At 54.3% G+C, this 68,204-nt stretch overlaps 3 protein-coding genes across 10 annotated transcripts in view; all 3 read right to left on the minus strand.

The window, feature by feature from the left end:
• Slc38a3 (solute carrier family 38 member 3) overlaps nt 1-16,612 on the minus strand; it is a 16,764-nt gene extending 152 nt beyond the window's left edge. Inside the window, exons 1-16 of one of the 3 annotated variants that reach the window (XM_050139357.1) lie at nt 16,476-16,612; nt 7,214-7,365; nt 7,027-7,105; nt 6,762-6,877; nt 6,155-6,228; nt 5,972-6,064; nt 5,803-5,884; nt 4,742-4,824; nt 4,603-4,661; nt 4,240-4,404; nt 4,076-4,155; nt 3,534-3,634; nt 3,197-3,321; nt 2,967-3,111; nt 819-922; nt 1-730 (exon numbers count right to left, since the gene is read on the minus strand). The exon at nt 1-730 is cut by the window's left edge and continues 152 nt beyond it. In XM_050139357.1, coding sequence (XP_049995314.1) covers nt 626-730; nt 819-922; nt 2,967-3,111; nt 3,197-3,321; nt 3,534-3,634; nt 4,076-4,155; nt 4,240-4,404; nt 4,603-4,661; nt 4,742-4,824; nt 5,803-5,884; nt 5,972-6,064; nt 6,155-6,228; nt 6,762-6,877; nt 7,027-7,105; nt 7,214-7,314 — 1,512 coding nt within the window. In that variant the 5' untranslated portion in view covers nt 7,315-7,365; nt 16,476-16,612 and the 3' untranslated portion in view covers nt 1-625. Of the gene's footprint in view, nt 731-818; nt 923-2,966; nt 3,112-3,196; nt 3,322-3,533; nt 3,635-4,075; nt 4,156-4,239; nt 4,405-4,602; nt 4,662-4,741; nt 4,825-5,802; nt 5,885-5,971; nt 6,065-6,154; nt 6,229-6,761; nt 6,878-7,026; nt 7,106-7,213; nt 7,366-12,581; nt 12,763-14,951; nt 15,182-16,475 lie in introns of those variants that run through there. The other 2 variants (XM_050139358.1, XM_050139359.1) reach the window with 2 other exon arrangements.
• Nucleotides 16,613-22,679: 6,067 nt separating this feature from the next.
• On the minus strand, nt 22,680-29,301 carry Gnat1 (G protein subunit alpha transducin 1). 3 transcript variants are annotated; one of them, XR_007591207.1, is made up of 9 exons: nt 25,817-29,301; nt 25,589-25,730; nt 25,346-25,503; nt 25,083-25,211; nt 24,742-24,871; nt 24,405-24,558; nt 24,058-24,289; nt 23,418-23,793; nt 22,680-22,902 (listed from the first exon to the last, which is right to left on the minus strand). XR_007591207.1 is itself a non-coding variant. In XM_050139403.1 (9 exons), the coding sequence occupies exons 1-8, from the start codon at nt 27,209-27,211 to the stop codon at nt 24,099-24,101; spliced, it is 1,053 nt and encodes a 350-aa protein (XP_049995360.1). In that variant the 5' UTR covers nt 27,212-29,301; the 3' UTR covers nt 22,680-23,793; nt 24,058-24,098. The 3 variants fall into 3 exon arrangements, 2 of the variants coding, with proteins under 2 accessions (XP_049995360.1, XP_049995358.1); XM_050139403.1 differs by having other exon boundaries at nt 22,680-23,793; nt 25,817-25,859; nt 27,106-29,301; XM_050139401.1 differs by having other exon boundaries at nt 22,680-23,793; nt 24,098-24,289.
• A 938-nt stretch (nt 29,302-30,239) lies between these two features.
• Nucleotides 30,240-56,373, minus strand: Sema3f (semaphorin 3F). 4 transcript variants are annotated; one of them, XM_050139396.1, is made up of 19 exons: nt 56,233-56,373; nt 52,289-52,448; nt 40,054-40,214; nt 39,887-39,949; nt 39,665-39,784; nt 38,819-38,911; nt 37,236-37,329; nt 36,120-36,239; nt 35,791-35,930; nt 35,571-35,685; nt 35,366-35,435; nt 35,079-35,223; nt 33,437-33,659; nt 32,729-32,817; nt 32,557-32,598; nt 32,217-32,374; nt 31,962-32,029; nt 31,574-31,707; nt 30,240-30,744 (listed from the first exon to the last, which is right to left on the minus strand). In XM_050139396.1, exons 2-19 carry the CDS (start codon nt 52,398-52,400, stop codon nt 30,337-30,339), a joined length of 2,355 nt encoding a protein of 784 aa, XP_049995353.1. In that variant the 5' UTR covers nt 52,401-52,448; nt 56,233-56,373; the 3' UTR covers nt 30,240-30,336. The 4 variants fall into 4 exon arrangements, with proteins under 4 accessions (XP_049995353.1, XP_049995355.1, XP_049995357.1 ...); XM_050139398.1 differs by lacking the exon at nt 56,233-56,373 and adding an exon at nt 52,669-53,707; XM_050139400.1 differs by lacking the exon at nt 38,819-38,911.
• Between the last annotated feature and the right edge of the window lie 11,831 nt (nt 56,374-68,204).

The raw sequence follows: 68,204 nt of genomic DNA on the forward strand, positions 1-68,204 counted from the left end.
GTCCCAGCCTCCCCAGGACTGGTGAGGGTGCATACAAACCCCATCCTCAGCAGAACCTGCAGACCCCAGATATGGGGTAGGATAGGGTCTCCCTCTAAGAAGGAGATGCAAGAAGAGAACAAGAGTATCCTAGATTTTGGGCCCAGTTGTTGGAAAAGGGGCTGGGAGATCAGCAGGTGGGGCGGGCTGGGCGGGGGAGGGGGCGATGAGCCCTCTGGGTGCACACTGTAGCTTCCCAGCAGGGCTGGGGGATGCCTTCAGGCCTGGGTTCTGGCTCTGTGTGGCTCAGGAGGTGGCTGCTGGGTCTCGGTGTACACAGCTGTGGAAGGGGGAGGAGGGTGGAGGGTTTTGGTGGGATCTGAGGCAGCAGCCCCACCCTGTTCCGAGCGCAGGAAGCCCCTGCAGCCCTGGAGCCCAGCAGGTGGTGGTCCAAGGGCCTTGGTCCTGGCTCTTCAACAAAAAACCTTCCAAGGGGAGAGGATATGGGTGGAGCCAAATGCTATAGTATTTACAGTGTCTCTCTCCCCTGTCTTTCTCCCCTTACTGAGCCCCTGGCTGGGAGCAGGGGCTGGAGAGGGAGGGCAGGGGCACTAGGATGAATACACAGAACAAGATGGGAGTCCTCCTAATGGTTTCCTCCGTGATGGCTGGTCCCAGAGACCCAGTCCGTGATGATGAAACTCAAACTCATGGTCATCAGCAGGAAGCCAACCGCAGCAAAACAAAGGGCCTGTTGAGTGTCAGAGATGAATGAAAGAACGAGATACGGACATTCCCTCAGCCCCGCCCCAGCCCACCGGCTTCCAGGCCCCTCCTACCAGGATTTTAGGGGTAGATCTTGCAGGCTCCTTCTCAGTGGGCATGATTCGGAAGTAGAAGATGGCAGGAAAGATGAAGATGAGGCACGGAGCAGATGTGGCCCCTGCAAAGAGCAGAGCTGAGCAACAGCTGGCTCACAGGTCTGAGGTGGACTCCCCATGAGATCAGCTGCACTCTGTGGTGTGAGAGCCCTGACTGATTCCAGGAGAGTCCACCAGCCTTCTCCTGCCTTCTTATCCACCAGGCTGCAAGGCCGATGGTGGTGGGTCAGGAAGATGTCAGTGAACGAAGCGAACAACGAAGAAGAGAAACTTATTACAGAACAAAGCCTTAAGGATCCTGGTTCCTAACAGTTTGTTATAATTCGGATCTCGAATGCCCTTAGAAGGCATGAGTGTTTGGTGGTGGAGTCTCTAGGAGGTTCAAGTTGGGGCTGTCAGGTTGGTGTTGTTTGGAACTGCAAGACCTTTAGGAGGTGAAGCCTTGAGGGAGGTCCTTAGGTGTTGGCATGAGCCCCTTAGGGGGACTGTGAGGCTTTGGTCTGCTCCTCTTTGCCTTTTAGTTCTTGGCCGTGGGGTAAGCAGTTTTGTTCTGCCACACACTTCTGTCATGATGGATGACACTACAGCCCTCAAATCAACTGGCACCAGTCAATCACGACTGGAACCTGTAAAAGTATAAGCCCAATAAGCCTTTTTGTTTATATGGGCACAATGCTATCCCAGGATAGCCTCAATCTGTATAGTCAAGAATGACCCTGGGCCGGGCAATAGTGGTGCTTGCCTTTAATGCCAGTACTCAGGAACCAGAGGCAGGTAGATCTCTGTGAGTCTGAGGCCAGCCTGGTCTACAGCGCGAGTTCCAGGACAGGCTTCAAAACTACACAGAGAAACTCTCTCTCTCGGAGGGGGATGGGGGAGAAGGAAAGGAAAAAAAAAAAAAAAGAATGATCTTGTGCTCCTGGTTTTCCTGCCTCCACCTTCTCAATGCTGGGAATACAGGCTTGTGCCACACACAATGTTCTGCTGGGCTCTAACCCAGGCACGGCACCATGCACGCATAGCCAGGCAAACACTCCAGTAAGCACTAAGCTGCTAAGCTATGTCCTCAGCCCCTGAACCTTTCCTCTCTTTTTATTTAATCTAAATTTTTCCATTTATTGTTTTTTCTGTGTGTACATGTGTAAGGGCATGTGTGTCACTGTGCACGTGTGGAGGTCAGAGGACAACCTAGAGGACTCGGTTCTCTTCTTCCACGTGTGAGTCCCGGGGTCCAAACTCAAGCTGTCATTGCTTGGTGGCCCTCACACACAGCCATCTCACCAGCCCGGTGTGTTCCCTTTATAGGTTTATAATTGCCTCATGGCTCTGTTATAGTGGCACAGAGCTGACTCAACAGGTACAACGGTCCCCAAGATTTTTCCATCACTTCAACAACGCATTTCTGTCTGTTGGTTTCAGTTTGATGCAGATTTGAAGCTATGGAAGCAAGAGTGTTTTCAGATAGTCCCAAGTCTCAGCGCCCAGACCAGTGAGGCGGACTGAAGAGGAGGGTCAAGGGGTCAGACTTGGGTCATACCAAAGATGTTTCAGAATTGTCTAATTTTCCAGCCTGGAACCTCAGCTGGGATGGGACAGCGGACGGAGACTCAAGCTTGGAGTCTGATAGTCCTGTAGCTGGATCGAGACCCTGGGCTCCCCAACTGCAGCTCTTCTGTTCCTTCAGTCACTCTGGACTTTGGTCCCGATATGTAAAATGGGGGTAAAATTTTCTGAGCCCTTTTGCTGTTGCTAGAGCATCTCGCTATGTTGCCTGGGCTGGTCTTGAACACCTGGGCTCAAGTCATTCTCGTGTGTCATCCTCTCCAGCTAAGATAACTACCATCCCCAATCCAGGGAGGTCCTTCGTGAAGACTTAGTCCTAGAGACTGTCCTGTCATCTAGTGAAGAGGACTTACTCAGTGGTTTGGAGCCTTAACAATGGACTGCAATAGTTTTAAGGACAAGCGTTCAAGTTGGAGCCTAGACCATGTACACGGCGGCCAACTATCACTTACATGTAGGGTATGTGCTGAGGGGGTCTGCTGGATGTATAGAGACCAGAGTCTCTGGGACACTATCCCATTCATACAGCAAGGCCAGACTCACCAATGATCCCAAAGATGCCCAGGATGTTGGGGGCGAAGATAACCAGCAGGTTGATGCAAGTAAGCAGGCCAGTGGCGATGAGCACGTGCCGCAACCAGCTGAACTCCTGGTTCTGAAACAGCATCTGCTGGATGGCGCGTCGTACCTGGGCAGGTGGAAAGCGCCATCAGTCCGGTGGCCCCCAGTAGACCCTCCCTTCCGCTGGCCCCGTAACCTGTCTGCTGGCTCACCGGGAACAGAACGATGGGAACCGTAAGTGTGACTGCTATCAGCACGGCCACGCGCACACATAAGATCAGCGCATCAAACGGGTCCACCTTGCTGTAGGTGTGTAGCAGCTCCGACTCCACCCCGTCTGTGGCAGGCAGGGAGGGTGGTCAGCAGGCCAGGGGGCGGTGGACCCTGACACTGTGGGGAGTGGCACTCAGACTCACCTCCACAGCTGCAGGACACAGTCAGGCATCACACATCTAGTGAGTGCCTATAGTAATCAGGACACTATGGCCACTGACCAGCCCTTGCCTCCCAGCCTGGCCTCTGATCCCACCCGTGCTGATCCAGCCATACCATAGAAGGTGAGGTAGCCGAAGAGGGCAGCCAGGAAGTACATGACGTACATGACAGCAATGGACAGGTTGGAAATGTGCTGCATCTTCTTCTTGGAGGGGCTGCAGACAGTGAGGGGGGGCTTGGTGACACTCAAGGGTCCCACTGGCACCACATTCCTCTACTCAGCAGTGAGAAAGCCTCCTTCTTGCCCCTAATTTCTAGTCTTTTGTTCTTTTGTTTCTGGTTTTTTTTTTTTTTTTTTTTTTTTGAGACAGGGTTTCTCTGTGTAATAGCTCTGGCTATCCTGGAACTCCCATTGTAGATCAGCCTGTCCTCAAACTTACAGGGATCCACCTGCCTCTGCCTCCCTGAGTGCTGGGATCAAGGGTGTGCACCACCACCACCACCCAGCTCCTAATTCCCACTCTTATGGAACATGAATATCTTTGGTCTGGTGACATAGGTCTTATCCCCTCGCCCTCTAGACACATATCTAAGAGCACATCATTCTCTGCAGACTGTCAAGGCAGCCACCATCCCTCCCAGCCACAGACACCTACTCCTTGAGTTCTGTGTATATAGGCAGCACCTCAGGGTGGCAGACGAAGGCGAAGGCCATGATGGGGATGGTGTATGCTGTCTGGAGACACACAGAACTATGTCAAGGCAGCCGTCCCCCCAGGCCCTCTCCCCACTTCCCTGGCCTGGCTTGGCCTGTTGGAACCTGTGAGTTGAGTGTGAAGTAGTTTGGGGTGCAGAAGGCTGCAGCCTCGGGCTCTCCCTGTTGCTGTGCCTTCTCCTCCAGTACCACCGTGTGGCTGAAGTTGCCTGTGGCATTGGCCAAGTCGTGTGCCAATGAGCAGGGAACTTGGAACTTCTTGTAGATGACCTGGGATGAGGATGGGTGAGAGTGTCAGTGTCAGGCTAAGCTGCTGGCAAAGTCGCCGTGAAGCCATGTTCAAGCTTAGAAGAGCTGCCTTTTCACCTTGGCTTCCCAGGAGGTCCTCCCACCCTCCACCCCCGCCCTGCCGTCAGAGGACTCCCTTGGGCCTCTGCTCTCTCCTGACCAACATGGAAGGTGGCTCACTGCGATCAAGAAGAACACCATGCAGCTGAGAGAGAAGCCACTGGAGTAGCCCAGGTAACCTGCCGAGGAGAGGACTGTGAGACTCAGGCCTCCCTTGCGTGTCCCCTCACCACCCTCCAGGCCGACTCTGGTGACTCACCCAGCTGCCGCATTAGTGCTAGGGGCAGAATGATGGTGACAGACACCAGGATCACAAGGTAGTTGCCATCCATGTACCACGCCCTGAAGGGAGAAGAGTGGGGACCACAGTCAGAACCTCCTCAACCTGGGGTGGGGTCCCCTGCCTCTCCCTGTTATGGCACCAGTAATGCCACCTTGTGTCCTCTGACCAACATTTAACTATAACTCCAAGTCTCCCTGAGCTTGATCTGGAAAAGGGGGTGGGGCTCATCTCACACTCCTGAGTGTGAGCTGGCCGGGGACACAGCTCATGTGGGTCCTCTCCTGACTGCAGGTGCTGGCAGTGTTTCCTAAGGGCACATAGGCCTGGGCCCATCCTGATGCAGGTGTCAGGACGAAAGGACATGGCTCAGGAAGGGTCTGTGTTTTTCTTGGGAGTCTCAGGGACTTGCCAATAACTGTGGCCTTTGTGGTCTTTCTTGGGCACCTTCATCTTGTATTATTCAGGCCCTCCTCTGTCCTGGAAATAAATGCGGGGCACAGATAAGGGTAGAAGGCCCAGGACCATCCATTCTTCTAGATTCCTTGGGAAAGGTCCCTGGGACCCTAGGTGCAGAATCCTAATTCTTTCTCTCAGCATTTTCTCAGTCATGTGGCCCCCTTGCTTACAGGCACTGGGTGGTCAGGAGCAGGGTTAGCCTCTCCTCCCTTCCTCTCAAACACAAAGCAAGGCTGATGCCCAGCCGGTGCTGGCTAAGTAGTAGGCACCCCCACACATGCCCTGGGCTTAATCTCTTGGTAGTGGCGGCGGGGGTGGGGGTAACCCCATGGTCAGGAATAGCAGGTGCTTAGAGCTAAGCCTGAGGCCCTTCTGCTCATGAGCAGGGTCCTGGGTCACATGGACCCTAGCTTTCTAGTTCTAAAAGTCCCCTCTGGGGGCTTTCCCTGGATGTTCCGCACACAGACAGGAACTGAATGTGGCTCTATTTGCAGTCCTCTGCTCGCCACAGCCACACTTCTGTCCTGTCTAGCAGGCTGGCTGGGCAGCCATTGCTTCCCACCCTCCTTCCCCAGGCTCACGAGGTCGGCTTCTCCAGATTCAGGAAGGTCTGTATGACAAGAGGCAACTCAGACTTGATGATGTACAGGTAGCTGGACATGGCTGGGGGAGAAGGCAGGGGACAGCTGCTGAGGCTGGCTGAACCAGCCAGATCATCCTGCACCCCACTGCCCCCACCACCAGCCTCACCTCCAATGTTCTGCAGCGTGATGGCCAGAGCTGCTGCCAGCTTCCCTGGGGTCCCAAAGGCACGGTAGCCCAGCTGCTCATAGGCGCGGATGCCTATAGAAACCGGTGTCAGGATAGCCAGGGGAGCTTGCCCTGGTTCACCTTAACCCCCCCCCCCCCCGCGCAGGCCTGCTCAAGGCTCACCCACAATCCCTGAAGACTTGAGGAGCAGGTGGATGGAGTAGCTAGATAGCAAGGCAACAGCTGTCAGAAGGAACCTGGAGAACGTGAAGGAAAGAGGCCGCTGGAGGTTGGCTGGCAGGGAGTGATGCGCCCAAGGAGGCTGCGAGGAGTCTGTCTGTGACATAAGTGTCTGAGGAGCGGGTGCAAGTCAGGAGACTCCAGAGATATGAACACTACTCTCTTTGACCCAGGGTGCAACATGACCCAGGTGGGGGCCCTCTGGGTCAAGAGTGCCCTGTGCCTGTGCTCCGAGCCCCTTCCTTTCTGGAGGCGTTGGGACAAACATGTTTTCCATTCAGGCTTCAGGGCAGGGCCACCAAATCAAGGACACATGTGGCCACACAAGGCCTGGCCACAAGGGTTCAGCCATCATGTGTAAACGTAGCAGAACAGACTCAGGCCTGTCGAGCTGGCCTTGTGGGTTTGAGGAGCAGTGAGGTATATTTGTCCGGCTGGGGATGTTTTTGTAGCCGTGGACTGGTGCAGAGTAAGAAGTGCCCACCCACTGGATAGCGAACTGGAAGGTCCTGGTTGGCAGCTGTTCAGGGCCGTTTGCAGAGGCACTCACAGGAAAAGGATGATGCCAGTGTTGGCCATGGCGTAGGCGAGACCCAGGATGCCACTGCCCATGATGGCATTGCTGAGATTGAACACGGACATCCCAAACGATGTCTTCCCCTCGAACTGCAGGTACCAGAGTGGGATGGGGAATAATGGGGCATTGTAGCATCCTCCCTCGTTGTCCCTCAGTCTCCCGTTGCCTCCCCAGAGCCCCTCATCACCATGCCCAACTTCCCCCCAGCCCCCCAAGTCCCTCAGGTTGCCCAGCTCACGTCGGTGAAGTGTGGCGTCATGCTGGAGCCTTTCCCAAGGAAGCCCTTGCCTTCTGCACAGTGTTGGGGGTCTTCGGCCCTGTAGGAGACGGGCACAAAGTGACTCAGCTCCATCCCTGTGTCCTGTGCGTCTCTCTGCCCAGTGCTTCCCTTCCCTGAGCTACCACCAGGTCCCTCTTCTATTTACCTCTGTGTGTCTGTTGCAGACACACCCACCGGTAGAAGCCCCTCCAAGTGCTTGCCATTGGGCACCAGTTCCACCATCTCTGTCTGTCGGGGTATCTCCATGGCTCAGAGACTCCCTGGGAGCACCGCTCACACACCAACACAGTCAGACGTCTGTGGAACAGTCAGCCCCTCTGGTTATCTTTGGGATCATGGTCTGGTTTCCCGCATTAAGTCAGTGGCCATAGTACATCTCTGAGAGGGTCACTTAGGACAGCCAGGCACATGGAGGATCACTGGGACCCATCTCTTCCTTGGGCTCTGCCTTTGGGGTATGGAGTAGAACTTGGACACCTGAGCTCCTAGGACACCCTGATGGGACAACTCATAAGTACAAGTCCCCTATGTAGACCAGTCCAAGCAAGCTGTTAGGGCCTCAGTTTCTCTACCTGTGAAGCTTGGACCATTTGGGTGATCTGAGTCCATAGCTGAGTGGCACCTGAAACCCTGAATGCTAAGTGCTAGGTCCTGACCCCTCTCTGCATGTGCGTCTTGGAGTGAATCCCCTTCCTCACAGTAGCCCTGGGACACAGTTTCCTGAACTGGTCCTGTGTGCCAGGGGCCTCCTGGCCAACCTAGAATGGCACTGCCCGATGGCTGGAGGCCTTGGGAGAGGGTGAGGGCTGTGGGCCCTGTTCCCAGATGCCCGGCGGGCTCTGTTGGCAGTCAGAACAAAGGGCCCTCTGTGGGCTGAGAGCTGGCACTGTGGACAGCAAGCGCAGAAGATGCCCCCTCCAGAGCCAGGAGGCCTGAGGCGGTGCTGGGGCTGGACACCTGGGCCTGTCCAGCCTGGTTGTGGTGAAAGGCCCTCAGGGGCCCTTCCAGGAAATGGATGTCCTAGGGCACAGTTCTCTGGGCCACTTGGTCTTCATGCTCCTCACAGCCCTGGCCTCAGGACCACACTTTCCTTCTAGCATTGCCTCTCTTGCCAGGGAGCCCCTGATCCAGGGCCTGCCATTCAAGCCACCCTCTAAGCAGAACCCTCGTTTCCCTGGGCCAGGAGCTCAGGGCTTGGCTGGCTGAAGAGGAGCCCAGGTCATTGCTGGGTGCCCCTTCTCTCTCTGGGCCTGGCTCAGCTGGACTGCAGAAGATCCAGCTTCCTCACTTCCCACTGAGCACAGCCCAGACAACAACTCACTGGCCCCTCTCCCATCTCTGGGGCCAGGGGTTACCTACTGTGTCCAGAAGATGTCTGGGCAAAGTGAACCCAGGCCTTTTCAGGACATCCTAAGGGCCAGAGTAGTTAGTGGGGGTGGGGGTGGGGCTGAACCAGAGTGGAGACCAGAAAGGGGTGTCTGTGCCAGGCAGGATAGCCAGAGCCTGGGCCTGAAGCATAACAGGGCATCCCAAACCCAGCACTGACTCCTGTCCCTACTCCAGCCCCTAAGGGTCTCAGGTTGGCTTTGAGATGGGAAGCTACAAGAAGCCCAAGCAAACACTCAGGATTGATCTTGATGCTCCAGGGAGCTAGGCTCAGGCCTTAGGCCCCCACACTCTGTAGATACCTGTCTCACTCACTACGCCCACCAGAGTACCTCACCCACTGTTCTGGCCCAGAGCTCAGAGCTCGAATACCTCAGCCCTAGGGACTCCACACCTGGCACCATTACCTACCTCTGTCTCCCTGGTTGCCAGTTTTGAACTCCTCGTCCTCCCAGCTCACCCACGGAGGACCCTGGGCTACAGTTCGTGGACTCTTCCCCTCCGTCACCCATCACTCCATAGGCTGCCCTCACACTGCCCCTCTGATGAGCCCTGCCATCAACACCCCTCCCAGAATCGCACCTAGGTGGAAGGTTGCACTGCCAGGTCTCCGAAATCCCTCCAGAGCACCCCCCGGCACTCAGTAGGTTGCCCTTGCTCGGTCCCCACCCTGGGCAAGCTGGGACAAGCCCTTGGAGTATGCTGTGTCAGCACTCTAGGCCAAGCAACCTCTCCGCTGTAATGACAGAGGCCCCCAGGCTTGCCTGGTTTGGTGTGTGCAGGGCTTCGTTCTGTTATGGCATCAGGGTACCAAGCAGCCTGGACCGGCCTCCAGGGAGACTAAGTCCATGGAATGGCCATGGGAGGTGCCTAAGGTGCCAGCTCTAGGCTCCCTGTCCCCTTTCAGTGGGGCTGAAGTCTTTGGGGCCTGGTGGCTATTATTTATAACCAGTCATTACTAGGTCTCAGGCTGCCCCGAGATCCCAGGAAGGATGTAGAATCTTTGTCCTTAAGTGATCTCCAGTCTAGTAGAGGTGACGATACTCTTCTATGTCCCATTACCCCTCCTCCCAGCCACCGCTCTAAATTTCCTACTACAACTGAATGTGAAACACATTCTTCTGGGTCTAAAAAAGTTAGGGGGAGGGAGTTATCAAGGGAGGTTTCCTGGAGGAGGTGGTGTAGCCAGGTTTAAATTTCCAACAGAAGCTCCAAGGCATGAAGCAAGGAAGAGAGCCTTGGGCAGAGGGCACAGCGTGGACATAGGTTCTCAGGTGTAGTATCAGCAGGAGGTGAGGGTAGAATGAAAATTCCATGGCTACTGACAAACCTTCCAGAGCCTTAGAGGCTAAGTGAGCATCTTTACTCAGTGAAGGCAGTTTCAGGACTAGAGCCCCAGAATGGAGACTAGTTTTGACGCTATGAAGGAAACCTCAGACATCTCCCAAGGCTGCCAGCTCACCTCCTCCAGCCCGTACCCTCCTTCGCTCTCTCCTGCCCTCCTATGTGTCAGGAAGTCAGGGTACTCAGGAGAGGAGCCTGATTAAGAAGAGCTGGCATCGGAGCCAGTCCTGCAGAGGCGAAGGCCCAGACTGTGCCCTAGACTGGATCAGCCTCACAGTGCGACATGAACAGAGCACTCTCGCCCGGGACCCCGCGGTCCTCTGATACTTAGGGGTCCTGTGAGGCGAGACCAAAGCTGGCCACAGAATGAGGGAGCTCTAGGAGGCTTCGCCTTCACGAGCAGGCCATGGGTGTCCAAAGAATGGTCAAGTCTTAGGGTAGAGAGAGCACCGAGTCCTTGGGCAGGTCATCAGGACGGCCTTGGTCATGAGTGCCGTATGGGCCTGGATGGTGAACTGATGGCTGTCCCAGGCCATTGCTCTGAGGCTTGTTTGTTCCGTGGGGAGATGGGGAGGGGCTACAGCATCATCAGGATGGTGCATCAAGTAACGCCTGCCCACGCGGGCTTCACAGAGCGAGAATTCATCAGGCACACCTCTGCAGGTGTTGACTTTGGCTAATTAAAGACTTGTAGGCCTAGGAATCCAGGCCAGGATGGGTTGGCTGCTTGCATCAGCCACTATGGGAACTACAGCCTTCTATCCTACAGCACAGTCCCTAGGTCCTGCTAACCTCCATTCTCAGGAACATACGTGGGCTTGCAGGGTAGGCTGGCTGCACGGTGGACTGCACTTCTCCCAGTCCTGTAGCCATGTTTCGATGCAGGGTGGGTGTCATGTGAAGTTCATTTTTATAGCCCAGGTTTCTTGGACCTGGGCAGCCTTGTGACCTTGTGCCTATCACGGGGAGCCCCAGGTGGGGAAAGCTTTTCCTAGTTTAGCCATTATGACAGAGTACCTCTAGATAGCGACCTCTCTGCTGGCCTGCTTCTCCTGATTTCAGAGACAAAGACTCCATCCTGGGACAAAGCGTACATGACTGGGGAATCAGTGCACAGCCGGCATGTTTGAACTTTAAGTCCCTAACACACAGCCCCAGAGACTGCTGGGAGAAGCTGCTGCCCTAAGAGACTGAGGTACAGGGCCAGTAGGAGCCTATCAAAACTCAGTCACCCCTGGCCCCTCCCCCAGGCCACAGCTTCACATTGGTGGTAGAAGACTCCAGTCCTGTACCTCCCACTATCCCATCATCACCACACAGCAGAACAGGAGAGGGCAGCATGTGGCCAGTGTGTGGCTGGCACATATGACCTGACGAGGTGCATGTGCAGGACTGGGCAAAGCCACTCTTTGGTGGCCTGGCGCATTGATAAGCTAGACACCCCAAAGACTCAGGCTCTGCCCCTTGGCCCAGGGATCTGTAGCCTGTGTCTTGGTATTCTGGCTATCCGGAAGTACCTAGGAAGATCTGAGAAGCCCAGCTGGGGCCGGAAGGTAGACTTTCCTGTGACAGGGTACGTTTCCTAGACAACCAGCAGATGCTTACGAGCCACCTTGGCCTCATCTCCCACCTCGACTTGGACCCTCTCTGCTCAGGCTGGTTCTAAGAGAAACTGCGGCCAGAACCTCCTGGCCCAAGCTGGCCAGAGCCGGCGGCAGTCCCTCCTCCAGCTCCATTGCCAGCTTGTTCAGAGGGACGTGCGGCCAGAGGTCCTGCTGAGGCAGAGGACAGGACATCACGTGACTGTGGCCCCCTAGAGGCAGGGGAGACCCTGCGCCAGCCAGCCCATCTTCATCCCTGCCGACCCGGAATCCCCTGGAGGTGGCCAAATATTTGGACAGCCGGACTCCTGGCCCCAAGGAAAACTGGAACACAGGCCTGGGGCAGTTTGGGACTCGTTGTAGACCCTGATGGGGGGGCTAAAGCAAGGTCAGCTTGGAGGAGGGGAGACATTAGGTCAGGAGGATTGAGGTAGAGGGAGGGAGGGAGGGAGGGAGGGAGGGAGGGAGGGAGGGAGGGAGAGAGCTGAGGGGAGAGAGTGCAAGGGAAAACATACACATTTCACATTTCAAACACGTGCCCATGCGTACTGATCTAGACAGACAACCAGACAGACAGACAGGGGCCCAGGGAGAGAGAAACTTGGTTGGATATTCAGAGGCACAGACAAAAGAAAACAGAGAGAAACAAATACCATACAAAGTAGATGATTTGATATTCAGGCAAGGAGAAAGAGACAATGAGGAAGGTCAGAAACAAAGATGATCATTCGAAGGGAGAGGTGGAGAAAGATGGTGGCAGGAGACAGCCAGAGCCCCACGTGTGGTGGCAAAAACCTTAAGGCCCAGCACTTGGGAGGCAGAGATAGAAGGATCTCTATGAATTAGAGGCTAGCCTGGTCTATACAGTAAGTTCCAGAGTTCCAGACCAGGCACAGCTATGTAGTACGACTCTGTCTTTGTTGTTTTGTTTTGTTTTTCAAGATAGGTTTTCTCTGTAGCTTTAGAGCCTGTCTGTCCTGGAACTAGCTCTTGTAGACTAGGCTGGCTTTGAAAAACTCAGAGACCTGCCTGCCTCTGCCTCCCAAATGTTGAGATTAAAGGCATGCGCCACCATTGCCTGGCTACAACTCTGTCTTTAAAAACATAAAGACAGAGAGCCCTGGAAGGAGCCCAAATAGCCGTGAGTGGAGGAGGAGGCAGGTGTCTCAGCACATCAGGTACCATAGGGTGTCCAGGTGGAACTCAAGAGGGACTCCACAGGCCTCCACTGCATCTTCAGCTCTCCGTGAATTCAGACTCTATTCCAATGGGATGCAATGTTATCCAGTGGAGCCAAGCCCAGGAGGGTCATAAGGCCAGGTTCTACTAGAAAACTTGGAGACCTCAAAGCTGGTTCCTGAGACTTATTTACCTGAATAATGGAAAAGACAAACAGAAGTGATGGCCAGCTGGGGTGACCCCTATTGTCAGTGGCCGCACACAGGTGCAGACGTGCTGGCTGAGGGGCTGTGTACAGGACGTGGCCCGCAGAGCGGAAATCCAAAACCAAGCAACTCTAGGCTGCTGGCAGGAAAGCCCCTCCTGCCCCAGCAGCTGGTCCTTCCCTTTGGCCCCCAGAAGTGCTGCCTGGTCCTTTAGAGTTCCCACCCTACCGTCCTGTATCTGTCTTCCCATCCAGAGTCAAAGACCTGCCTCTTCAGTACCCTTCCAGGCACCACACTGTGAGCAAGGCACATAGTAGGTGCTTAATCAACATCACTGAACGAAGGGAATGGGTTCAAAGCCCTCTGAAGGTTCTCAATCTAATTTACCTATTCTGGGGCGCCTGGTCCCTGGCGATGTCTAAAATAGAACTCTTCCCTCAGGGCCCCTTCCTGCTACAGCATAGCCTACACATCACACCCCAGCCTTCTGTGCACACAGAAGCCAAAACTGCATCTCCCTAGCAGGCACTGCCTTGCAGACATGCTTTGCCCTCGACCCACACCCAGCCCAGACTTCCAGGGCTTGCTGCATTAATTTCATATCTTTTCCGGGTCCAGTCTAGAGTTCATGATCTACCCGCCTTTATTGAGCCTGTTTCTCCATTTGTGTGGGCCTCTAAGGCCACTCTCCAGGCCAGTGACACAGCTACAGGAATAACCAGCTTTTTCCAGCTGGCTATCTGGAGCCTTGACTGTGGTGGACAGCAAGCTTGAGACAAGAATCAGCACTCAGCAGGATGGCTTGAGAGGGCAGCGAGAAGACAGGTTTCACGGATTCAGGCAGGAGAAAGCTCTGAGACACGGTCTCATCCTTCCTGGAGACACAGTCCCCTACTCAAACCCAAGAAGTCAGAAATTGCCATTCCTGGTTTCAGTCATCCCAGCCTCTCCAAAATATATCAGGCACGGCCTCATGCACTTGAGATCCTTCCACCTTGGGGCTTCCCACAAAGGGTTTCCACAACTGTGCAGAAGTTCCCTACTTCCAAACAGAACAATCCTTGGGTTTATCTAGTTTTCTATCCCCACCCCCTGACATGCAATGAGTGCACCATGGGACTGGCTTCCCTTCCAAAAATAAGTCCCCATCACAGACTATGTGCCAGGCATTTCTTCTATGGACGATATAATGGCGGGAAGTGGATGAAGTACTGAAGGTAAGAACAGGACTGGCAGGTTAGAGGAAGAAAGCACATGGAGGTGTCCTCCGTGGTACTCCTTAGGGAGCAAGAACCTTTGATGTACGTCTCCTTAGCGGCAGACCTGGATTCTGGTCTCGGGGGTCAGGGGAGTGGGATAGGGGGGTGCAGATTCTCACATGCCCCACCCTTGGCCCCCTTCTCTAGTGTAAACAAACCGTATGCATTCACTGTAGCCAATGAAAGGGGCCCACCCAGCAGGGGCGGGCTCCTGAAAACTGAGTCTTGGGCCCCTGGCTAGTTCTCACACTCGGGCCAGCCAGGTCCACAGGTGGAGAGGAACGCCCATTGTGCCCCGCCCTCAGGCCAAAGAGCCAAAGGAACCCAGAGCAGGCGGTGCCCATTGGCCCCACTGCAAATGACACTGGTTCTGGGGCTAACATGGATCCCGCGGGTCCTCAGGCGTCCCGCCCGATCTGCCCTCAGACTCTGCCCAGCGAGGCCGGAATAAATATACCCGGACTGCCCGCGTGCCAGCCGGCGGATCTGCCTCTCAAGCGCCCGTCGGGGCAGCGCTCCAGCGTCTGCTCCCCGCCACTTTCTAGCTGGTGCCGGTGGGTCCTGACTCAGGAAGTCGGTCCACTGTCTCCTGAGCCTCAAACTAGGTGTCCTGTGAACTTAAACCCGGGGCTGCTGTCCCCTTGCTGTCCAGCTTGGCCCTGCCAAGAAAAGGAGTAGAAGAGGTGCCCCTCCCAGCACCCTGGCGCGAGCTTGGAGCTGGGGTGCCTACCGGCAGTCTCGCAGACCTGTGCCCTGGAGCGCGCAGGGCTCTGACTTGGAAAACTGGGACGCCTGCTCGGGTCTCAGGGTACAAGAGAGCTGCCCAAGCCCACTAGGGACCGGAGAAGGTATAATGGCTCGACCCGCACAGCGTTCCTGGGCTGGTGGCTCTTTAACCCCGGCAGTACCTGGCCTCGTGGTGGGCACGTTCGGCGCTCCGCCCCGAAGAGTGAGGTCCGCTCCACTCCAGGCTGAGCGCTGGGCTGCAGCAGCAACGGCAGCCGCAGGGGATGAAGGGTGGCCGGCCCCGCCCCTGTCCCGCCCCCGGCCCGCCAATCCCCGGCGGCCCGAGGGAGGAGGGGCTGGTCCGGGGAGGAGCGGGGGCCTGGCCGGCTAGCCTCAAAGGGGCAGTCGGTGCCCTCGGTGCCCTCGGAGCCTATAGGTGGGAGAGCCTGGATGGGGAGGGGTCGCTTGAGCCCTGAAGAATCGGGGCGATGGTTCAGGTCAAAGCAGAGATCTTTGTGAGAATTGTAGGTGCCCTGAACCCCTGAAAGACTCTGCCTATAACTTTCTAAACCTCATGGGATCTTCAGCCGAAAGCAGTGGGAACACCGTAAGATTTAAGTTCAGTGAGGGGCTTTAAAAGGACGACTTTCAGACTTGACGCCTTTTCTACCTTGCCCGGTAGTCTTTGCTTGTCAGTGGTGGATGGAGCAGGGAGAGGGGCTGTCTGAACCAGTTTTTTCTTCACCCCAGAGAGTCGGTATCCTTGAGGCTGAAGCAGAGGTGGGCTGGGAGAGCTGCGACGTGAGGGCGGCCAGGCGAGATTGCTTGCGGTGTTTCTTTTCTGGCCTTGCATGTCTATGCCCTCTATTCCGTTTCTAAGATTAAGCGACTACTGTCAGCCTGCCCGTCAGAAGTGGGGGCAGGACTTTGAGGAAGGGACTTTTGGGAGCACTCATTCTTGACTTGCTGTCAGGGCCATCTCTTCCTGCTTCCCACCTAGAGCTCTGGTGAGGAAAGTGGTGTGGTAGGGAGCTGGGGAGGGGTGTTGGCTTTCAGGATGGGGAGGGTGGAACAGCTGTGCCCCTTGCTTCTCAGCCACTGGCTCTGATCCGATTAATGCCATGGCTTCTGCTGTTTGTTCCTTTCCAAGCTGGACTTCTCGGTCATATCTACCTCCTGATGTCATCTTCTCCTTCCTGATGCTGTGGAGACCTACAGAGACCAGGTCTCACCCCCTTTCTGCCCCAGGCTGGGAGTCAGGACTCCTCAAATCTAGCAGGCCTGGATTCTCTTCTTGCTGACTCATAGCACCACCACAGCCAAGCCCAAGCGTGCCTCAGTTTCCCTCTGGCCAGGGAGAGGTGGGTGAAGAGAAAGCCGTAAGCTACGAATTTAGGGCTAGACGCTGGCTGTGAAGGCCAGTGAGTTGGGAGACTAAGCAAAACAGCCCTGGGATGGTGATAGCTTCCGGAAAGTGAAGTCTACATTTCTGGTAGCTAGATGACAGAAAGGACAGCTTTTCATCCTTAGGTGATGTTGATATAACTTCCAGACCCAACCTGACCGTGTCATAAATAGCCACTAGACTCCCACCCTCCCAAACAGCAGGAGAAGCTAGAGAGGGCGGCACAAGCTGGCAATCCCAGCCCTCCAGAGGGAAGGGGGAGAACAAAATGGCATGAGCCAGAACCACCTTGGATACTCACACGGGAGATATTTGTCAAGGGGTAATGGCACCAAAGCAGTTCCCGAGGATCCAGGCCAGGCTCTAGGTTCTCAGCATATGAGGATTGGGGTCCTGGGTCCAAACTGAACAGGAGCAGAAACCGGCTGGGCTGGGCTGCTGTAGCAGGATTGGAGGCTAGTGAGATGAGGGGTCCCTGGGTAAGGCCAATCATGGCTAAGCTGGGGGAAGGGTGCCTGTTTGTCATTCCTGGGCCTGGACCCCTGCCAGGGTAAATAGAGCTCTGAGGCCTTTCTCACCACCTGTGGAATCTCCCAGCCCAGCCTGCCTTAGCTGCAGAGCCAGGACAGGATGGATAGGACGGCGCTGATGACTGCCAGGCACCTTTCCCCAGAGGTCTGAGGAAATGCCCACCGGGGTAACTTCCAAGAGTGGGAGAGCTTCATCTGTGGCATCAGGCCAGCCCTTGCCTCCGTTCCCTGATCTCCACGTTTCAAGCACAGGCCTAAAAGACTGCCCGATGTGTGGGATGGACCTTAGGGTCCTAGGATCTTACAAACTCTCCTTCCAAGCCCATGTTAGCCCCTTGCTCTTCTCAGCCCTTGTCTGGCCATCCTCCAGTGGGGAAGCCTCTCTCACCATATCCCACCCTACATGGTTCCTCGAGACCCTTTCCAACAGCCGTGCCCTGTCTTCACCACTAACCTCGTCCTTGGGTCCACAGTTTGCCTGAATACTTGCAGGCTCCTCCCTTTCACCTCCACATCAACCTACTTCCGGTCAGCCATTCCTCCCCACATAGCATGTCTGACCACACATGGCCCTATTGTTCCTAGAAATGTCAGATTTCATGCGTCCGTGCCTCTGCCCTTGCGTTTCCCCTGAGCTTGAGAGCCTCACAGTCCTATCTCCTTGGCAACCTTTGGGTTGTCCTTTAGAACCCAAAGGTGATCACCTCTGATAGCCCAAACTGACAAAGAAGCAGCTGTTCCAGAGTTTGCAGTGTCCACCCAATCAGCACCTCTCACCCCTTGCCCCCTCCCGCCCGCCAGGCCCAGCCTCAGAATCTACACATACTCTCCATAGGGCATCCAGACGAGAAGTGCCTGCCGGAATCAGTGCATGAATAAATGAGAGCCTGGTGGAGGAGCAGCCTGTGGGCCAGACTCAGCCCAGGGGAGGGAAGGGACATGCCAGGGCGCCAAGAGAAAGAAAACTCCAGGGAGAGACTGGTACACGACAGGATCTACGCCAGTAACGCCCAGGCTATGGGCAGGGCTGGGATACTTGTTAAGCAGATGTGTTGGGGACTCCAAGGGTTTCCGGGAGAGGAGAATCTTATTTTACACTGGTTCAATGTTTGGTGCCCAGGACACGAGCAGAATTGAATGTCACATTATAGAACCTAGAAGTATGGAAGCGACCCATGGGCAACCCTCCTATCTAGCTTTCCCCAGCTTGGGCCCCTAGAGCTGGTGGCCTCCCAGCCAAGCCTGCTTCTGCAGGTCTGGCATGGCTGCCCTCTCTCCCCTTAGATCTGGCCCCTAGCTTCTCTGGCTACTGAAGCAGCCTAATGAGCCCAGGTCACATGGACTGTGCTGCTGCCCACGGGAGGGCCCAAACTCCCAGTGGTCAACCAGCCAGGCCTTGACGTCAGCGGTATTAACCATCCACTTGTCTAATCTCTGGTCAGTGGCCTGGCCAGACTAGACCTGTCAGAGCCAGAGCTGAAGATCATGAGGGCACCTCAGGGACACTGTGAGGTTGCAGGGCAGACAACGTGGCTGGAGTGCTCATAATAAATTCCGCTACATGACAGAGGTGACCATGGTGTTCTCTCAGATGCTCTGCCCTGGACTGTGAGCAGGCGATAGGCGCTCACTGAGCTTCCTTCTCAGAGTGCATTTGCACTGGTATGGCCAGTGGAGCTAAGGATTTCGCCGAGGAGACTCCCCTCATACACAGGGCGGCTTGAGGCCAGGCAGTGTCCCCATCACACAGGGCTCAGGAATGTTATTATGTCTCAGAATCTGTGCTCAGGACCTCATTGGAGGGTGGAGTCCAGTTCACGCATAGAGTCAAGGCTCTTCTCTACCTCCTGCTCAAGAAGGCTTTCCCCAGCGGGGCAGCTATGAGGGAGATGCCATTAGTCTGCCTTTCTTGTTCATATATCCTCCTCCCAACATCTCAACTCCTCAAACTTCCTGACCTCTGCCCGCTAAATCCTTGTCACTACCCACTACCCATTTCATCTTAATAAACGGCTCAGGAAGGGCTGGAGAGATGGCTCAGCGGTTAAGAGCATTTCCTGTTCTTCCAAAGGTCCTGAGTTCAATTCCCAGCAACCACATGGTGGCTCACAACCATCTGTAATGGGGTCTGGTGCCCTCTTCTGGCCTGCAGGCATACATGGGGGCAGAATGTTGTATACATAATAAATAAATAAATAAATTAAAAAAAATAAACAGCTCAGGGAGAGGGTCTCAGGAGAGGTAAACAGCTTCACCTCAGTCAGCCCTAGACCACCCAGCAATTCACCCTTCCCTTCCCTGGGCTCCTGGACGGAACCCTCAGCTGCCCACTCATGTTCTGTGGGCTCCCTGTGCCATATCACATCCCTTGCACAGACCCCAGGACCCTCCCTCCCCATCGCATCCCATGCACAGACCCCAGGCCCTCCCTCCCTGCAGTCCCCACAGACTCACTGCTCCACGCTAGCTTCTGGACTCTGCCTTTCACCTAGTCACAGGGACCATCTGCTTCCTAGACTCCTTCCTCAAGGGGCCACAGGTACAGACTCGGCACATCCTTACCTCTTGTGGTTGAGGTACGTGCCTTGCCAACTCTGCATGGATCCAGAGCCCTGCCACTGAGCACCGGCCTCAGAGCCCGGGCTCTGCTGGGTACTGAAGACATGCCTCTTCTTCCTGTGTCTCCCAGCTGATCCTGTTCCTCCATGCTCAGGAAAAAATGTGTGTGTGTGTGTGTGTGTGTTTTCTTAATACAAATTTTCTAATTTTCTTTTTTTCTCTTAAAAGCTTTGCCAGGCTAGGCAGTGGTGAAGCCTTTAATCCCAGCACTCAAGAGTGTTTTACAAACAAACAAACAACAACAACAAAAAGACAACTTATTACCTCTCCTTTCTCTCCCCACCCGTCTCTCTTTTTGAGACAGGGTCTCACTATATTAGAGCTCTCTACATGAACCAGGCTGGCCTCGAACTCAGAGATTTGCCCACCTCTGCCTGCAGAGCGCTGCGGGTGTTGTACTGTCATCCCTGGCTTTCCCTGTTTCCTTCTCCAGGGCTTCCTGCCATCTAGACTAGACTGGAACTTGCTTTGCTCTCCTTGTTTTGATCTTTTTTGGAGGCAGAGTCTCCCTGTCAGTCTTTAGGCTGGCCTCAAGCTCCCCATGGATCTGAGGTAGTCCTTGAACTCCTGATCTTCCAAGACACTAGCTCCAAGACAACGTAGGCCACATGGTACATCCTGTCTCAAAAACAAAATAAATCGCAGTGGTGACATACATCCAGCACTCTAGAGGTAGAGGCAAGTGGATCTCTGTGAGTTCAAAGCCAGTCTAGTCTACAAAGCAAGTTCCAGAATAGCCAGGGCTGTTACATAGAGAAACCCTGTCTTAAAAACAAACAAATAGCCGGGCGGTGGTGGTGCACGCCTTTAGTCCCAGCACTCGGGAGGCAGAGGCAGGCGGATCTCTGTGAGTTCGAGGCCAGCCTGGTCTACAAGAGCTAGTGCCAGGACAGGCTCCAAAGCTACAGAGAAACCCTGTCTCGAAAAACTAAAACAAACAAACAAACATTACATCTTTAAAAATAAAATTCAGGCTGGTTGGTGGTGGCACACGTCTTTCATCCTAGCACTTGGGAAGCAGAGGCAAGCGGATTTCTGAGTTGAGGACAGCCTGGTCTACAGAGTGAGTCCCAGGACAGCAGAGCTACACAGAGAAACCCTGTCTCAGAAATCAAAAATGAAAACAATAACAAAAACCCAAACCAAACCAAAAAAAAAAAATCAGGAACCAAGCAAACATGGTGGCATATGTCTTTAATCACAGTAGGCTGGTTTTGTGGGGCTGAGGATGCTCTGGTCTACATGGCAAGTTCCAGGCTGACCAAGGCTACATAAAAAGAGCCTGTCTTCAAAAAGTTTTTACAAGTCACAGTCCAGTGTGGTGTCATACATCTTTAAAATCACAGCAAGATGGCTCAGTGGGCAAAACACTGGCTGAGCAAGCCAGCGTTCTGTCCCCAGAACCCACATAAAGATGGAAGAAGAGACCACAGAGTTGTCTTCTGGCCTCTACGTTTGCACTGTGGTACATGCATGTACCTACACACCCCGGTATACACAGTAATAAACAAACAAACAAACAAATAAATAAAACTTTAAGAGTAAAAATTAATGTAAAAATTCACTGTGAACACAATTATAAAAATCCAAGAAAGGCATGCTAATATTTATTGGAGCCTGAACCATATAGGAAAATATCTGGCAGGGTGGTGGTTTCTCTGTAGCTTTGGTGACCGTCCCGGAACTAGCTCTTGTAAACCAGGCTGGCCTCCCTGAGATCCGCCTGCCTCTGCCTCCCGAGTGCTGGGATTAAAGGCGTGCGCCACCACCGCCCGGCTATGTTTTCTTTTTCTATTTTTAATTTTTTTTTTTTTTTTGGTTTTTCGAGACAGGGTTTCTCTATGGCTTTGGAGCCTGTCCTGGCACTAGCTCTGTAGACCAGGCTGGTCTCGAACTCACAGAGATCCGCCTGCCTCTGCCTCCCGAGTGCTGGGATTAAAGGCGTGCGCCACCACCGCCCGGCTATGTTTTCTTTTTCTATTTTTAATTTTTTTTTTTTTTTTGGTTTTTCGAGACAGGGTTTCTCTATGGCTTTGGAGCCTGTCCTGGCACCAGCTCTGTAGACCAGGCTGGTCTCAAACTCACAGAGATCCGCCTGCCTCTGCCTCCCGAGTGCTGGGATTAAAGGCGTGCGCCACCATCGCCTGGCTCTTTTTTTTTTTTTTTTTTTTTTTTTTTTTGAGACAAGATTTCTCTGTAATAGTTCTGGCTGTCCTGAAACTCTTTGTAGACCAGGATGGCCGCAAACTCACAGAGATGCACCTGTCTCTCCCTCTTGAGTGCTAGAATTAAAGGCGCGCACCACCACTGCCTGGTATTTTTGCTCATTTTTGGTGGTGGTAGTGAAATGCATCTACCATAGAATTTACAGTCTTAGCCATTAAAAATTTTATGGGTTATTAATGTGTGTGTGTGTGTGTGTCTGTGTAGGGGTTGTGGATATGAGTACAGGTGCCTTCTGAAGTCAGAAGAAAGCATCAGATCCCCTGGAGCTGGAGTTACAGGTGGTTGTGAACAGCCTGATGTGAGAACTCCAATCCTCTGTAAGAGCAATATATGCTCTTAACATTTCTCCAGTTCCCCTAATTCTGATTTTAAAGGCGGGGGGGGGGGGATCTCACTATGTATCCCTGATTGACCTGGAACTTGCTATACAGACCAAAATAGTCTCACACAGAAACCTGCCTGCCTCTGCTTCTTAAGTCCCGGATTAAAAACATGCACCACAAGCCAGCCCTTGGCTGCCCCTGTTGCTGTGGAGATGAGAGTCTCGCCCTAATCCTAGTCACAATCCTGTTTCAGCTCTGAGGGTTTCAGTGAGTCCTCATTACCTCCACCTGGCATCTGGCCCTCTCCACTGTCTCCCCACCCGTCTTCCCCTTCCACGCTCCTGCTTCCCTGAGCACCTGGGCTTACAAGTCCAAGTGCTCAGCTGCTCTTAGGATGCTCTACCGTCTCCGTCAGAGGAACTTCTGCCTCAGCTCTCCTTGTCACTAGGTGCCTTCGAAGAAGCATGCCTATAATTCCAGCACTCAGAGTCTGAGGCAGGAGGATAGTGAATGTGTAGCTAGCCTAGGCTACCCAGTAAGACCCTGTCTCATAAAACAAGCAAACAAAAAACTCCTTGATGACCTGAGACTGTCCCAGTAACATTTCCCATATCTCTCAGCCTCTGCTGAGTTGGACCCATTATCCTCCTCCGAGATTTCTCGAGCCCAAGTCAGGCCACACGCTTGCGTTTTACTTCGGAAGGGATCCTCTTCCTAGATCACACATGCCTACTGCTGGGAACTTAATAAACGTCCTGGACTCATGGTAACTAAGATTCCCCCACTGACCCAAGGAAGAACAGCAGACCTGGTGCAAAGGTTTATTGCTGAGTCTGGGCATGTAGCTAGGGGAAGTACAGATTACGTCCTAGCCTTGCTGGACAGAATCACTGTGTCTCAGACCATAGCGCTGCCTCTGGTCCACAGACTTAAGCTGCTTGATGAAGAAAGCAGAAGTGGCCGTAGGACGTGGGCATTGTCTCTAATGGTTCAGGCATGGCTTTCACTTCTCTCTCCCAAGGACTGCGCCCTGAATTAGGAGGGAGAACAGGGTCACATGGGATTGCCTGCAAACTCACATGGGATATTCTTTGCCCATGGTTGATCAATAGGCATTGGACTCTGCCCTCAGCCACCCCTCAGCATAGCATGGTTATTGGTCATAGCGGATGTCAATGTACTCTCCTTCAATACACCATACCTTGACCAGAAAACCCTGAGTATTGTGTGTGGGCGAACAAGGTGGGGTGTGGAAGTGTCCAAGGACAGAGAGGGAAGACCCAGAGGGACAAGGGACTGGGAGATACCCCCGAGCCTGGTATTTGGGAATAGGTTTGGCTTGTGTCTCTCCCTGGCACCCATGTCAAAGTCACTAGTTTATCTATGTGAGGCTACAAAAGACCAGAGCTTGAACTTTGGATCCCTTTAGTTGCTGGAAGGGACAGTCACTGACCACTGGGTGGACAGATGTTGGACTTGTCATATGCAGGTAGCAGGCTGGAATGACCTGCTGGCAAGTGGCAAGCCTGCTTGAGGGAGGGATACCTCAAGCCCTTCATGAAAGCTGGGGAGGGAGGGCGGGCTGTTTGCTGAACCGAGATCCACCAGGTGAGCTGCTGCTGGTGGGGGTGGCAGAAGGGCGTCAGGAGACCCGGGTCACTTGGGTATTGCTGAGTCACTGTGAGCTCCAGCTGTCCCAAGTCCTGCCTTGTCCTAGCTGAGGCTAGCTGCTGTGGGTCCAAGAGGCCAGTGCAGCCAGGCGGTGAAGGGCGGGGTTGGGGACCGAGGGGAGGGTCCGCACTTCAAGCCTCAGGGCTTTGGATGTCTGGCAGCAGGTTGAGGCACAGGAATTATTGGAGGGGACTATAGGGCAGCTGGGCTACAGAGTCTCAGAGCAAGGTACACACATGAATTCTGGCATCTGTGAAGAGAAAAGGGAATGGAACTTTAGCATCATGGAGCAGCAAAATAAATGGGATTAAGTGTTGTGGGGGCAGCCCCATGCACCTAGAGGTTGGGGAGGGATGTACATATGTTGAGCATAATAGTAAGGGAGGGGCCTCTCCTAATGAGTGAAGCCTGAAAGCCTTGGGGCGGGGCTTAGGGGTGGGCAGCAGTAAATGGGGCAGTCTGGAGCAGGGAGCACCGTGAGGAATGAGGGGCAGGGTTCGGGCCCTGAGATTACCGAGAAGGACGGTGGAAGGTCTGGCTAGCTAGGATCCCACCTCAGAAGAGCCCGCAGTCTTTGAGGTTCTCTTTGATGATAATGTCGGTGACAGCGTCAAAGACAAACTTGACGTTCTGTGTGTCGGTGGCGCACGTCATGTGAGAGTAGATCTCCTTCACGTCACGTCGCATGTTAAGCTCGAGGAACTGCACTTTGATGTAGTTGCCGGCATCCTCGTAAGTGTTAGGTCCTGCGGCAGAGGGCAGCACTCACTCTGCGTGGGAAGCCCTCTCTCGGGAAGGAGCGCACAGCCGGAATCCTTGGGACTGGGGCACCGCCTGGCGGTCGGGACTAGGGAATCTCACCATCGTAATCGGGAAAGCAGATGCTGAGGTGTGCCTTTTTTATCTTCTCAGAGAAAACGTCCTTCTTGTTGAGGAAGAGCACAATGGATGTCGTGGCGAAGTAGCGATGATTGCAGATGCTGTTGAACAGGTGCAGGCTCTCGTGCATTCGGTTCTGAGGGAGGCAGAGGCTGTTGGACACCAGGCTGCGCAGGCCGCGAACCCTTGGTCTCTTGGCTCCTGGGATGTAGGCTACTCCTCACTCCAAGCGCTCCCAGACAGCCTCTGCTTTGTGGGTCTCAGTGGCTACCCCGGCTCCAGCTCCCTTCTCAAACACTCAGGCCCACTTGGCACTTACCACTTCGTCGTCCTCCACCAGCACCATGTCGTAAGCGCTCAGTGCCGCGATGAAAATGATGCAGGTCACACCCTCAAAGCAGTGGATCCACTTTTTGCGCTCGGACCGCTGCCCGCCCACATCGAACATTCTGTAGGACCGAGCCAAATCCGGATTTGGACCTGTGTATCAGGTCACTCGGATGTGCCCACTGGCACCCCTTGTCTTCCTAATCTGGCTGGAGAGCTCTCATATGGATTGGCATCTGAGGTGACCAGCCTTTCTCCCGGCAAGGGCAGGGCCTTCACTCGGTACAGTAAAGTTCCGGTCAAGTCAGCTGAACATGCGTGCAGGGGTCTTACCTGAAGTTGAGGTCCTTGAAGGAGAACTGTGTCTCAATGATGCCAGTAGTTTTGACACGAGAACGCAACACATCCTGCTCAGTGGGCACATACCCTGGAGCCACCAGACGCTCTAGGTCTGAAAGGTAGCTGAGGAAGATCACTGGGCATGAGTGGGTGAGTGGTGTGGGAGATCACCCCAGGTGGGTCCTGCCCACCCACCACCTCTGCTCCCTGCATCCCCGCCCACCTCCTCCGCGCCCTGCATCCATCTGGGCACTCACTAGCCAGCAGAGTCATTGAGCTGGTACTCTGAGGCACGTTCAAAGCAGGCTTGGATACCCGAGTCTTTCCACAAACGCTGAATGATGTCGGACATCTCCTTGGGCATCGTGCCTTCTTCAATAGTATCCGCCATGTGCATCAACTTCCGGGCATCATCCTGGTGGTAGGGTAAGGTAGTGATTGCGAAACTGAGCCTAGTCAGAGGCCTCGAGCCCCCAGGGACAGATATCAGCCTGCCCCACCTGTCGTGCGGAGTCTCCATACTGAATGTTGAGCGTAGTCATAGCCCGAACAATGGCCAGGATGGACTGCAGAGTGTTGCCATAAATGATGGCAATGAACTCGAGGCATTCTTCCAGCGAATAACCATCCTGGTGGATAATCCTACAACCCAAACCGCAGTCAGAGCTTCCTAGGCCAGCAGGGAAGGGCTATCACTAAGGGCTTTAGGATGGGCAGGGAAGACTCACTTCATCTGCTTGACAATGGTGCTCTTCCCGGATTCACCAGCACCTGGAAGGGAAGCTGCGCCTCAGAGCCGCACTGACCAGCACTGACCACCTCCTTTGGATCAGCACTCGGGTGCCAGCTAGAACTCTAGTTACACCTGCCCTTAATTCTATCCAAAGTAAAGTCTTGAAGACCCCTAGGGGAAAATGGTTGCAAATGACAAAAGGGACCTACATCAGTTAAGTGGCCTTAACTGTGCCCATTCAGGTGGGGATTCCCTAAGATCCTGTATATAGAGCCTTTATTATGCTGGGAGACCAAAATAAGGAAGTCCTCTAGGGCCACCTTGTGGGTATTTCTGGCACTGCATGTACAGGATTATCTGAATAGGACCAACTTCTGCTTCTCACCTAAAGGCTAAGAGATGTCTCTGAGAGGCTCAGAGGGAATTAGCACCTTAGATGGGGGAAGAGGACAGAGCTGACATCCTTTCTGAGCCTGCCCTCCTCAAGGGTGTTGGATACAATTAATGGGATTTCCGGCTTAGCTTCTCGGTCTTTCTCCTGGGGGCCCTGGCTGCCCCCCTAAATCAGCAACTTTCCCTTGGGGGTTAAGCAATGGCAACACCCCCATCTCTCTTTACCACCCATGGGATCATGGGCTTGGCTTTATTCATACAGGCATCAATATCTTTTCACTTTGTCCCCCCACTCCACCCCTACACAGGGTTTCTCTGTATAGCTCTGGCTAGTCTAGAACGTTCTCCGAAGACCAGGTTGGCCTCAGACTCAGGGACCTGCCTGCCTCTACCTCCCAAGTGCTGGGATTAAAGGCGTGCACCATCACTGGCATCTTTCTACTTTCTTTAGCTGTTTCACAGGTCTACTGATGATAAAGTTATGGTACTCATGGTCTTTGTAGACATGGGCGACCCTAGAGCCTTATTCCAGAGGGAGAAAGAGCCACCAAGAAGACCCAAGCCTTGTTGAGCAGGCTTTGGAAAACCAAAGGCTAGAGCCTGAGGGCCAAAGTGTGCCTGAATACACACCTTTATACAAAGATGTGTTTGGCACACACTTCTGCAGTGTGTCTCTGGGAAATTGTCATGGGATACCTAACCTTAGGGGACTGGGACATCACCACCTGTCAGACCTTGCTGGGGACCGGCTCCTACTCTGTACCCTGCCCCACCACATTGTCACACACACCCCCACCCCGCAAGGAATCCTTGTGTCATAGAAAGGCTGCTTGCCTGGCCCCAGGCTGCTGACCCGCAGCAGCCCCTCCCCAACACTGGCCGCACCCCTACCCAACAGCAGCAGCTTCACGGTGCGAGCATCCTTCTCAGCATCCTCTTTCAGCTTCTTTTCTAGCTCTCTGGAATGCTTCTCCTCAGCGCTGGCCCCGGCCCCCATGGTCCCAGGAGCAGGCAAAGGGATAGGGTAGGTAGCTTCTGACCTCCTCAGACCTTTTGGCCCTAAAGCTGGCAATCAACTGGCTCTCCACAGACCCGTGCAGGCCCTGGCAGGATTGCTTAGTGGGATTTGGGAGCTAGGAACGCTCTGGGGCCAATCAGAGACAAGGACAGGTGAAGCTCAGTCTCCTAGCTTTTTAATCAGGGTGGCAAAGTCCCAATCCTCGGGCTGCTGACTCTGCACCCCTCAGCCCCCTCCAATTCTCCAGAAGAGACCCTAGCAAGTCGTTCCCCTGTCCTATAGGAGTTTGCTCGGTATAGTTGAGGGAACCAGGGTAGGGACTGGCTGGGAATACTGACGGAGAAACAGGCACGAGGACCTACTGTTTGCCCAGCTGGATTCACGACCACTCTTTTGTGAGCTTACATCTTGGGGGAAGATGGTGCCTAAATCACAGCCCCATTTTACAGGTTAGGAGAGATGGGGTCACATGATTAGCAGTGGTTCACAAGCGGGGTATCTCCGGATCAGAGGGTTCTGTGCCTGCTGGAAGCCACAAGGGGATAGATGACTTTATATTTGCCTCATATTCAGGGCTAAATATGACCTAAGCATGTTCCCTACATGCCTTCTGCAGGGTGAGTCTGCTGTGCATGCCTGCATGTGTCTTTCTGCTCCTTACTAGGACCAAGTAAGGATCTGACATACTTGAGCCTGTATGTGTGCTAGTAGCTTGACGGCATGCACTTACATACCTGTTTATGTGACTATGCATGCAATGTGTGTGTGTGCATTGGTGCTGTGTATATGCTGGAGATCAAATTTAGGGATTCCTGCATGTTGGCATGTACTTTACTCCTGAGTTGCATGTGCATCCTGTACTAGCACAGGTGGTCGTATGTTTATTTTGCTGTGCTTTGTATGGGTTCACAGCTGTTCACATGTGCCTGAATGTGCAAATGTGTTAACTGTGACACACTCTACAGCCCACTTGCCTATGTATTTAGGTGCACACCCGTGTCCATGTGTGTGTGCACAGAGCTTGCCTGTGCTGGTCCAAGTGCATATATTTGTCTATATATACATGTGTATTTAGGTGCAACAAAATCACTATAGAGGTGGTTAAACTGAATGAATCTTTTTTTTGTTTTTGTTTTTCGAGACAGGGTTTCTCTGTGATTTTGGAGCCTGTCCTGGAACTAGCTCTTGTAGACCAGGCTGGTCTCGAACTCAGAGATCCGCCTGCCTCTGCCTCCCGAGTGCTGGGATTAAAGGCATGCGCCACCACCGCCCGGCTGAGTGAATCTTTGGCAGGCTGATTGTTAGAGATGGATGCTGAGGCTTGGTCTGCCCCAGAGTATGGGAGAGTGGGGACTCACCTGCCCTGCTCCTATTCAGTCCTCTCACAATGTGGGACCTGCACGGGGTAGCACTAAAACCTGACAGCCTCTACCGGGTCTGGAGACCAGCTCAGGTGTGGCAGTTGGTGAAAGCATGGCACCTGCTGAGCTTGTCTGCACACAACTGAAAACCTGTATCCTGACTCTCAAGGCTATCTAGACTGGTCTGGAGCCTCCTCATTGGACCCCTTCCCTGAAACCAGACCTGACCCTACCACAGACTACTAGGAGTGTGCCAGGGCCACAGGCACTGCATGAAGTTATCCCTGATCAGGCGGTGCAGGAAGCAGACAACCTAAACTGGCACTGCAGGCATTCATCCTCTGCGCAGGAGCCACCTAGACCTTCCCTTCCACATTGCAGGCAGCCGCATAGCTCTCTAAGGCAGTATAGGAGCACTAATTAAATCTAGCCTGTTTTTCTACATATGGATTTTTTTAAAAATTATTTATTTTATTGGTGCTTTGCCTGCACATCTACCTATGTGAAGGTATCCGATCCCTTCAAACTGGAGTTACAGTTGTGAGCTGCCACATGGATTCTGGGAAGTGAACCTAGGTCTTCTGGATAGACAGCCAGTGCTCCTAACTGCTGAGCCATCTCATCTATCCAGCCCCAAAATGGGGGAGTGCTTTTCTTTGGGGGGGGGCTTGAGACAGGGTCTCTGTGTAGCCTTGGCTGTCCTGGAACTTGCCCTGTAGACCAGGCTGGCCTCAAAGGCACAGAGACTAGCCTGCCTCTGGCTCTCTAGTGCTGAGACGTGTGGGCCTAACCCACCTCCATTCCCACTCCAACCACCAAGGAGAGAAGGCAAAGTCTAGTCCCAGAGCCAGTGTTTATTAGCAAGATGGAACCCAAGAGCAGGTGTGGCCTGGGGAGCAGAGGGCTGCAGGAGCCCCCCCCCCATCTACCCAACTGCCCCCCAGAGCTATTTACACCCATCACCAGAAGCGGTGGGCAGAAGGGAACCTTGGGGATGCCCTGCAGACCCTGGGCCTCCACCATGGCCCATCAACCCTCAGGGCTGGGGGCTCTTTTGAGCCACACCTGCATCCAGCCTGCTGCTTCTCTCCCCACGGGTCAAGGTGGCAAGGAGGTAGAGTGGGGTGGACCTGTCAGGACAGGCAAGGAAGGGAGAAGAGAAAGACCTGCCCCACCCAGGCAGACTTCTCTTCTGCTCCCAATAAATAGAGAATAAATACCTGGGAAAGATTGGCCTTGACTGAGCACCCCTGACCCAGGCAGGGGCCTGAATCCTGTGATGGCCCCGTCCTCCCTTCTGAGTGCCCTCAGGCCCCACCCCCAGACACCACAGCAGTCCTGGTGTCCATGTCTACGCCATGGAACAGCTGACAACACTCATTAGCAAAGGTATATGGTCCATGCCCTGGCAAATAGGGCTCGCTCCCTCCCTGTGTTCTGTAGATCTTGACAGCTGTAGAGCAAGATTTCCGCAGTCTGGGGACTGTGTGGTCTTGGCCTGGCCCTGGCAACTTCCTGGGCCAGGCTGGGCATGCTCAGTCATGTGCCATTGCTGACCAACATGGGTCTAAGTTCTGAATAATGCTGCCACTAAGGCAGGCTATATACAACCCACCAATAAATACTGTCTTTGCAGGGGTAGGGTATGTATAGAATATAGATATTTTATATATATATATATATCTTTTATATTAAAAGGGATGAGGGGCTAGGCTGGTCCTATGTAGGCCTCCAGCAGTTGCCTCATGTGTCCGGAGGGTGATGGCGACGGTTCCGGGGCTTTTTCTGGTCCTGGGACTCAGGAGGTCTGGCTCCTGGAGCCTCCCTGGGGTTGGGGGGCACATGACGCCAGTAACCCTGGCAGTACTGATGGATGAGGCCCACTTCCGGCTGGGCAAGGAGCTGGGCCAGCTCCTGATAAGGAGGTGTGGGGAGGCCTGTGCCAGGAGGTGGAGGGACGCTCACAGCCAGTGGGGGGAAGAGGGCAGCATGAACGGCGTCCTGGCCCAGTACATGCAGCTGCACCCGAGTGACGATGTGCTTGAAGTTGTTCTCAGTGGCCGTGCAGGAGTAGAGGCCGCGGTCACCAAGCTGCAGGGCGCGAAGCAGCAGCCCCTGCTCTGTACGCAGGAAGCGGTCCTCTGCACGAATCTGCAGGGGTAGGGGTGGGGGCTCAGGGGCTGGGTCACCACTCCACGGCCCTAGCCAGCTTCCAGATGAGACCACCTTCCTGGCCATTCCAAGCAGAGACCCACGTGGTATTTCCACGTACTGCTTGTACATGGGAGGGATCTGAACAAGGAGCCCACACATATTCCCAGTTCAGGGGGTGGATGATAACCCTTGGGGTTAGGGGTTCTGAACAATGAATGAGAAAATTTTGGAGCACACACAGAATTTCCATTTAATGAGAATACCCAGTTGTGGCACCCACATACCATCTCCACATAAAGAGGGACACCGGTAAGGCTTTTCCAGAAAATATCCACAGAGTTTCCATATACTGGAGCTCACCCACGTGATGTTCCATACAAGGAGGATACCCCAACAGAGTACAGATATGGAATAGTTTGTTCTTTTGGTTTTTCAAGACGGGGTTTCTCTGTGTAGCCCTGGCTGTCCTGGAACTTGTTCTGTAGACCAGGCTGGCCTCGAGCTCAAAGATCCACCTGTCTCTACCTCTTGAGTGCTGAGATTAAAGGCGAGCGCCACCATGCCCAGCTCAGATATGGAATTTTTATTAAATGAAGCCAGCCTATGAACGGTTCCATATACTGAAGCCTATCCCACAGCTGCTTATGTAACTCATTTCACTCCAGTGATTTCGGTGTAAGGGTGGGCACTTAGAAGGGGCTCACAGAGTGAAGGCTGCCCCAGGCTGGCTGCCATGCTCTGTATCCCCCACACGGGCTCCCACTGCGAACAGGAACTCCCATACCCACAGTGCAGAATTTGCCCCTTGTGGGACATAGGAACTCACCTCACGGCGCCGGTCACTGGGATCTCGCTGGAACAACCACTTAACAGTGGCTTGGGGTGAGCGAGGCTGGCACTCAAGGAAAGCCGCGCTGCCGGCCACTCCATACTGCACAGACTCTATGGCATTCTTGTTTGCTGTGGATCAAGAGGGCCTTGAGTGGAAGCAGCATTGCTCCTAGGCAGTCAGTCTGTTCCGTAGGGAGAGGCAGGCATCAAGGGGCACCCACACACAAAGACAGGACAACATCACGGAGTATCTATCCACGTCCTGATCCCATGCCTAAGGTTCCCACCACCCAGGGAGTCATCTGCATCTTCACGGTGTGTGTGGGAGCGTCTGTGGGCATAGCTGAAAAGCACCCTACAGGAAGGGCAACATGCTCACTCACCATTGGAATTGAACCCACGGCACTGCCTGATGGGGTTCCCGTGGCGGACATCTTGCCGGCGACTCCGCCTGGATAAGGATAACTCCTGAAGGAGTATTCTTGGGAGGCTTGCTCCCAGGTTCCTGCACCCCAAGACTCTAGAGCAGGGCCCTGTACCCCAGGGCAGTTATGTCTTCCTATCCATGTTCCACTCTGTTCCCACCCCTCTGAGCTCCCAGAGCTGTGGATAACACCCAAGGTTTTGGTGGTCTATACCTCTTGGAGGATGCTGTGTAGCGGGAACAGGCCTGGCCATCCCAGGCACAGTAGGGATCGCGGGCGAGGCAACAGTCAGCACAGGCAGCTCCATATGCCTGGCAGCGGTGCAAGCTCAGGTGTGTGACACCCACAGCTGAGGCCACATAGAGTTGTTGCTGGGGGCGGAAGTGGGGCAGTGTCAGTTCCCTTCCCTCAGACAGTCCTAGGGTAGCCAGTCGGGCTGGACTCCTTCTCTCCCCGTTTCATGTTTCACTTTCCCCATCCTTGTGCCAAGGGCGTGACCCCACTGGGACGCAGGCTCCAACCTCACTCCCAGTCCACACTGCCAAAAACTCACCCTCTTGGAAGAGATGGTCATAGTCTTCACAGCTGCTGGTTCCTGGAAGAAAACAGGGGTCAATTTGGGACCCTGAGGAGCCCTCCCGGCCCTGACTTAGGTCTGAGGTTAGAGGCTGGGGGCCAGAGAGGGGCAAGGTGCTGTAGGCAGGACTGGGCGGTACTTCACCTACCTTGAAGACCTCCACTTCCTCCAGCATGAGCTCCTCCACCTCCTGGGTATCCTTGGGCAGCACGATGACCTTCTGCACTGTCCCGCGGTCTGGAACGGGCCGGGCAGGACCTCAGTGGGGCTGAGGATGCTGGGGAAGGGGCAAAGCCTCAGCCCCTTCCCCGCCAAAGCCCCATCTCCTCTAGGGCAGTGGAGTAGGGCTTCCATGCTGAGGTTCAGAGGCCTCCCTTGGATAAAGGGAGAACTGCGGGGGGGGGGGGGGGGGGGGGGGGGGGGGGGGGGGGGGGGGGGGGGGGGGGGGGGGGGGGGGGGGGGGGGGGGGATGCGGGGAGAGACTAGAACAGGACAAAGGGGGTCATTGCCAGGGTCTTCCCCCCCACACCCAGACTTTCATTTTGGGCCCTGCTGAGAACAGAAAATGGGCAACTGAGTTGGAAGCTGTCATAATTGTGACAAGTATAATTACGTGTGTGTGTGTGTATACATGCATGGGCAAGCAGTTAGAACCATGCATCCTAAGTTCTTTTCAAGTCATACAAGGGCCCCTAGGTGCCTGGTGTTCCTACTTTTCTGGCTATTCTGGTCAAGGAGAGAAGGTTCCCATAGATGAGTTTGAAGCAACCCCTAGCTGGGCAGAATATGGCCCCTGGATCAGTTCCTCCCATCCAGTGGGCCCAGTGTGGGAGGGTCTGAGAGCAGCAGTGGGTACCTGTGCCCAGGAAAAGCACCTCATAGCGCCCATCAGCTGCATCCACCTGGTCCACAGCGACGGTGGTGAGGCGGTACGGTGCACCTGTACGGACCACCAGGGGTCGCCGCTGCAGCGGGTATACAGCCTGGTACATGAGCGGATGGCTGCGCATGAAGTTGATGACTTCGTCAGGATAATCCTTAGTGGACTTCATGGATGGCGTAAAGGTTCCGCCAGGGCACTGCGGGCAGACAGCGAGCATCAGTCCTAGGCTGTCCAGGTGGGACACGCGGACCCATGAGCACAGAAGAAGCTTCCAGACTGACTCCACATCTACCTGTTTCCCTCTCTGGATCCTTTCCTGACTTCTCCCTCCCACCAGATCATGCGTCATGACCTTGTGGCAGCTTCTGGCTGAATTGACCACTCCCTTCCCGTGTCCTCATCCCTGTCCAGCTGTCTCCTTCCTCTCTGGCTGTCCCTCTGGCTTCACTGCTCTTTCCTGTGCAGCTGGGCTGCTGGCCTCAAGAAGATGACACACACTAGACCTACTCCAGCTTCATTCTGGTAGGAAGCCTTCCCAGACCCCTTCCGAGACCAGCTTCCTCAGGCCAGTCCTGATGAGCCCACAGACACACCTGCCACGCTCCCACACTCAGTCTCCTGGGGCACGCCTACCCAGGTCACACCCAGATAAAGTGGAATAGTTACCAACAACACAGAGCACACATGGCTTGATCCTGACTATTCCTCATCACTGTCCCTGCTGGCAGCCAGCCAGCCAGACTGACTTCTACCCCTCTAAACTTCACCTCTCATAAAGGTTCCTAGAGTACCCTCCAAGGGGCAGCCCACCACAGCAGGCCCCATCTGCCTCAGAACCCTGGGCAGCCACTTTCCTTACAGCCTAATACATGTTGTGTGAAAAGTATTTTTTTTTTTTTGAGACAGGGTCTCTCAGTCCTGGCTGTCCCAGAACTCACTCTGTAGACCAGGCTGGCTGTGAACTCACAGAGATCCACCTGTCTGCCTCCCAAGTGCTGGGATTAAAGGTGTGCGCTACCATGCCTGGCTGAGAATAGAAGTTTCTAAGTGTGCTGTGTCTCACTGCCTTGTTGACTGGGAGCTTCAGTAGAGTGGAGTCCATGTCTGCAGAGAGTGGGGAGGCCTCTTAAAAACAAAGCAGAAAAGCTAGGAAGAAGGCTCAGAAGATACGAGCACTGGCTGCTCTTTTAGAAGTCCAAGGTTAATTCCCAGCACCCACATTGAGGTTACAACCATCTGTAAGTTCAGGGGATCCGATGTCCTCTCCTGGCCTCTGTAAGAACCAGGCATGCATGTGGTGCAGACAGACATACATGCAGGCCAAGCACCCATACACATACAATAACAAAAACCAGAGGACACGCCTTCAATCTCAGCACTTGGGAGGTAGAAGCAGGCAGAACTTTGTGAGTTTGAGCCAAGCCTGATCCACTTAGTAAGTTCCAGGGCAGCCAGGGAAAAACAGTCTCAAGACAGGAAGGTTAAAAAAAAAAGCTGGGTGGTGATGGCACATGCCTTTAATCCTGGCATTCAGGAGGCAGAGGCAGGTAGTCTTCTGAGTTCTGAATTGGAGGCTAGCCTACTCTACACAAAGAGAAACACATGGGGCACTTACTGTGCCAGGCCGGGGATATGGCATCTTCCCTGAGAAGGGCATCCACTGGTAGTTGGGGCCCTCCTTGTGAGCAAAGGGCCCATTGAAGACCATACGGATGTCAGCCATGGAGTAGACGCACACTGCAGAGCCTCTGAACACAGAGCTGTGTACGAACAAGCAGGTTACTGCTATGAGCCCATGGCCCTCCCCAGCCCACATCTACTCAACAGCTCATAACCAGGCCAGGGTCCTCCACAAGCCATAACCCCCCAATCCTGCCACTGCATGGCCTGATCCAACCTCACCCTGAGGAGGTAAAGACAGCATAAATGACAGGGTTCCTGACATCCTGGGTCTGCTGGACAAACACATCCTCTGGAAAAAAAGGGAGACGGTACTGGGGACACTGCCTAAGGGAGGGGGTCCCCCTAGAGGGACCCTGACCACCACTGATCCATCCCCCATCACCCTCTACAGCTATAGGACCCCGCTAGCTTGTTGAGCACTCACGGAGTTCATCGAAGTGGGTCTCGATGCCATCGTCCCCTGGCACCGAGCAGACGAGTCGCGCCTTCAGGAATGTGCTCCACTTGTTGACGAGGCAGCAATGGCCGCCATCATCATTCTGGAGGTGTGGGCAGGGAGCCAGATTAGATCAACTCATTCACACCCCAGACTGGCTGGAGTAGGTCTGGGGAGGGAGAGGCAGCCGAGTTTTACAGACACTTACGAGGCAGATGCGCCCGATGCGGGCATATACAGCCGGGTTCTGTGGAGCCTCTGCGGAGCGCTCTCGGAAGAAGAAGTAGAGTTTGTCATCGTTCCGCTCCGCGCTGTCAGGGATGAGCTCAGCATGGATAAATGAAGGGTCTGTGGGCAGACAGGCGGGCAGGGGTCAGCAGCATGGGCACCCTGGCTATGTTTCTTTTTCTCCACTAGAATCCCCAACAGGAAACCAGCCCTGTCCCAGGCTCAAAACCCTCCCCCAGGCGTGCGTCTGTAGATCTCCTTGCACAGCACAGCCACACCTCCCACTAAGGGCTTGTGGGTGGTGCTCACCATTGAGCCACCGGGAGTTGTACTGATCGGTGCGCATGGCCGTCTGCTTTCCAAGTGTGCGAAAGATGGCTGCATCAGTGCCCATAAAATCGATGTACACTCCTGCATAGAGCTCCTCATCTGTAGGGGGTCAGACATTAGTCAGGGGACTGCTCAGACTCGGGGACTCCTAGGCAGAGGCATGCCCCCAGCCCCACGCTTTGAGCTGCCCAGGGCATGATCATATCTTTTGTTAAGTGTTTACAACTGGTTCTCGGAGGAGACCTGCCAGTGGCAATAGCCAATTTCTGGGATCCTCCTATCCCAGCTTGTCTCAAGCTGCTAACCTGTAGTCACCACAGAGCTGGGAGGACACGCCAGTGTTACCCTGTAAGACTCTACCACACAATCATAACAGGCCTAAAGAGCCTCAAAAGCCGTATTACAATGTGGCAATGTAGTAAAACAATTAGGAAGTAATAAATTTTGAGCATTTATTATATTTTGCTGCCATTACTTCTGTTTTAATACAATTGATTTGGTTGTGAGCCTTTATAATTTGATTTTCAATAACAGCCGTATTTAACAACTGGATCACAAAATTCCTGAAAATTCAGCTGCTGAGCTGGCTCCAGCACATCCTAGCTTCCTTCAGCTCCAGTCTCCAATAAATAGGACACTGCCTTAAAAAGAGCCCCCAACTCTCCCAAACATCTGCATAGTACAGAAACACGTCCTCCCCAGCTGTTCTGGGTGTTCTGTGTGAGCCCCTTCGGGTCTCCTCAACACATGGAACCCTTCATACGACTCTCAGTACAAACCCAGCTTATCTCTCCTCTAGGCAAGCCATGGCTCCCAGGGTTCCAGGCTTTGCCAAGACCCCACTTGGTATCTCGGGGGAAGATCTGGCCTCTTAGGGTCCCATCCAGAAGGCTGGGCGGAGACTTATACACCCAGCTCTGCCTCTCAGCTCACCCGGGAATCTGTGCTGTGCCCTCACCTCCTCCAGGTATGCTAATGGGACAGGATCATGTTCTCTGACAAGGTCAACTCAGGAGTGCTGGTAACCCCCACACCTTCTAGTGGCAAAGGCTACATACTGACACCACAGAACCAGGGTGGGGTGAAGGCACTCACTGATAAGGGCTGAGGCTGTGTCCAGCTTGGGGTCGTATGGACATTTGCCCTTCCCTGACTCCAGTCTCTCAGGCTCCAAGTAGAAGATGTAATCCTGCAGGGTAGAGAGGGGCTCAGCACATCCAGGCCAGTCCCACAGACAGGATAAATGTCATAAGGGGACACCCTGAGTCCATCTAGCCAGATCTCCTGGGGCAGGCCCATGGTATTTCCAAGGGAACTAATTTCTGATCTCATGCCTCAGGCAAGGACTAAGGATCAAGTCTCAGAGGTCCAGGTCTTGGGGACCACAGGGTGGGTTTATCTGGGCTAAAGTCCCTCCACGCCAACTAGCTCAGGAAGATGCTTGCTAAACCCCCTTGGGCTATAGAGGCCTGAACTTTGAGCTATATAGCTGCCTCTCCTGGGCCAAGGAGGTGCTGCAGACCTGAGTAGGAATAGGGGCATAGTTAGAATAAGAATAAGGCCTGGGGTCTTATTCTTCTAGCATGAGGTCCAAACAGGGAGCTCAAGGTTTGTCTCCAGGCTTTTTGCCGTACCTGTGGACCTCATGATGGACCCAAAGGTCCATGGTTTTCTGTCCCTCCACATCTCCCCAGAGAGCCAAGTTGGGGGAAGGGGGAGACAGCTGAGATCGTGTGGGATTCACAAAGCTAACAGCCATCTATCCCCACACCACCCACTTTGCCCTGGGAGATGCTAGGAAGGCCTGTGAAGTCTCTGGGACCAGGGAGAGCTCGCAGGCCTGGTGGGGAGGGCAGGGCAAAGGCAGGGCAAGGGAAGAGGAGAAATGCAGAGGAAGGTGGCAGCGAGTGGCAGGATGGTGATGGGAAGGTCAGTTACACTTCGCACACGTAACCTCCTGTACACACAGGGGCTGCACGCAGACCGGCAGGCAACACAACCGGCACATGTAACCCACCGCACACACACAGACTCTAGACAGCCTTAGCTCTTCAGCACTCCCCACCAGGAAGACAGACAGACAGACACACACAAGCACAAACATGTAATCTCATATGCACTCACATGCTGTCATTCACCGGCAGCCTCTGCCCCCCTGCCCGCCCCTGCCCAGCCCCAGCTTGCCTTACCCAGCCCAGACCCCCAGTCTTGACTAATGGACAGACAGACACACTGCCTCCTTTGAGAGCCCCCATATGTGAGTGTGCAGGATTCCTGTATCTGCTACGTGACCCACAGGAGGCATGGAAACAGACACATAGGAGTCATGTGCCAGACCCTCTGTGGATAAGAAGATGTGCCCAAGCACAGGCTGGCATGTGCTCATGTGTGTCTCCACACACATTCTCAGGACTGAGGCACAACTGTCCCCAGGACTCCTGTCTTCCCCACCTGGTGGCTTCAGGATTTCTTGCCTGCAGGGGTCCCACTGAGGCTGACAGGAGTCCAGCTGGAGCTGCTTTCAGAACCTGAGGGCACTGCAGGGGAAGGGATGGGAATGGGGTGGGGGCATGAGGGAGGAGGGAGATACTGGGGAAGCTGGCCTTGGGGCCAGGCCCAGGATAAACTGAGCTCAGAAGTCATTTGGCTTGGCAAAAGACTAGAAGGATGAGGCCCACCTGGCGTGGGGCTGTGGGCGTCGGGCGGTTGGCACCATCTGTGGCCCTGCTGCCTCGGCCTCTGACCACCTGCATCTGGGTCCACGGCGGGGCCTGAGAAGACGAGGAATAGAGAGTTAGAGCTGGGGATGGCAGGGGCTGGGGGAGCGGGCTTGGGCTGCCAGCCTCTCATACCACACAGGCCAGGAACACACATGAACACATGGGCCCCCAGAGAACGTATATGCATGTGTACACACACATACACACAGGCTTGGCACACGCCTGCACACGCATGTGCCCCTTATGTCCAGCCACTCTCACACAAGCCCTACGAGGTTACATCAACTCACATACATGCCCACATGGAAATGGAAAAGGGCAGAAGCAGGCAGGGTGGAGCAGAGCTGGGGAAAGGGCAGCTTCCCCAACCCCTGGGCCAAGGGGAGGAAGGCAGCTCTCCCCTCCCCAGGCCACAATGGTGGAAGTTGACCCAGGTTTCCAGCCTTCTGATACCAAAGACTCCACCAGGCCCTCTGACTTGGCGGTTGGTGAAGATCCACAGGCATAGCCAAGAGAATTACTGCCCCGTGTGGGGCAAATGCTTACTATGCGCCAGGCACAGTGCTAGCTGGAGAGCTCTAACTCACTGCCTCTTCCTCACACCGACCTGTTAGAAGGGAACTGTGAGCCCCATTTCCAGGTCAGGAAACTGAGGCTCAGAGAGCTGAACAACTTACTCACCCAAGGTCACTGGGCTTGGAAGTGATAAGAATGGGTGGGGCTCAAGCCCATCCTCCCATCAGGACCTTGGAGTGAAGCCACCAGAGGTGGACGGCAGAGAGCCAGGGCTGGAAGCTCACTCACCTGTGCACGACGGCCACGGTTCACATAGGTGCACATGGGGTTGTAGGCACCGGTCCCGCACACATACAGATGTGTTCGGTTCCAGGGCTGGATGAGCCTGACGAAATTCCCACACTCTCCCTGCGGCCAGACAGAAAGCCGTGTAGATGCTCAGATACCTGCCCAGTTCTGCCCCCTCTCCAAGGTCACGGCCTCACCCTCCGTGGACCCCAAGGCACTCACATTGCCATCCTTGCCTGACAGTATGCACTCCTCAATGCGCTGTGGCGAGGCTGCCCAGTGGATCTGCCAAAGATGGGGGTTAGAGGGTGCAGCCTGCTGGCCAGGCCCCTGACCCTGAGCTCCATGCCCTTCACCCTGCTCTGCCCCACTTCCAGGCCAGCCCTTACAATGAGGGGCTCTCGGTTGATGTCATGCAGGTCCAGGGACAGCACGTAGTCCTTGCTGCCCACGTACATGCGGTCATGGTCCTCGTCCTTGAGCAAGATTCTGTAGTCTGTAGTGTTGAGCAGGAAGTTGAAGAAGTGGGCGGTACCCGTGGCCTTAAGTTCTGTGGATGAAGAGCAGGACGCCAATTAGGGCCTTTAAGAGACACTCTCCCTCTGACAGAGAGGCTTTGGGGCCACAGTTGTCCTAAACCTCCACTTCCTCTCCCAGCACCTACTTAGCTCCCCCCCCCCAGTTGCTGACAGGCATGGAGGAGAAAGTGGGACATGTGGGCAGGCCGGAGAAGGGGCCACACCCAAAGCTAAACCCTTGATTCACAGGCAGCCCAAGCTAATCCCAATGAAAGGGTCATGGGTGCAAGCCAAGGTGTGTGATGGCATCAAAGAGTCTGCTCAGGTGGGGGGGTAGATGTTTCCTCTCAGGGTGGGGGCCTGAAAGGGTTAATGAGCAGGTGGAAGTGGGGGTGGGGTAAGAACACACTACAGATGCTGGCACAGAGCCTGGGTACCCTGCCCTCACCCTAGCTGACCACCAGGCAGAGGACACAGCTGGCACACCTCAAGGTCTCCATGTGCCCTGAAACAGGCTAGCCAGACACTAAAAAGCCCTGAAGGAGCAGTAACACCCTACAGATCTTCAGTCCACCAGACCCCACAAGGCTGCGAATGAGACTCTCAGCCTACTCCGAATGAGCCAGGAGGTGTCAGCGTGAGAAAGGGGGCTCCCCCAGCAATGCTATATATAGGAGCCCCATGCCAGGGGCCGAGGGCAGGGTCCAGTTGGGCCTTCTGTTTTCCCTTCTGCTTGTTTGCAGCAGCCCTGACTCCTATTCTCAGGACACTAAGGCAAAGCCTTTCCTGGGAAGAATGACAGGTAGCTCAGCCAACATCAGGCCAACAATGCTCACAGGACTCCAGGAAGTCTGTGAACCTGTCTTTGGGGGAGCTGAAAGGTTCACTTGGTAAGCCTGTCCCCTGTTCAACTCCAGCTATTTTTAGCTCAGGAGAGGTGAAAATTATGATTGAGGGTCATGGATATCCACCAGAAAGGGGCGTAGGTGGCAACATACAGAACACATACATGCACACACATGAAGCAGGTATGCAAATGTGTCCTGCAACAGATGAGAGACTACTGGAGCATATATGCCCAATCCCTGATCCCACAGCTGGCACCCAATTTCACAGGTGGGGCAACTGAGTGGGAGACCAGAACCAGGCACCTGGAGAGAGAACAGCTGAGATCTGAAGCCCAGGACACAGCCGGAAGGTGGCACCAGCAGGTGGCTGTCCTTGATTGGCCTGGCTCTGATTCCAGCTGGTCTGTAGAGACCCTAGGATAGACCAGCAAGCTGGTCAGGGCACATGAAGGGGCTGGGCTGGGCTATGGAGGAAGGAGATCTGACCGTCGGCCTTGAGCCTGTGTCCGGTTCAGGTTCTTACTGTTTAGAACTGCAGGGCAAAGAGAAGCCTTGCCCTGCTCAGACCTGATTATGTAGCAACAAGGGAGTATAGGTGATGACCTTGGCCAGCCCCTGGGACAGAGGGACGCAGGGACGCCGAAAGATCAAAGGGCCGATCCCTGCCTGGCTATGGCTCACCCGCCTGTCCGGCGGCGCCTCTGAAGTCCTGGGCAGGGCAGCCTGGGCACCTGTCCTGCACCTGTTGTTGGGTCACTCGGAGTCTCCTGCCTGGCCACCCAGTCACAGTGACAACAGGAAAGTAAACATTCCCCCACCCCCAGGGCTGCAAAGTGGCCAGAGAGGAAGTGGGGCTGCCAGTGGAGCCCCCCCAAGGCTGGGACAGCCTGCCAGGGGTTATTTATACCCTGGCTGGGGGCATGGCCTTGGTTGTGCCCTTACTCATCCTGCTACACCAGGGGGCACATCAGGGGCAATGGAAGACAGGAGGGCAGAAGATCAAGTGAACACCTTCTAATAGCACCTAGGTCAGCAGTGGGAGGTTCGGAGAGCTATCCTCCAGGCACTCAAGCAGACATAATCCCAAAGCCTCATGCTTCCACATCCCTATTCACTTTTGGCCTCCTAACCTAGACCCTACCCTATGCTGACTACCAGGGACCAAGATCCAAGTCCAAACCAGCATTCTGCTCCCAGGGCCCCACCTCCCTGTGAGAAAGACAAGAAAGGCATCACTGGGCAGACGAGGAAAGAAGTTCTAGAAAGGAAACAGAAGGCTCTCTCTGATGTATGTTGATACACCACCGCTATCTCCTCCAGTCTGCCCCAGGTGGAGGGTGCCTCTCAGGCACCTTGGAGCTTTGTGCTTACATCCAGTTTATCAGTGAGGACGGACATGAGGGTAGAGGAAAGGGAAGTGACAGGCAAACTGCATGAAGATTGATGTCTGAAGGTTGGGGGGCTATGGAAACCAGTCCTGGTGATGAGAGACTGCCTGCCAGGAGATGGAGAGCCGGAAGGTGACTCGTCTTCCATCATCAATAGACGTGATTCAGGACCCTAGGGACTCCTCTCAATGGCTTTAGGACATGGCGTCAATGACGGGTATTATAGGACACTCTGGTGTCACAGGACATGATGCTTTAGTCACTGTGGAAATGGTGAGGAGGCGGGGAGTCCCCAGGAGACAATGCAGGTTGGAGAAGAGAACAGAGGGAGGTCAGGGATCCTTGGCTCTGGCTCTATTTCCAGTATGGCCCTTATTGACACACCCCCTATCCCCCCTCTGTTGAAATACCCTTGGCTCTGAGCTTCGTTTTCCAGTCTAGAACGTTTCATGAGCGTCCTAAATTTCACACTCAAGGTGGCCTGGATGAAGCCTGAGAGCTGTTATGCTTCTTGCCTCCTCAACACAACCTTGAAGGATATCTGTCTCAAGGGGGACCAGAGAATGGGCTAGGGTTCCCAGATCTTTTCCTGAGGAAGCAGGCTTCCTTCCAGATGTCACCATGTCTCCCACTCACATCTCTGCTACCCCATTTCCTAGAGCTGGGGAGACGGGCAAAGAGGGCCACAGGGACGGAAGAGGCTTCCTGTTGACTCAGCCCCAACCTCCGTAACACCAGCATGTTCCCCCAGCCCCATCCACAGAAGCACAGCTAAATCTCAATTCATCAGAGCCAGCGCACATAAGAGAAAAGCGGAGACAGGTAGTTCCCCAGGGTCTAGAGAGAATCATGTGTAGGGCTCTAGCCTTGCTAACTCAAGACGCAGGTGCTAATGCCACTCATGCTGGATGTCAGGAGAAAACACAAGTAAGCCCCACGACGATCCCACATCCTAGGCTGCTTCCTGACCTACCCTATCTAACCCGTGTACCACGGGGCAACCTGACCTACCCTACCAAACCCATGTACCACGGAACAACCTGACCTACCCTACCAAACCCATGTACCACGGGGCAACCTGATCTATCCTACTTAACCCATGTACCACGGGGCAACCTGATCTATCCTGCCTACCTTGTGTACCACGGGCAATCTAACCTACCCTACCTACCCCATGTACCATGGGGCAATCTGACCTACCCTACCTAAACTGTATACCACAGGACAAAGGATCTGGGGTTTTTATCTTCTCCCTAAGAAGCCTGGTTCAGAGCAGGAAGGGACGTTCAAGCAGGTACCCTTGGCTGACACCTGCAGTATGAGCAGATCCTACTAGGTCCAATACTCTGTAAGGGACTTGGGCCCACAGGGTCCGGGGGCCTGAGGCTATCAGTGAGTGTGGTGCTGATGCTGACCCGGCCAAGTCATATCTTCAGACAGTCTTAACCTCTGCTCAGTGCATGACAGTAAGACTCCAGTCAGAGTGAGTTCTGAGCTTGTCAGGGGAGGGTGGTGGCCTGGGTGCTGTTTCCTGGGAAGAGCCCCACCCCCCCGGCTCTCACCCAAGCTGGGCACAGGTTGGGTGGGGTAGCATCCGGGAAGGATTTTCCCGTCATGGGAAGGAAGAGCCTTTTCTGGCATCAGACACCTCATTTCCGCAGCCGTTCCCAGCTTCCAGACCTCTCCCTGTGGCTGTTAAGACACTAGCCTGCCCCAGAATGGCCTGGCCAAGGTCCAGGGGCAGGAACAATCTCAGTGCCTTTGGGCTTGATCCTAGGCTCTCTGCGAGGTTGATGCCTTACTCTAAAGAAGCCAGTAGGCGTGTCCACAGCCCTCCCCAGAGACCCCAAGTGGGCGGGCCACACACCCTGCTGCGGACCTGCCACCAGATAGGCAGGGGCTGCTGCAAAAAGAAGAGTCTCATAGTAGAGGTGGGTGCCGCCCCCTTGGTTACAGATCCACAGAACAATAGGCTCTGACTGACAGCGTGACCTTCCCCCAAAGGGCTGGGGACGAGGGAGTGATAGACGGGTCCCTGTAGCCCAGTTCTGACCTCTGACCTCCTGTGAGTGTGAGTTAGTGGCAGCCCTAATCCCTGAGCTGAAGAGAAATGGGATTGGGTGTGAAGGGGCTGCCAATCTAGATCTTTGTTAGTGCATCATCCACCAGGAAGACAGGCCTCGTGACCTGAGGAGGGAAACTGAGGCAAACCAGATAGATCTATATCTTATATATTTAAAATACATAGAGAGATATAAAGCAGTGACAATGACGCTAAGTGGTAGAGCCCAGGAAATCCCCATTCAGCATTCCCATGGGCTCTAGGGAAGGGTCACCCTTAGCATCTTCCACCCCTCCAAAGCTATGAGGGGCCCCAGAGGAAGGCCCAGGGGCTGGCCTGGCCCCCTGGCTCCCAGCCTAATCCTCTTTTAATGAGCGGCCAGCCGGAAGGCCTCAGCCCCTGGCCACAGCTCTTCAACCCTGGGAGCCCCAGCCAGACTGAGCTGGGGGCAGGGCATCCCGAAAGTCTTAGCATGTTCCACCCACTAGCTCAGGGCACTTACCCCACTCATACCATACCCAAAGCCAAGACTTCAGCCACGGATCAGGTCAACTCTGGACCCTATCAACAACATTAGTACTTGCCATTGCTGCCATGGCCCCCCCCTTGGGCACTAATATATAATAACATGTAATATACACAGTCAAACTCGAGTTTCACTTACAAGGGGGCTGCCACTGCTGATCACCTTTTCACTAAGAAACCCTAGAAGTCAGAATGAGGATTTGGCCTTGGTGATGAGCTGCATCTCCTTGGGGAATAGACCACCATAAACCACTATGTCCCCGGCCCCTTCCTGACCAGGCATTATAAAAGCCAGAAGCCTCCCTAGGATTCACAGGCCCGGCACCCACCACCAAGCAGGTGAGCCAGGTCGATGCCAACAAAACCAATTACAGCCGCTCTCACCCAATTAGCAACTAATTATGGCCTCATAGTCCGTTCAACATAATTAACATGTAAATGACTCCGCGTGTTTATATTCAATAACCACTCTGATTGAATTTAATTTAAATGTCTGAACTGGGAACCCAGTTACCGTATTTCACCTACAGTTGCCACTTCCAGGAAACCTACTCCAGGGGAGGAGAGGAGTGAGTGTTCCTGGTCCAAGTCCTAAATCCTTGTACTTCTATCCCAGAGGAGTAGGGAGGTAGAAAGGTAGGAAGAAACCCTGATGGGACCCTCCAGATGGGAAATCCTCTAGAACAAGGGGCCCGCTTCTTAAGGGCTACTGTAAACATCCCAGCTGCTCAGTAAACACCAAGCTCAAGTAAGAGCCACCCAGATGGACTAAAGCTCCGCCACTCCTTCCTTCCCATCTCGGGCTGGGGCCGGGGGCCGGGGGCCGGGGGCCGGGGGCCGGGGGCCGGGGGCCAGCAGGCCCAGGCCTGCTATTCCCACGGCCGTTCTGCCCCACTGCCCACCTGCTCCGCCCAGGAGAGGGCAGACAAGGAACTAGGAGCCAGCTCATTCTAAAGCCAGGAAGAGCCCAAGGGAAAGAGCAGCGGGGTCATGACACTCCAATCAAGCACACACAAGCCCAGAACCGCAGGGTCCACACCTTGTCCTAGGGATGTCCGATCACTTCTGACCCTCTGTCCCAGCAAAGGAGGGCTCTCCAGACTCGATGCCTTCCCTCAATTCCACCTACCCATGGCCCCATGGTGTCTGGGCCGTTGGACAGAAGGTCAGGAGGTCCTACAAGTACCACGCACAGCTGCCGTATGAAAACACACATGGGCATCTGCCAGGTAGGACCCAGCACAGTTCAGAGACTCCCTATATAGGGGAGGGGGGAAAAGGTGACCAGTGTAGGCCAACTAAGGCCAGGCAATCCCAGAATCCCAGAATGTTCAGCAAGCAATGTGAAAGGAACGAAAGGGCCAGCCGGAGGGGAACGGCGATCCACTTCTCAGGTAGAAAGAGTGAATCAGTCTTCAGAGGTCTCCAGCTCCAAAGGCCTAGGGACTCACCCCTCCTCCCACATTCCAGACCTGGCCCGGAAACCCCTCACTCCTTCCTCCATCACAGCCTCCTCCTCCACCCCCACGACTGCAAAAGACAACAAACTCTCCATGGCTCATTTACTGCTATAAATCACCCGGACAGACAGGCCAGGATGGGACGACAGGCTGTGGGTGTCAAGACCCTCCCCCTGCCCGAGGCCCAGCCATCATCTCTGCTGTCCTCCTCAGACTCAGAGTCCCTGCGGGCCCTTCCCACCACGCTTACAGGATGCCCCAGACAGTTGTAGCCCCTACCCCTTCACATTCTTATAGGGAAACCGAGGTTGTAGTGGTGCTGGGTCAGGAAAGGGTTAAAAATCACAGCCTCTCTGTTGCAGCCCCCTGGAGTACCACCTACCTCTGATGCTGCAGAAGCCCAGATTCCAAGCTGCTACTCTGCCTATTGCATATGATCCCTAGGACCCAGGCCCATAGAGGGTAATGAGGGCATCTGCACCAAGTCCCTTGTGGGAAGAAATAAGGCACTTGACTAGCTATGGAGACTTCAGAGGAAAGATCAGGTCAAAGTCAAGACAAGGTAGTATTTAGGAGAAGTGGAAGGTGGGGGTGGAGGAAGAAGAAGGGACCTGCTAGAGCCAAGACTAGAGCTAGACTCCCAGCATTCCTGGTCCTGGGAAAAGCTTGATGCTTTGTGTCTGTCCCTGCCATGTAGAGCCAGCCCTAGACAGCCGATGCTTGCAGACAGATGGGTGAGTATGCCAGGAGGCCTAGCTGAGCCCAGACCAGAAGCCACTGCCCAGCTCTGCTCTTTGCTATGTCAGGACCATGGGTCAGGGTCTGGAACCCAGAAGGCCCTCTCTCTCTGGGGCTTGAGCAGCCTGGGTGGGAGTTGCAGGCCTGCCAAGCTCAGGCACCCACGTGAGCGGGCTTTGGATTCAGGCTGTATGTAGCCTTCTGGCATCCAAGTCTCTGGCAAAGGCCCTCTTGCTATTTCTAAGAAAAATGTAGTCGGAATCCTCTCTGCTTCTCCATGGGCTCCCTTGAGGCAGGGCTCACATTTCCAGGATAGCTCTGATCCGGGCCAGGCCACCCCAAAACAGGCTGCAAAGTCAGAACAGAACCCACAGGAGGGGTCACTGCAGATGCCCAGGTGCTCAAGTCGGGCTCTGGGAGCCAGTTTCAGTGGGAGGCTGGTACCTACTTCCCACCGAAGTATTTCTACCACTGAAATTTTCCCACCACCTATATTTAGGACTCGGCCACGAGGAAACAGCTAAAGGCCGCAGGGTGCTGGGTGGTTTGAACCCTGACTCTGCCCCTCCTCTTTCTTTACCATTCTTTCCTCTGTTTCCAAGGCTGCCTCACCATGAAACCTGCCTGCCTTCTACCAGCCCATGGTAGAAGTCTCTCCCTCCTGATCCCTCCCCAGCAGGTCCTTTCCAAGAACCATCTCCTTAACCAAAGGTCAGAATTCTGGAAGGGCGAGGAGACCTCGGGGCACCCCCCATCAATCCTTGCCCGTAAGCCACCGTCCCAGTCACTAAGATATTCTTCTCTGCTGGGGACAGTGACCGTATCCACATAATTCATCCTCCCAACACCACAATGAAGTCAGAACTATTCCTGGCCCCATTTTCCAGAAGGCAGTGGGAACAGAGGCAAGTTCGCTGTTCCAGGTCTATTGATAATCATGATGTAATCAAGGCAGCCCTCGGGATGCTCCTTCCAGGATGGGTCTGGCAGTACAGGCGAATAATCCCAGCCTCCCCAGAGGCTGAGTCGGGAGGATCTCAAATTCAAGGCCTGCCAGGCCTACAGCTAATGCTGTTTTCAACAGGTTACCGCCATTCCCACTTAACAAAGGGGGAAACCAGGGCTCAGGGAGTCTAAGCCATTTCATAGAAGTCACACAGTCACCAAGGATAGGACTGGGGTTTGATGGCAACAGTGTGACATTCCAACTGAAGGAGGCACTGGGGGTCCCTAGTAGTCAAGGCCCTGAAGCTACCTTCTGAGGTATCGCTTCTGGAGAAGGAGAAGGGACGTGCACATACACACAGGTGTGTAGGCAGCCAAGAACCTTCTTTGGGGTTCGCTGCCTCCCAAGCCACAGGGTAAAAGATGCCTTTGGGGCCCCGAGTGAGATTTGTATCTTGGCAGTTTCTCTTTAAATTCTTTACGATTACGAAGCCGTGAGGGCTGCCAGGGAACATGATTTACTCCTCGAGCATGCACCAGCTCCCCACTCAGTGCCAAGGGAAGCCGGAGCCAGCAGGGCGGGGTGGGCGACATGCCAGAGCCTGAGACAAGGCCCGGGCTTCCGAAAGGCCCAGCCAGTGCGCCCCATCCAAAGCTTGGGGTGAGACTGGGTTAAAGGCCGAGGCTCCTGACCTGAGTGAGTTGGGCCTTCTACAATCACAGAGATCCAGTCTCCATCTCCTCCAGAGCCAACTGTCATCCTGGCTCATCCTGGAATGCCTACCCCTCCCTAGGGTAAGAGCTCAAACCCACTGTAGCTGTCAAAGTCACCTGACCCCTGCCTAGCTCCCTGATGCCACCACTGGCCTCAGTTCCTGTACCTCTTCCTCCTTCTTACTTCTTGGCAATTACAAGTTCCTCATAGAGTTTGGGGACTCAGGGAACCCCTAGGGGCCAGAGTGATACTCCGGCTCTCCAGCCCCGCCCTTACCCCTCAGTGAAGCCTGGGCCAAGGCTCTGTCAAGGCACCGCACCGAGAGGTAGAAGGCAGGGACCAGCCCACAGAGTGCTCAGCCTTGCTGAGGGGCCAGGTGCGCCTGGGGTCAGAGCCAACCCGGGCTCTCACTTCAGCAAAGGCGTCCACTCTCACCTCCATTATTGGCAGCTTCTTCCGGGCTCTCCATCCACACAAGGACCATTTGCTCCCTCTCCTCATTCCTACACCTCAGTTTCCCCAGTAGCCCAGCTGCCTCACGTCACCACGAGATCCAATCCGATCCGTCACCACGAGATCAGTCTCTCCCACCAAACAAAATTCTCAGTCCCAAATCCTTGCCAAAGCCAGCCAGACAGCAGTGGCATGTTGGGGTGGGGGTTGGCTTCCTGGGGAAAAGTAAACATTCCCCACAGAGAACAAAGGACCTGGCAGGGCCTGGCACCTCCCTACTGCTGTTAGGATTTAGGGTGGCCCAGGGTAGGGGAAGGAAAAGTTTTTCCACCCAAACTTGGCTTGGGATTCTGGGCAAAGGGGACTCCAGGCCCCATCAGGGGAAGGAGGAAGGGTTTACTGTCTAGGATCCCCAGCAGGCATCCAGAAGCAGGAAGAAAAGACACATCTGGTGCCCCTGGAAGGTGGTGGTCCCACCTGCCTCCTCTGTGCTAAGAGATGGACACAGAAATCTTCCAGTCTGAATGAACGCAGGGCCCCTTTGCTCTCATGCCCCGCTGGCTCTAGACCTGGGGTGCCTAGGCAGATGGGTGGGCTGCAAGCTGGAAGCTGGTCTAATTCCTGCCTTTGTTCTTTTATCTTCTCTGGGCAGTGTAGCCCCTCACACCAGCACCTCTGCCCAGGAGAGTCTAGCTGAATCCAGTGAAGTGGCAAGCTCTGCTACAAACACCCAAAGCGCGTCAAGACAGGCATTTTCAGCCAGGTGGTGGTGGCAGCCGCTGCGGCGCACGCCTTTAATCCCAGCACTCAGGAGGCAGAAGCAGACAGATCTCTGTAGTTCAAGGCCAGCCTGGTCTACAAGAGCTAGTTTCAGGGCAAGGCTCCAAACAGAGAAATTCTGTCTTGAAAAACCAAAAAAAAAGAAAAAAAGAAAAAGAAAAAAGGCCAGCATCTTCTCCCGCCTTGGCTTCCAGCTGCTGTGTCCCTCCAAGGAGGAAGGAGAAATAGACTCACAAAGTCCACGTTACCAACAGTGCTTCTGAGAGCAACTCTCTATGAACCCCGTATGTGCACCCTGGACGGGAAGACACCCACCCCACTCCTCTCCAGTCTTAAACTGGCTGTGAGACCCCAGTCCCTGCTCTCCTCACTGAGCCACTAGCAGCAGAGGGGTCACACAGGGCCTGGGTCCCTCAGTGGGGCCACCTAGCAAGTGTTTTTCAGTTAGTCTCCTTATGGGCACTTCATCTTGTTTACCGCAGAGTTCCCAGGGCTCAGCAAAGTGGAGCACACAGTAGGTGCTCGAGCACCCGCTAAACTGAGCTTACATCCAGGCACAATACTAGGACCTGAGGTCAGGTGAGAACGGGTGGGGTGGGGTGTCATTTTGGCTAATGAACCTGCCTGGGCAAAAGTTCAAAGTCCCAGGATGGGGTAGTCCCAAGCATCCTCCAACCCTACCCAGGCCGCACAGGCACAGCAAACAACACCGTAGGCTGGCTGCCAGGAAGCTGGGCTTTTAGTCACTGTGGGTGTCGGCTTCAGAGCTAATTGAGAGGGAATCGACCCAACTCGATGTGGGCGCCAGCAAGCCCAGGATACCAGGGTTCTATTTCTGGCCTTGTCTCTGCCTCCTGGCCTGACCTTGGCCCTGCCCTTGCCTGAGCCTCAGTTTCTTCCTCTGGAAAACAGGAGCAAAGCTTTTTCCCCTTTGCCCCTGAGGTTCGACAAGGTTTAAAAGGAGCACCCAGGAGACTGTCCTATGTCTTCTTGCTTTCTGGCATGAATTTTAATAAAAATAATACCAAAAGTGGTAGACCCAGGGGTCCTCAGGTATGGAGTTCAAGCCCCCTCCTGTCTGTTGTTGGGGGAGGAAACACTCCAGTGGCCCCAGGCAGGGAGGTGAGGCGGGGACTGGCCCCATCAAGATTTATTAATCTACTCCCAGAAATTCCACCAGGGAAAGGTAGAAGTATCAGCCGAATAAATATCTCACCTTCCCAAGCCTGGGAAAGGAAGCCCTTTAGGAACTAGAACCCTTTAACTCTTGTCTGCCCATCAGGACTGGGACCATAAACCAGCTCACTTCCCACTTCCCACTCCCCCATCCCTCCTCCAGGTGTGGGTGGGAGGAGGCCAGGGGAACTGCCAGGGAGCCATGGTGATGAGCTAGGGGCTGGGTTTCAGCCAAGCCTGAGGAAGGAAAGGTCAGTTCAGCCTTTCACCCAATATGGCTGCTGGGAAATCTGGCCAGCCAGGGTTGAACTGGCCCCACCCAGGGCAGGAGGCTGGCCAGCGCTGCTTCTAGCCAGAGGGTGGCCAAGACAGAATTCAGCAGGAACAGCACAGCCTGTGTACCCCAGAGCCTACAGTGTGCACACACACGCGCGCGCGCGCGCGCGCGCGCGCACACACACACACACACACTATCCCCTGAGGGATAGCAAACACGTTATTGTGTGTTCATCTGCCGGGTGGGCTGGGTGCAAGGTGACAGAAGTAGACCCAGCCCCCCACTAAAGTCTAGTGACTTCCCAAAGTATTCACTTCAGCAACAGCCGATGCCTTCCCCGAGCTCACCAAGCGCTCTATTTCCCCACAATCCTCCCCACACAACACAGCCAACAGTGCCCTTCCCTCGCGGACCCTGGAACACATGCCTGGGTAGCCACACACCCAATAGAACTGTGTGTCTGCCCCTCCAGCTGGGAGAGGCTCTGGTCTACCTCACGATCTGACCCTCAGTCCTAGGAGCTGACAACAGCATCTCCTCACCTATGAGAGTCAGAGCTCAGAGAACCCAAGTAACGTCTCCTCTCTGTCATCCTCCGGGTTCCATCTTTCCGAATAGATCCTGCTCTCTCCATCCTTCCCCAAGTGACCGCAGAGTTTGCCCTGTGCCCTGATCTCAATCCTGTCCTCAGCAGTGAAAGCCAGTGCTGTAAGGAAGGAGGAGCAAAGCAGTCTCTGACCTTTGAATGACAGACGGACACGAGGTGTAGCGGGAACCTGGTCCTGGATGGGGGCGGCAGGCCAGGCCCCGGTCAGCAGGGAAGCCCACAGGATGAGGCCAGTGCGGAGCATCGTGGAGGGGCCTAGGGCCCAGGGCCCAGGCTCCAATTCTCTGGACACCTGGGAAGAGAACAAGTTAGGAAAATGTATGAGCCATTTCTCTTAGAACTTATAACGATCCTCTTGTGCTCGGATTACAGGCGAACAGCACCCTGCCTACCTTCCCTTGTTCAACTCAACCTCTGACCAAATTACCTCAGTTTCCCTCCTTCAACAGAGAGTGACGGTATCTCTATACTCACAACTCTAGGCTCAGGACAAAGCTCATACGTTTTCCTACCTTCCTTTGTCTAGCGGCAGATCACCAAAGAGCCTGAAGTCCAAGCGGTAGTGGAGTAGCTGGGAGCACCAGAACTGAGGGGAGTACCTGGAGACGCAGCCTTACCCCCTCCTGTCCCTCAGTTACATGCTGGAACACATGCAGATGTTAGAAACCCCTCTGTGGTTCACGGCAGGTTCCCACACTGTGCCCACAACCTGCAGAGAGGCCCTCTCTTCTACTCCTAGGTCTGCTTGAGCCAATGCACTCCTCCCAGGGCAGGAAAATCTGGACCTAATATTAGTGGAGGGGAATCATGGGAGAACGGGGAGCAAGAATGAGACACGCCGATGGCCCAAAGCAGAGGAGATGACACCAGCCAAAAAAGAAAAGTCAGAGAATAGCAGGACTCACATTTACTAAAGAGCAGAAAACAGGAAGCACCCAAGTTAGACAGGCAGAAGGACTTCCTCCATGAAGAAGTACCAGCTCAGGAATCAAAAAGGGTGCTAGGATGGCCAGTGGACCTGTGATAAACTGTGCACCAGCTACACTGCTCCTTCAAAGTCACCCACATCTCTGGCAGGTCCAAATTTTAATACTGTGTTTTTCAAATATTGTCTCCCCAGGCAGGCTGGCTGTTGGATAAACGCAGCTCAGCACAGTTGTTGAAACATATTGCTCCTCCCGATACAAATCCTTGCCAACTCCCACCCCCAACCCTGGAGCACTGGGGGTGGGGGCATTAAGAATAACAGCCTCATCCCCCCAGATCTGCCCTGTCTATCCCTTTTCCCATGGGAAGCAATATGAAACCCATTTTCAGGCCACCAGGGTGTGTATGTGTTGGGATAGGGCTGGGACACGGTGGCCTGTTACTCCCCCAGCCAGGACTGTGCAGGGCTCCACTATGGACTTCTGGACTCCAATGCCCTCCTCAGACCCAGCCCCCAGCCCTGGAGCCCTGCCTCTCTTGCCAAGGCAAACCACTTGGTGGTTCCTCAGACAGGAAGTGCAGCTCCAGTGGTGCTCGCTGAGTGCCTGGCACACCTCTCCTTCCTCCAAGATCTCCCTATCCCAGATGCTCTCTCCTAGGGAGGCTGGCTGACTGGGGGGGCGGGAGGGGAAGAACCAGCCCCAGCCCCCTCCCCCAGTCTGCTGGGGGCACAAAGCTAGTGCTGACAGAATTCAAGGCAGGCTCTGTCTGGCAGGGAGGCCGGGGAGCAAAGGGCTGTGCAGCCTCCACCACCCTAAGGGTGAATTTGGAGGCCCCCATGAGCAACCCTGCATATCCACACATCCACGCCTGCGTGCCCACGCACGTCTTTACAAGCAGGAGTTTGCTCAAGAACTTGACCTGCTAGTGGGGTGGGGCTCAAGGAAGCTAGGAGGGCAAGATGCTGAGTCCCTGAGAGCTTTGATCAGGGGGTTCATGTCAACCCCCCCATGACCTCCTTTTTCCAGTATCCATTTTCACAGTGACAAGGTCAGGGTCACCAAAGCTAGTGTTGGGCTCACTGAAGGTGTTCAGAAAAGTAGGGGATCTTCCCATGAGGCTCCTACAGGGACCTCCCACAATTTTCTGGCCCTTGAAAGAGGTAAATGGGGGGGGGGGTGATGAGAGTCTCTTGGGACTTCAAGACCAAATTCAGGGTCCCTCTTTGGCAGCCTAGCGGTGAGGACAGAGGAAAGAGAAGGATGAAGAAGGACAGAGGAAAGGGGGAGGGGGCTCCTACAGTCCCTTTCCTTCAGGCAGCCCTCAGCTTCTTTCCATTCAGCCTTAGCCCCCTCAAAACCCCCATGTCAGAATCAGCTCAGGTAGATGGACAGGGGAGAAACTGCCACCGCCACCTGGGAGCCCACCAGGAGGAAAAACCAAAAGGAGGGGAAGAAAGCTGGCGGGAGGGAACAAGGGAGGGAGGCAGCAGGCGGGAGGAGGAGAGAGGGAGGAGAGAGGGAGGGACGGAGGAGAGACGCCTGAACAAAGAAACGAGGAGCTGGGGCTGGCAAGGGGTGCAGGGAAGGGGCGGACAGAGGAAGGGGTCCAGAGGCACCTGGGGGCGGGACAGGGGGCCAGGTGGTCAAATTGTTCAGTCTGATCCAGACCTCCCAAGCTTACAGTGTGTGTGTATATGTGTGTGTGGGGGGAGCCGGGGGAGCCCGTCTCAGCAAAGGGAGGTTGGCTCCTCTAGCTAACAACTGCCTCCACCGAAGAGAGGCAAGAACAGGACCACGGGGGACCGCAGGGAGAAAATTACTAACAGCACCCCATCAGCTCCTCAGCTATTCCCCCCACACCCCAAGACTCCTTCCTGGATCCTTAGCTTTCCCCCTCCCCCAACACCTCATGGGTCGGGAAGCAGACCTGCTGGGCCTGAAACCCCCTTTTGTGGCCAGGGTTTCCCAGTCAAGGTCACCTGGTCCAGGCTCCATCCCTACCCCCCCACCAAGGTATGCAGAGTAGCGGTGGTTGAGGCCCGGCTTCTGGCCTTCTCGCCAACCCCCACCTTCCTACTTCCGGGCCCTGGCTCCTTTGGAACTAAGGGGGAACAGTGGGGGTGGCTATGCCTGCATCCTTGCCTAGTCCACGGGTCTATCTAGGCACACCCCCTGAGCAGCCGGAGAAGGCCCTGTTCCATCCCACCACCCCTAGGCAGTCCCCCCCCCCCCCCCCCCCCCCGTCTGTAACTAGGGTAGCGGATACTGGAGAAACCGAGCGAATTCACGGGAACAGGAGTCCTTCCACCTTGCCCTGCTCCAGGGTGGACATGAAGGTGGTTTCAGCTTTCGATTCCCCAGATGTTAATGGACGGGTGGCAAAAGGCACCTATTTCAAGAATAAGGACTTAGTGGTTCAGCTGGGCCCCTAGCCCTAGTTCCAAAGGCCTCTTCATCTAGACACTTTCCTTGCCTCACCTGCCCTAGGCAACCCCCTCACCCCCGTTGTCCCTTGCCCACTTCACCGCTAGGGCCCGTGGTTCAAACTGGGGCTTGACTGCAGGCTCTTCCAACTTACCAACACCTCACATACAGGGAAACCCCTAAATCCAAGCAGGACCAAGATGCAGTTGGGGGCCAGAGGGTCGGCAAAGGGCTGGAAGAAAAGCCTTTGGAGGCAGATCTCTTGCCCTGCTGTTCCGGGTGACCCTCCACGTGGGGGCTTCCCATTTAGACCTTCCCTTGAGGCCGACCTGTCTTCAGACTAGGGCCATTGAGGCAGTGCATGCGCACCGACTGGGAAAGAGTGCTACTGCAGGCGTCAGCGGAAGACTAAAACAGAAGGATCCGAACTCCCACTCCGCGAGGGTGAGGGTACCCACCCAAAACCTTGCGGGGGTGGAAAAAGTTAATTCTTCACACCGGTGACCCGGCAGGCCACATCACCCAGTCACACATCTTTACACCGCCCGGAAGCCGCGGGGTCCCCGCCGCCGGGACAGGTATGAAGCACATCCTCGTCCTGTCGCCTGGTGCCCGCGGACAGTGCGCCACGGCTCGCCAGACCCCGCGCACTGTACACTTCTAAGGAGTTGCAGTGCCGCGGGTCCCAGTGGGGTTGAGGGGTCGCGTTCCCTCTGTACTCACCTCGTCCACGGCGGCGGGGCCTGGGCGCCCGGACAGTGGCAGCCGCCGCAGCAGCGGAGAGGTTCGCGTCGGGCCGGTCCGCTCTATCGGCCCCCCGGGGCCACGGCCCTGTCCGCGCCCTCTTGCCTCTGAGCCTGAAGCCGGGATCCACACCGCGACCGCGGCTTCACTGGTTCCACTGGCTTCGTGCACGTCAACAGCCGAGGCCCCGGGCCCCAGCCCGGGCCATGGAAAGGCTCAGGGGCGCTCGGGGCCGCCTCCCCCGGGGCGGGCTGCGGGCGCCCCCTGGCCTGCGCGCCGAGGGCGCATTCCCCGGTGCGGGGCGCGGGCGGCGGCGCGCGTTAGGCTAAGGAGCCCTGCGCTGGGCTCGGCCGGATGGCGCTGCGCTCGTCTGGCTGCCTGACTGAAGCCCGGAGACCGCGCGGGGCTGCACGAGTCCTCGAGGCGTGCCTGGTTCTACGCTGCGCTCGGGGCTCCCTGGACCGCTGCGGTTTGTTCCTTAGCTGCTCCGGTCTCGAGGCCGCTGGCGGGACGGGACGCTCGGAGCCGCGCGCGGAGAGCAGGCAATTGGCCGCCCGTGGGCGACATTTGCATAGCACGGCCCCGCCCCTCCGGGCCCGCCCGGCCCCACCCCCGGGGCGGGACCCTCCCAGCCGCCGCCCCGCCCCCCGCTCCACCTGTCCGCGGGCTGGGCTCAGGGTTCCCAGGCGGTGGGCGACCCGCGCCAGGGGAGGCTGCTCTGCGCCCTGCACCCCCCGCCCTGGCATCACGGGCGGCGCCCCCGCCCCGCCCTGGCTTTGTCTCTCCGTGGATACACCGCGCACATCGCGCCTGGTGTTTACCCGGGCGCTCAACTCCCCAGTGAGAAGGGCTGGAGCGCAGGAGAACAACCAGCCTGCAGTCACCTGCGCGCCCCCTTCCGCGTCCCTCCTTCCTACTTGCAGCGAGCGGCGGCCCAGCTGCGAAGGACCTGGGACGGCCCAGGCCTCACAGCAGGTGGCGGTGCAGCCCCTGGGACGGTTGGCATTTCTGGACCTTCCGACAGATGACTGCCTCCAGAGTAGGTCAAGACGGTGCAGCCCAGCCACTAGCTCTGTCCAGCTACCCAAAAGCTCCTCACCTCAACCACTAGTAAGTCCTATTTCGAGCCAGCGTCTCCCACACTTCCCCTTTACAGTGCCATAGTCCAGAGAAACCAGATGATGAGTCGAGACCTCCTGCCCTAAAAGGGGCACTTGCTTTCAAATAGCTTCAACAATTGAGCAAGAGTCTCCTTTGACCCCAGGAAGGGTCCCTCTGAGCAGCCCATCCCCCAAGGTCATGGCCCCATCAGCCAGAACCACTTCTCAGCCCTTCTCCACACACTCTACTGTGATCCCCAGAGGTTTTGGCCCTCTTTGTCCTCCGCTTCCTCCGCGTCCTCCATTGCCTTCCTATACCTTCTACTCTCCCCACCTCTCTCTCCCTGTTCCTTTCTCCTCCCCTTGGCTTCTGTGTCCCCCTCTTTCATCCCCTTTGCCCTCTTGCTCCCTACTTCCCATGCCTGACCCCATTTGTCCTTCTCTGTTCCCTGCTCCTCTTCCTCTTCCCGTTCTTTGCTTCTCTCTATTTTTCTCCTACTCTTCTGGCTAAGACTCCTGGGAAAGCCACCTTTCCTCAGCCCCATTGACTGGGTGACTGTAAGTATAAGGTAGAGAGGGGTATCTATCGGGATACTGCAGAGGGTCACTTGATTCAGAAGTGGCGAAGTGGCACCACCCATGTGCTTCCAAGAGGGACGGGGTATTTGAGGTAAGGAAACATCTACCTGTTTATGGTGACAGTAGTGAGTGACAGCATCTGATCTTTTCCCCCTGTGTCATGCTTTATTCAAAACACTGAAGAGGCTAGATGTGTGGGGGGACATATGCCTTTAGCCTTTCATCCCAGAAATTCTGAGTTCCAGGCCAGTTTGGTCTACATGGCAAATTCCAGACCAGCCAGCTCTATATAATAAAGTCCTGCCTCAAAAAAAAAAAAATGGACAAACGAAAGGCACAGACACACTGACAGGGCTAAGGTGCTGCTCAGTCGTAGAACATACGTAGGCTTACCACGTACAAGACTCTAAGTTCTGGCTGCAGCATCAGAGATAAATAAATCACTGTGATAAGCAGCCTGCCTCATCCTCACTGGTCTGTGCGAGGACTACCTTGTGACTACCATCACCGTGGTGGCTTAGGCTACCATGGCTACATACTTACTGTGATTAAGTGGCTATCACCAGGGGCTTGAGAGATGGCTCAGAGGTTGAGAGCACTGGCTGCTCTTTCAGAGGTCCTGAGTCCAATTTCCAGCAACCACATGGTGGCTCACAACCATCCTTAATGAGATCTGGTATCCTCTTTTGTCGGATGCCCTCTTATGTCATGCAGGCATACATGCAAATAAAGTACTCATATACATGAAATACATAAATAGATAAATTTTTAAAAAGTGGCTATTGTAGTCAGATGTAGTGGCACACACCTTTAATCCCGGCACTCAGAATATTGCGGAAGTAAGCAAATATCTGTGAATCTGAGGCCAGCCTGGTGTACAGCTAGAGCTATAGAGAGAGACCCTGTCTCGAAAAGAATAAAACAAAGCAAACCAAAAGAAAGTGGTTATTGCCATTGCTATGGCTTCTAGAACCATCTCTTCCGTTCTTCCACAGCCTCCACCTGTTGTCTCACAACTTTTCTGTCACCAGTTTCCTTGAGGTCACAAGCAGAACCATAAGGGTGTGGCAGAGTTCCCACTCAGGCTTGGAAAGGGTAGCTCTCAACTATCTGTGCATGTGGAGAACTCTCAGACACACAGAACAACCTGTCACACAAAGGCCTCAGGGGATGGGGAAGACAAGAAGGGGGACAGAGAAGGGGAGGAACAAGAGTTGAACCTTACTATGCAGAGTGTAAGGCCAAGTTCCCTCTAAACTATTACTTTAAAAATTGAGTATCTGATGCCGGGCGATGGTGGCGCACGCCTTTAATCCCAGCACTTGGGAGGCAGAGGCAGGTGGATCTCTGTGAGTTCGAGACCAGCCTGGTCTACAGAGCTAGTTCCAGGACAGGCTCCAAAGCCACAGAGAAACCCTGTCTCGAAAAATCAAAAAAATAAAAAAATAAAAATTGAGTATCTGAGCATTGATATCGATAAGCATGGTGGCTACATCTACAATCTCGGGAGGTGGAGGCAGGACAACCAAAAAGCTAGTCCCAGAAGTGTGTGCCTATAAGCTCAACACGTCAGAGTCTGAGAGAGGGGACTTGAGAGTTGAAAGCTAGCTACTAGCCAGGGTGTGGTGGAACAGGCCTTTAATCCCAGCCCTCAGGAGGCTGAGGCTGGCAGATCTCTGAATTAGAGGCTCAGGCTAGCCTCAAACTTGCTATTAGCCTAGGATGACGTCAGCTGATCCTCCTCCTCTCTCCATCTCCACAGTGCAGGAGTTACAGCCATGTATCACCACACCAGGTATGTGGTACTGAGGATCAAACCCGAGGCTTTGTGCACGATTGTTAGCTCTGTCATCAAAGCTGCACCCCCCACCCTGGAATGTGTGATTATATTGTATTGTACTATCTGAAGAAGTCGTATGTAGTTTTCTGCAGTTTTGCCTTCAATTTTAAGAACTGAAAGAATCTTTAAGCCAGGTGGTGGTGATGCATCCCTTTAATCCCAGCACTCAGGAGGCAGAGGCAGGCAGATCTCTATGAGTTCAAGGCCAGCCTAGTCTACAAGAGCTAGTTCTAGGACAAGCACCAAAGCTACAGAGAAACCGTTTCAAAAAACAAACAAAAAAACAAATCTTTAAAAACCAGCCTTGGTTTTCTTCCAGCATTTAGGAAGCAGAGGCAGGCAGATATGTGAGTCTGAAGCCAACCTGGTCTACAATGTAAGGTCTAGGCCAAGCAGAGCTACATAGAGAAGTAGGTTCCATTGTCCCTATCATAGAATGGAGACAGAGACTGAGAGAGGTGGGCAAGGCATGTGCCCTCTGGGCTGTGGTGCCTAAGGTGAGCTTCAGTTGAGAGAAAGACTAAGAGCAGAAGGCCAGGCCTGGTGCCTGCAGGGAACCAAAGGCATGCAGCAGACAGGTGCCTGGGGTGGCAGAGTGCTGGAGCCCCAAACCTCACCTACAGAGGTCAATATATCTCTATTGAATGACTAGCGAGCAAGCCAGTAGAGCGCCAGCTCTAAAGATAACATGAGTCTAGAAGCCCAGAGGTGAGACAACCAACATCCTACCCAGCTCAACAGACTGGCTGACTTCTCCCTATGCCATATGCACTCCCTGACCCCAGAGTTCTCTTGTCATCCCCCCACCATGAGCCATTCAGGTTCCCCTTGAGGGAATGCCCTAGGGGTTAAGGAATCCCCAACCAGGCCTTTGTCCCCCCTCGTAAGACCCTCAGCTCCAGGCATCTTCTGTGGCTCCCAGTCCAGTCACAGGATAGGGTCAGGGGAGAGCGGCCAGACAGCTCCTTAGCCTGTATTGATGGTTGCTTGTGACTTGACTTTCTGCACCTTCTGGGGTTTCCAGGTAGGCAGGAACTGGCTTAGTCTCCACCTTGGGTGACAGTGCTCCCTAAAAGCAAAAGAAAAGCTCCTTCCCAGATCTTCCAGCCCTTCAACCTGGCCCAACTGTTTTTTGGCAGATTTTATGCCTGTTTCTCTTCCTCTCGCTCTTTCAGGCTGTGCTGTGGGAACTGCACTGCAGACTCTTGGCCTCCTGCTGCCTATACATCCTCTATCTGGCTGCCAGGCCTAGCACGGGCTAGAGAGAAGCCAGAAGACACATTGCCCCAGCTAACCTGAGATGGACCCTGCCCTCAACCCTCTGCTGGTGAAGGCTGGACTTCAGAGGACCTCAGAGACCTGCCACGCCCCTTGGACGAAGGTGGTGTCTACACTCTCTCCCCAGCACCAGTCTCCGGGGAACCTGTTTCCCGGGCCTAGCAGGCAGAGCAGGCCCTGGCCCGCCCAGCATTGCTGGCTCAGATTTCCCTACTTTCTGGTTTTCTCATCTCCCCTGCCCCAGGCGCCACTGCCTGCTCTCTCGCCCAGCCCCCACCCCAGGAACTGGAACCAGAGAGGGGGAGAATTGGGAAGGGGCCTAAGAGGGGGTGTGGGGCAGCCGGTTGGGCAGCACCAGGAGGGGGAGGCAGTGAGGAGTCACCCCTGGCCCAGGGCCAGGATGAGGTTTGGTTCAACCTCCTGCCCAGCCTGCCCCAGAGGCTGGCTAGGAGCCGATCAAAAGCTGGAATGACCCACCTCCCTGGCTGCTAACCAGCCTTTCTGCTGCTCTTCCCTCAGCTAGGAATGTTCTTCCCAGGCAGCTATGCTAGAGAAACCCTGAATTTCCTCCAGGACCCAGCCTTTGGTCATCTCTTTCACCCTTAGACTCTGCCCCTTCTGCCCAAGGGACTCGGCTTCCCAGCCCCTCAGGCATCCCTGGTCTCTTCTAGAACTTCTGCGCTCTCATTCTGGAGCCTTACCCCACATGAGGTGCCCTTGTATCTAGAATGTCTTTCCAGTTTCTTTCTGGACCCTTCGGGCCCCTGGACAGAGGCCTTATCACCCAGGAAGCCCGTCCTGATGATGGAGGAATCAGAGTTCCCTGGGGTCCTCAAGGTCCCACAGCCATCCAGGCACTAGGAAATCCTGAACTCCATCAGCAACTGCTGCCCATGTGTGTTCAGTGTGAATAATAGCGACAGGCACTGGGACTAAGATCCTTGCTTTTTGTATGTGCATGACAGAGAGAGAGAGAGAGAGAGAGAGAGAGAGAGAGAGAGAGAGAGAGAGAGAGAGAGAGAGAGAAAGAGAGAGAGAGAGAGATAGGTGGGAGGACCTAAGCGCCCTGGCTTTGAAGTGACCCATGACTAAGGCCGTCCTGAGCACATCCTGTTTAGACAGAGGCCATATAAACCCTGCTGCAACCCATCAGGCCTGACTAGCCTGCATGGGGAGCCATGAGTCAGGCCTAGAACCCCATCCCTATATAGCTCTGCAGACCTACACCTCCAGTAAGAGTTGGGGTGAGAACTCTGGGTTTCTCTGCTTCTTTGGCATAGATCTCTCCTCTGAGAACCTGGTTAATGGTGATTGGGCAGCAAGGCAATGGACCTAGTTGACAACATCTATCATACTACTAATCCTGGCCTTGCCTGGCTCTGTGGGCAATTCTCCTTACCGGCAGTTCAGGCCCAAAAGCCTAAGTTGGTCTGGATTCTTACATTAGTAAATACTTCCAGCTTCACCTTTACAATTTGCAGAATGCCAGGCGACCACAGGTTACCACTAGCTTGCTTAGCAGCCACAGCTACCACCTCCAAGGCCATCTTTGCCTCTTATCTGACACTACGAAAGCCCCCACTCTGTTCCCTCAACCCCCACTCTTTCCTCCCACTGTTTAGGCAGGATTCAAAGTGACTCTGTTAAAATGAATGCAAGGTCATATTTCTCTGCTTAACCAAAGCTCTCCAGGGCTCCTACTTTGTTGAAAGTCAAATTCAAGTTGGATATAGTAGCACACACCTATAATCTTAGCACTCTGGAGGCTGAGGGAAGAGGATAGTGAGTTCAAAGCCAACCTAGACCACATAGTGAGACCCTCCCTAAAAAAATTAAAAGGAAAAAGAAAGGGAAGGGAAGAAGAGGCCAGGTAAAGGACTTGCCTAAACCCCACAACCTGAATTCTATGTTTGATTCCCAAGTCCCACATGATGGAAGCAGAGAACTGGCTCCCTCAAGGTGTCCTCTGACTTCCACCCATATTAAACAAAAATGTAATATAACAACAATAAAAGGAAAAAAGAGAAGGAGGAGGAAAGCTGTCCTTAGGTGGATTGTCCCCCACCCCCACCCTCTGACTCTTGCCTTTCCTTGCACACCTGAACCATTCCAGCCTGAGGGCCTCTCTTCTGACTGTTCCTGCAGACACCTGCATGCTTCTCACACGGACTCTGCTTTGCTGGGCTGCTGCCTTCTCTCTGGGTCCATTCTGACCACTGATGCTCCCACTGCCTCATTTCCCACGTTCCCTGCCCCCCCCCCCCCCCCGGCCCCCAGCATACCCCAGAAGAGACCTATTTTCATGTTCAGTGATTAATCTGTCCCAAGAGGGCAGGCAGCTCTGTTTTGTGTGTTACTTCTCTAGATAGTGAGTGGAAGACCCAGTTGGGGTTGAGGGTGCTGCGTAATCCGACCTTTTCCCCTGAAGTGGAGCCTCTGTTTGCACTGGGGAAGGGAGATGACCATGGGGCCTCTGCTCCCCTGGGTGTGGGGAGCATGGAGGGGTGCTTGTCTAATGCTTCCCCTTTAAGATCTGGCCTCAGGATACACTCCTGAAAGCGGCAGCTGCAGTAGCAAGGACTCGGCTCTAACTTAAAAGGCGAACAACTTGGACCTTGAGCTTTCTAGGGGCAGACGCAGTCCCTTGGGCAGAGGTGGACCTCAGGGCTAGGAGAGACCCCAGCAGCTCACTGACAAAGCAGGCCATGGCAGCTCTGGTCTTGTGAGGTTTCTGGCTCCCTCCCAGGACCGCATCTGCTCTGCACACTCCCTCCATGTGTCTGTGTGGCCCCCGTCCTGGGGGAGGGGGGCCCAGAGAGGGTTCTGCAGCCAGGCTTGCAAGCCCGGGATCTGGACTTACTTAGTTCCAAATGACTAGGGAATGTCCCTTCCGTGACAGTGGTGGTGGTGGCGGTGGCGGTGTGCCCCCCCAGTCCCTCTCTCCCAGCAGGGGAGTGGGGCCCAGATGAAGGCAGCCCCCCCATAGGTGGGGGAAGGGCTAGTGTACAGACATTGGGCACCCTGCCATCAGGCCTTCCTCCCGAGGCCTGGCTACAGGTCATCCTAGAAGAGGGGTTGCAATTTAAGGTCACTGTCCCTTCCCATCCTCCAGAGAGCTGAGACCAAAGCATCCCCATTAAATCTCTAGCCTCCTCAATTCAGGAATCTGAGAGTTTTCACCAGCAAGGCCTCTGAGGCATAGCAGCACCGGGATAGGCTAACCAGGAATGCTCCTTCGAGAAAAATCCCCCCTCTGCAGAGTGTAGCCTTGGTGCTCCGGAGGATGGCAGGGACAGCAAGGCCAAGGCCAGGCCTGTGTCAGGAAGCTACCCCAATCCTGGGCTCACTCCGTCTGTCTGTCGTAGAAGCGGCTCTGTGGAGTTGCCGAGCCACGTGGGTACCTTTTGTCCTGGTAGAGCTTGATTTCCAAGCATAACTGGGCCTAATGGGCCCATCACCATGTGTGTCCCCACCCCTTTGACCAAGGATGGGGAGGGGCCTCCACTGTGTCCTAGAGATCTGTGGAGGCCCAGGTCAGGCCCTGTGCTCACTCTGGCTGTGTATGGTCACTTATCCACTGAACTTGAGGAATAAGAGCCTACCTGATTTTGTCTGTGGATTCCAGACCGGGGACCTCCCTTGAATCTTGGGGTGCAACTTCTGAAAGGGAAATGACTAGGACTGTCTTGAGAGTGGTGGGGTTTGGCACGTTCTGGTTTCAATTTAATTAAATTTATTTACTTGATACAGCATCACAGGTTGACCTCCAACTCTATGTGCCCATGAGGATGACCTTGAACTTCTAACCTTCCCACCTTCACCTCTCAAATGCTGGGGTTACAGGTATGTGCTACCCTCTCTGATTTTATGTAGAACTGCATCAAATCCAGGGTTCCACACATGCCAGGTAAGTAATCTATCAATTTATCTATACCCCTAGCCCTGATTCAGATTTGTAAGCATTCCCCTGGGTAATATGGTCCTGGAGAGAAAGTTGTGGATATCCAGGGGTGAGGCCCCAAATTTGGCTGGAACGCTGGACTATTGTTAGACCTCTTCGGAGGTAACCAGAATCCTCGGCTTTCTATTGACTCCAACCCATTGGGTATGACCTGGATTTTGGACTGGAGATCCAGGCTACCTCCCTGGCTCTCCTACCCTCAGACACAGGGCCAGCTTGGCAAACCTCCCTCCCCTCCTCTCCTACAAGATTGATTTAAACCTTAATCTGAGGACAAGTTTGTACAGAGCTCTAGCTTGTACAGAGGAGTAGGGACCGACCCAGATGGAGGGATAAGAACCGGGAAGGGGTGGGGTCGGAGGAGGGAGGGGCAGAACAGCAGAGCAGATCTCACACTCTGCCTTCCTGGCTTGAGAACCCTCAATATTCCTGCCACCCGTAGAATATCCATGCATCTACAGCCTGCCTTCTACCACCTGCACTGGCCATAGGTAACTAGGCTCTCTGGGGCTCAAGAAGCACCCCTGGCCAGCAATCAAGATATTCCACAACCATCATGCATGCATATGATGCACATACATGTGGGTAAAGCATGCATATGTATAGAAAAAAATTTAAAAGAAAGAAACACACACATGTATATAGGCAAATGTGTCTGCGTGTGTGTGCAGTGGCTGAAGTTTGATGACAAGGAAGTCTTCCTCTATCATTCTTTTTTCTTTTGTTTTTATTTTTGTTTGTTTGTTTTTCAAAACAGGGTTTCACTGTGTAACAGCCCTGGCTGTCCTGGAACTCACTCTGTAGACCAGGCTGGTCTCGAACGGACAGAGATCCTCCTGCCTCTGCTTCCACCACCTGGCTGCCCTGTCACTCTTCTACTTTATTCTTTGAGGCAGGGTCTCTCAGTTCAGTCCAGAGCTTGCAGATATGGCTAGTTTTACGGAGATTCTAAAATGCTGGTGGCCACCACACATCACCCAGAATTTACATGGGTTCTGGATCTGAACTCAGGTCCTTTTGCTTGTTTAGTAAGCGCTTCAACCACTGAGCCATCCCCCCCAAACTCATGTTGTCTTCCTTTTTAAAGAAGGAAGTTGATATGGGGTCTTTCTCAATTTTAATTTTTTTTATATTTATTTATTATGTATACATTATTCTGTGTATGCCTGCAGGCCAGAAGAGGGCATTAGACCCTGTTACAGATGGTTGTGAGCCACCATGTGGTTGCTGGGAATTGAACTCAGGACCTTTGGAAGAACAGGCAATGCTCTTAACCTCTAAGCCATCTCTCCAGCCCCTCAATTTTAATTTTTTATATGTATGTATATTCATGTTTACGTGTACATACGTGCATGTGAGAGTATTTTTGGAAAGCAAAAGACGGTGTTGAACCTCTCTGGGAGCTGGAGTTATAGGAGGTTGTGATCTGCCTGGTGAGGGTGGTGGGAGAGATCGGCACTTGCTCTTGACCACTGAGCCCTCTCTGCAGCTACAGGCTCCTGATAGATCTAGATCAGGTTAGCAAGAGCATAAGACATCCTGCACATCCTTTCTCATGCTGGGATTAGGCAGCTCTACACCCAGCTTTCTCTTAGGAAGAATGTTTTTGCTTGCTGTCCTCTAGTCTGTGTTGGCTCTGTTCCCTGGTACCTGCCTCAGCCTCTCGCCAGGCACCCAGCTCCCGCCTGGGTGAGGAACGCACATGACAGCCTGTGGCAGAACGGGGAAACCCTGGCCCTTCTCTGCCAGCTTTCACCAGTCGCAGGGCAGCTAGCATGGGAGGGGTCTGTCACTTCAGACCTGGTTATCTGGAGATAATCTCAACAGTTTATCCCCATGCCTCCATTTCCCTCCCAGGGAATGAACTGGTCTCAGCTTTACCTGCCCATGCTCAAGCTTTCAGTGTTTCCAGCAACAAGGGATTCCAGTTGAAGACGGGCCTTTAGATTTTTTTTTTTTATTATTTATTGGGACTGGAGAGATATCTCAGTGGTTAAAAGGACCTAGATTCAATTCCCAGCACCCATATGGTGGCTCATGAGCCACCATCTGTAACTCCCAGGTACTCACAATGACAGACATTCATACACATAAAATAAATCTAAAAATATTTTTTGTGATTTGTTTTCTGGAGACAGGGTCTCTCTAGATCGCCCTGATGTCCTGAAACTCACTATGTAGACCAGGTTGGCTCAAATTCACAGAGATCCACCTGACTCTGCCTTCCAAGTGCTGAGATTAAAAGTGTGGTACATGACACCCAGACTAAAAACTTTTTTTTTAATTGATTGCTAGGTTGAGACTGGGTCTTATGTAGCCCAGGCTTCATGAACTTGTTATGTAGCTGAAACTGGCCTTGAATTCCTGGTCATCCGGCCTCTACCTCCCAAGTGCTGGAACCCAGGGCTTCAAACATGCTGGACAACGCTCTACCAACTGAACTACATCTCCAGTCCCTCCAAGACAGGTCTTAATCTCCTTTAGATGGGATGGGTGGGCTCCGTGTTGGCAGAGAACTTCAGGGAATGAATGGTATTTCCCATCATGGGCCGGGTTAGTCTCTGGGGTAGCATTCTTCAGAGAGCGGTTGAGCATGGCTGGCCCCAGAGAGACCAGTCCTGGGTCATAATCTTGTTCAGGGTCTGGGACCTTAGAGGTAGATACACTGTAGCTCATCCGGCCAGGGCCCTGGTCATCCTGGGACTTTCAGGTAGAGAGGTAAGGACTAGACATGGTTGGAGCACAAGGTAAGCAATAAATACCGTTCCCTGTCTCCTAAGAGGTCCCCTGGCCTGGTTCAAATACTCTCCCTAAAAGCTGCCTTTGGCTTGCCCAGTAGCCCTATGTCCTGTTAGCTTCAAGGCAGTGATTCTGTGCCTGTGAGTCAGGACCCTTTCCCTGTCATGGGAGTTGCCTAAGACCATAGAAAAACAGGCATTTACACCACAGTTCATAACAGCAGCAAAATTACAGTTATGAAGTAACGATGAAATAGTTTTATGGTTGGAGGTCACTATACATGAAGAACTGTATTAAAGGGTCACGGCATTAGGAAGGTTGAAAGCCGCTGTCCTAAGAGAATTATAACAGCACCCTAAATATCCATCAGACATCATTCATTCATTCTGCAAACATCACATGTGTGACCCTCAGTGCTCTAGGTACACAAGCTGACTTCTCCATTCTAGTCTGG

The sequence above is a fragment of the Alexandromys fortis genome, unplaced genomic scaffold, assembly GCF_014885135.2.
Source record: "Alexandromys fortis isolate MF-2015 unplaced genomic scaffold, M_Fortis_MF-2015_v1.1 scaffold_36, whole genome shotgun sequence".
NCBI classification, from domain to species: Eukaryota; Metazoa; Chordata; class Mammalia; order Rodentia; family Cricetidae; genus Alexandromys; species Alexandromys fortis.

What these genes read in the sequence shown, in the direction of transcription:
- Gnat1 (XM_050139403.1), bottom strand. Translation starts at nt 27,211, where the DNA reads ATGGGGGCCGGGGCCAGCGCTGAGGAGAAGCATTCCAGAGAGCTAGAA. An exon ending in CTCAATGACTCTGCTGGCTA is followed by an intron (nt 25,212 to 25,345) that starts GTGAGTGCCCAG and finishes GATCTTCCTCAG; the next exon opens with CTACCTTTCAGACCTAGAGC. An exon ending in TTCAAGGACCTCAACTTCAG is followed by an intron (nt 24,872 to 25,082) that starts GTAAGACCCCTG and finishes TCGGTCCTACAG; the next exon opens with AATGTTCGATGTGGGCGGGC.
- Sema3f (XM_050139396.1), bottom strand. Translation starts at nt 52,400, where the DNA reads ATGCTCCGCACTGGCCTCATCCTGTGGGCTTCCCTGCTGACCGGGGCC. An exon ending in ACCGTGGCCGTCGTGCACAG is followed by an intron (nt 38,912 to 39,664) that starts GTGAGTGAGCTT and finishes TCGTCTTCTCAG; the next exon opens with GCCCCGCCGTGGACCCAGAT. An exon ending in CAACTCCCGGTGGCTCAATG is followed by an intron (nt 35,931 to 36,119) that starts GTGAGCACCACC and finishes GTCTGCCCACAG; the next exon opens with ACCCTTCATTTATCCATGCT.